At 41.8% G+C, this 72089-nt stretch overlaps 3 protein-coding genes across 3 annotated transcripts; 1 reads left to right on the forward strand and 2 right to left on the reverse strand.

The window, feature by feature from the left end:
- Positions 1-16132: 16132 nt before the first annotated feature.
- On the reverse strand, positions 16133-19531 carry LOC120108767 (pre-mRNA-processing factor 19-like). The gene is made up of 7 exons (XM_039122481.1): positions 19430-19531; positions 19240-19299; positions 17893-17961; positions 17122-17197; positions 16915-16966; positions 16663-16733; positions 16133-16550 (listed from the first exon to the last, which is right to left on the reverse strand). The coding sequence occupies exons 4-7, from the start codon at positions 17180-17182 to the stop codon at positions 16423-16425; spliced, it is 312 nt and encodes a 103-aa protein (XP_038978409.1). The 5' UTR covers positions 17183-17197; positions 17893-17961; positions 19240-19299; positions 19430-19531; the 3' UTR covers positions 16133-16422.
- A 24886-nt stretch (positions 19532-44417) lies between these two features.
- Positions 44418-59224, reverse strand: LOC120108768 (nucleobase-ascorbate transporter LPE1-like). The gene is made up of 14 exons (XM_039122482.1): positions 58860-59224; positions 58687-58784; positions 58381-58557; positions 58192-58292; positions 57926-58001; positions 57758-57817; positions 57448-57632; positions 56452-56548; positions 49150-49236; positions 49008-49066; positions 48816-48907; positions 48645-48722; positions 45850-46010; positions 44418-44925 (listed from the first exon to the last, which is right to left on the reverse strand). The coding sequence occupies exons 1-14, from the start codon at positions 58975-58977 to the stop codon at positions 44707-44709; spliced, it is 1608 nt and encodes a 535-aa protein (XP_038978410.1). The 5' UTR covers positions 58978-59224; the 3' UTR covers positions 44418-44706.
- A 9885-nt stretch (positions 59225-69109) lies between these two features.
- On the forward strand, positions 69110-70080 carry LOC120108769 (the record flags this gene model as incomplete). Its single annotated transcript, XM_039122483.1, has 1 exon — positions 69110-70080. A coding segment is annotated over exon 1 (837 nt), but the record flags the coding sequence as incomplete, so codon positions are not given.
- Between the last annotated feature and the right edge of the window lie 2009 nt (positions 70081-72089).

The following is a 72089-nucleotide window of genomic DNA, read 5'->3' on the forward strand; positions in this document are numbered from 1 at the left end:
GGCTGTGTGCTGGAAAAGTTTCAAGCAGCATATCGTGGCAGACTCTGTATGCGAGGCTGAATACATTGCTGCATCTGATGCCGCCAAAGAAGCTGTCTGGTTACGGAAATTCATTGCTGAGCTAGGAGTTGCACCCTCCGCTGATGGACCAGTCCCACTATACTGTGATGGCACTGGAGCCATCGCTCAAGCTAAGGAACCAAAGGCACACCAACGCACCAAGCACATTCTGCGCTGGTATCACCTTGTTCGTGAGATAGTAAAACGAGGTGACGTTGATCTTCAAAAGATTGACAGGAAGGATAACTTAGCCGACCCCTTCACTAAGGCCCTCAGTGTAAAGGAGTTTGACCATCATTACTTGAAGATGGGTATACGATACTGTACTGATTGGCTTTAGGTCAAGTGGGAGTTCTTAGAAATTGTGTCCTAAATCCAATCAATTGTTGATTGTAAATGTATTTGAATCAATTATAAATAATATGGTATTTATTCATCATCAGAACATCTTCACAAACTCCGATGTGATGAAGTCCTTAGGACTGCTTTGTATAATGAAATATGATTTTGTTACACAGGTCCTTAAATGTTCATGACCATATGATATACTATTAATAGGATGATAGTATTATCGGGCGTAGGTCATTGTGTATCATATTTGTTGGTTGTCTTCCAAACCAAAGAGTATAGAGATACTAGTATGGTATACAGGTGAATGGTAGTGTGCGTTCATTGAACGTGACCAATTGACGGACTCTCTCTTGTCAAGAGTTGTTCCGAGTGGATATGGGTATATGTGTCCTTTAGACCTGAGATTGCAACCGGTGGCTTGCAAGCAACTCACTGTACTTTGGTGCCGAACTACCTGAATTTTTAATCCAGCGACGGAAGGTTTCTGTGTCCCGTCAAGTACTTGTGGTAATCAGTTGCAGATCAAGATGGGATTGACCTCCCTTAGAAATAAGGATGAATGCCTTGTGTTTTCAATTAAGTAGTACCCTGGCCAGGAAAAGTCAAATCACTATCACTTGACTTATTGAATTGAAACATATTTCCGAATGGATCGTTTTAGGATAGACAGACTCTGAACCCACCCTAGATATTTTCTGGTTCAGAGGATGAATTATGCGGTAACCATAGTTCATAGGTTCTACAATGTTGCTCTGCATCTATTTCGGCTTATCTGGACGTCGGGTCCCATTGCTAGATGGTTACATCAATTAGTACATAAAGTGTTCTTGTGCTACCAGCTTAAGTTCGAACCTGTGAGGTCACACGCTTTGAGGCTTTTTCTGGATCGATCATTTCTGGCTGAGAATCATGAAAGGATAAAATGATCAATGTGATTAACCGTTATACCCTGAGCAAATTGTTGCTCATATTGGAGAGACCAATTGGTGATTGGATCACCAATTAGACTCAATTAGATTGAGTGGAGGAAGTTAGGTCAAACCACAATTGACATTGAATGTGATTCGGTGTTCAATTTCCTTGGGTTCGAGTCAAATCAGATTTGACTAGCTAAAATTTTGATTAGAACCCTTTTCCTTTATATAGGGTTGGGACCATCTTCTTTTCCCCTTTTGCCCTTTGCGTAGGTCCCACCTTATGTCTTTGTGGGCCCCACATCTTGCTTGAGTGGGACCCACACCTCGTGTTGCGTGTGAGGACTGCATACTGGATGCATTCTAGCCCTGTGGTAGAGTTCAAATTAGATTTGTACTCTTTACAGGACACCTCACACCTTGGATTGGCTTTGAGCTTATCCATCCAACCTGCGGGGCCTGCATCCTGGACATGTGGCACAGTGCATGTGTGCCACCTCCACCCTACAGGACACCTCATACCTTGTATTGGGAACAAAAATCATATGGTGCGCGTACCATACTAGATTGTATGGTACGAGCTCCTATTTCGGCCACGTCATTATGGTACGCGAATCTCAAAAAAAAATGGAAGCCCCACACTCCGCCTCGAGTCCCCGCAGCATCCCACGTTTCTAAATGCCCCCCACCCTCTCAATTCCCAAAATACCCAACCCACGTTCCCAGACTAATCCCCATATTTTCCCTTCCCAAAATGCACCCTGTTACCATTTTCTCCTCTATTTAAACTAGCATCTCCTCCCATCCCTTCCTATGTTCTAAGGAGAAATAATTATACCACCGTATCCTCTTTCTTTCTTGTGTCTCTGTATCAAGAAGAGAGACTATTCATATCCTCTTTCTTCTTCGTCAAGCTTTTCCTTCTATCCAATTCTTCATCAAGCCATCTCTCCAACCCATCTCTCCTATCCTTCTCAATTTTCCTTTTCAAATTTCTCTTTTTTAAGATCTTTGTATCTAAGAGTTCATGGAATCTGAGGAATGGTATGTATATAATTTTTTATGTTAGAAAAAAGTAAAAAGTTTTTTTTTATCATTTTGTTAATTTTTTTCTTCTCTTCTTTTCATAAATTATGCTAGGAAAAAGTTGGAAGAGTACTCAAGAGATGAAATTTCAAGTTCTAGTACAAGTTCCATTCGGGATACCGAGCTCTCCTCACCAAAAGCTATGGTATTACTTTAAATATATTTCTATGTTTCATCTCTTATTTGCAATGCAAAATTATATTACTTTATATATGCTGATATCCACATATTATGTTGTACTTATGCTAGTACCTACAACATATTCAAATAATACATACTTATACCTAGTTGAAATAATATAATAAGAATAACTGCATACATAATTTTTCTGATATAGATATAATATCAGTTAAGTTCACTATAATTATTGATGTACAACTTTTGAATGCATTACCATAGTTATTTTTTATCTTGAAGAACATGACATATTATTTTTTCTGTATTATTTGATGTTGATAGATATCTATTCAAGATGAAAGTTCATAGCAAAAGATAGTTGTTGGTTCAGATTCAAACCCAAAAGTTGGTATGTTGTTTACTTCAGAAGAAGAAGCATATGAATTTTATAACTCATATGTGAAGAGAGTTGGTTTTAGTGTTCGCAAGGGTCACCGTAGGATCAGAAAGGATGGAAGCATACAGAGTAGAACATTTTTGTACAATAAAGAAGGTACTCGTGGTTCTCATCGTACACATATAACTAAGAAACCACGAGCGATTGAGAGAACTAATTGCATGGCTCGTGTTGAATTCAAAATTGATCGTTAAAATTTTTGGGTTGTAAGTAAAATTATCATTGATCATAATCATCCTCTAACAAGTCCTGACAAGGCATATGTGCTAAGGTCGTATCGCAAACTACTTCTTGTTCATATGATGGTTATTGATCAGATGGAAAAAGCTGGAGTGAATTCTTCACAAGCTTACAATTTTTTTGCCGAAGGATCCCAAAGTGTTGAACATGTCGGCTTTACAAGAGTTGATTACTCTAACTATTTGCGTACAAAGAGAACAAGACTACTTAACGTTGGAGATGCACAAATTCTCTTGGATTATTTGAAGAGTTGGCAGTCAGAAGATCCTTCATTTTATTATGTTATACAGGTTGATGAAATAGGGCAATTGGCTAATTTCTTTTGGGCAGATGGGAGATCAATTATGGAGTATGCATATTTTGGGGATGTGGTTTCATTTGATACTACTTTTAAGACAAATAAACATGAAATACCCTTTGCTGCACTTCTTGGTATTAATCATCATAAGCAAACGATTGTATTTGGGGCAGCTTTATTATTTGATGAAACAATTGATTCATTTGTTTGGTTGTTTAAAACGTTTTTAGCTGCCATGTCAGGGAAACAACCTAAAACAGTCTTCATAGATCAATGTGCCGCCATGTCTAGGGCGATCAAAATATCCCTACCCAATACATGGCACCGTCTATGTTTATGGCATATATTTCAAAATGCTGCAAAAAATCTTTCTCATATATATTCTAGTCATCCTGGATTTCAAGTCGAGTTCAAAGCTTGCATATATGAATGCCGCACTGTGGAGTATTTTCAATCACAATGGAAAAGCTTAGTTAAAAAATATAAACTCGAGAAAAATCGATGGATGAATGAATTATATGAATTACGTGAGAAATGGGCTTCAGTATATCATCGAGAGTCCTTTTGTGCTGATATGACAACGACACAACGAAGTGAGAGTATGAATGGTCACTTCAAAAGCTTCTTTTGCAAAAAATTATCTCTTTCAATGTTTATAGAAAGGTATCAGAAAGCAGTAGGTCTATTTCGAGAGAAGGAATTGTATGAAGATTTTAAATCAAGACAAACAAAATCAGTTGTTTATGTTCGAGGACTGCCTATGTTACTTGAAGCAGCTGAAAAATATACAAGACATGTTTATAGTGATTTCGAAGAGGAGTTCAAGAGCCAACTTGCATGTCTTTGTGAATGTACAGGATGTGGGGGCGGCAAATACACTTATAAGATTACTCCATCAGATGGTTGTTATCCTAGTTTTGTTGAATTTAATTCGCTTGATATCTCAGTTAAATGTAGCTGTTTAAAATTTGAGAGTATGGGCATTTTATGTTTGCATGCACTGAAGGTTCTTCATCATAATAATATTCTTCATTTGCCATCTAAATATATACTAAAATGATGGACTAAGTATGCAAAAGATGGAGCATTCTCAAACAGTCATCAACCAGGGGTCCATTCAGATGACAAGGAAACATTGGCTTCTTATTATACCAGAGTATGTCAAAAGGCAATCGCTGTTGCAGTCAAAGGTGCTATTTCAAGTGATATTTTAAATATTGTAGAAAATGGACTTGATAAATTGACTACGGAGGTCGAAGAGATGCTACATCAAATGAATGTAAATAATGTTGACAATGGAAAAGAAAAGAATGTTGTATCAGAAATATGTAATATGGAGATACCTAGCAATCATATAACAATCAAGCCCCCACCTATTAAGAAAGCTCCAACCACTAAAAGGATGAAGAGTGCCCTTGAGAAAAGAAGGAAAAAGAATAGATAAGCTACATCGAAAGGAGATACAAGTAAGTGATGCTAATTGATAATCTATGAATTATAATACTTAATATGTCAATTGAATATTATAACTTGTTGTGTGTGACAATTTCTTATTAACATCTATGTGCTAGGAGGATCTGGTGATGTTGTTCCTTCTCAAGAATCATCTATTCTTTCACAAAAGCACATAACACCTTATCATGGATGCTCCATCAATGTTCGAGATTCAATAATGCAAGGAAATATGAATCATTTAGTTAATTGGACACAAACATGCCCATATCCATATCCAAATTCTTCAGTGCCTTATCATCTCAACCCGCATATGGTACAAGTTAATTAACAACATTTTTTGTATTAGTTGGTATCTCTCATTAATATATATCATGATAATAGATGTATTTATATTTTGCAGTATTACATGGTTCCAAGTCAACAACAGTTGGTGCCTCGCAAGCTAAACTTTGAGAAAAGGTATGGATATTTAACTAGAAGTCTTTACTTAACATTACTATTCATATTTCAATTTAAAGTTTTAAAAGATCCAGTGAACATATCTACCGGAGCTCATCAAGTTTTTATTTTATTGCAGGTAATTGATTGAAAAGAGGTTGCCGCTTGGATTATGTGTACCTTTTTTTGTTTATTAGAAACTTTTAGTTGTAAATATCTCTCCATTTTTGGCACTTTTGTATGCATTAATGTGAGATGAATATATCATTGAAAATTTGGAGACTTGACATATTCTGACTATAGATAATGTATCAAAAAATCATATAGTATGTATTGGCGAATACCATGTTTTAAATATTATATTCTGAAAACTATGTATCAATATTCTCTCTTTCTCTCTCTATATCTATCTATCTATCTATCTCTCGCGGTGTTATCCTTTGGAACCAATGCTCTGTTTCTCCTTGGAACAGGGGAAGGGATGGGAGGAGATGCTGGTTTAAATAGAGGACAAAATGGTAACGGGGTGCATTTTGGGAAGGAAAAATATGGGGATTAGCTTGGGAACGTGGGTTGGGTATTTTGGGAATTGAGAGGGTGGGGGGCACTTAGAAACGTGGGGCATTGCGGGGACTCGAGGCGGAGTGTGGGGACTTCCTTTTTTTTTTTTAGATTCACGTACCATACTGATGTGGCCGAAATAGAAGCGCGTACTATATGATCTAGTATGGTACGCGCACCATATGATTTTTGTTCTTGGATTGGCTTATCCATCCAACCTGCGGGGCCCGCGTCTTGGACATGTGGCACAGTGCATGTGTGCCACCTCCACCCTCCAGGGCACCTCACCCCCTAGACTGAGATTCTTTCTCATAGCCATCCAATCACACTTCATGAGAGTTTTATAGGCCATCATGAGCACCAGGACACGTGGCATCATGCATATTTGACATGTGGCAAGTGAGCCCCTTTGTTGGACTTCCTCTCCCTCTATAAATAGGGGAGATGGCTGCCATCTTTGTAGAGAAAAAAGATCTGGCTTAGAGTATTTGGTGTTTTGGCACCAGTTGGGAAAGAGTGAAGTGAGCTTTGAGAGTTCATGTTGTAAGAAAAAGAAAGAGAAAAGAAAAAATTGAAGGAAAGAGTAGCTAGTCCTCTTCCTCCTAGTTCTCTCCCTCTCTCTCTCGGCCACCTACTGCATCCCTGTGAGCTAGCACTCCCCGGGACGCCGGTTGATCTAGAGGCCTCACGTGGATTACTTGTAGAGGCCGGACGCTTGTGCGGTTGCTGAGCAGCAAGCTAGAACCAACCTGCTGAAAGGTTAGTGTTCTCTTTTCAGTTTTTAGAGTTGAGATTTGATTTCAATTCAAGAACACATACGATGTGATCCATGCATCAATATTTCTATCACATATCCTATGGTTTCATCTGGAAATTTTGTAGGATTGGATCAGATCCAAAGTTTGCAATGGGCTGTTTTGAACAGCCCTGTTTTATTCCCCTAAAAATTGTTTTCAAATTGCATACTTTCACCTTAATCGGTGAATCCTCGGCGCATACGATGCTCGAATTCCCTTCAAATAACGCCTGCGATGGGGCGATTGTTGTTCTGCTCCTCGGGCGGCTCATGATTCTGCTCCTCAGGCGCCCTTCTTTTAGGTTGGCCGGTAACAAACCGGCTTAGCCGTCCACGGCGGATGAGTGCCTCAATTTCATCACGGAGCCGGTAGCAGTCCTCCGTATCATGGTCGTAGTCTTTATGGAAGCGGAAATATTTGTCCGAGCGCTTCCATGGGGCCGAGGACCGCATTTTTGGCAGGGGTCTGAGGTAACCTCGACCTTCGATCTCCATGAGGATCTCAGCTCGGGTGGAAGAAAGGGGGTGTATCTCCCAAACTTTGGAAGGGGTGCATGCTTGTTGAACTTTTGGGCCAGAGACCTCGGGTTGACGAGGCTCTGGGGCCGGAGAGGATTCTTCTCACGCCGAGGAGATCGGCTCCTTGGGCAGGAGCGCACCTCAAAGCATTTTTTCTTCGTCTTGGCCGGTGGCTCGGTCGCCTCTTGTTGAAAGGCCATGGCTTCTTCGGCCTTGGCGTACTTCCGAGCTCTGGCTAGCATCTCAGCAAAGTTGATGGGGAAGCTTTTCTCGATAGAGAAGAGAAATTTGTAGGATCAAGCTCCAGTCTTTAACGCCGACATGGCGATTGACTGGTCAAGACCTTGAACTTCCCATGTAGCCAAGGTGAAGCAGTCGATGTAATCTTTCAGAGGTTCCCCTTCCCTCTGCTTAATAGTGAAGAGGGAGTCTGAAGTCTAGCATTGACGTTGGCTAGCAGCAATGTGGGTGACGAGTTACCTTCCCAACTGTTCGAAAGATAGAACCGAACTAGGTTTCAGCCCGGAGAACCAGAGGCGAGCTGCTTTGCGTTGCCGAGAAGGCCCAACAAGGCAAGGCATCCGAGGCTCCTTGGAGAGTCATGAGAGCCTTGTAACTCTCCAAGTGGTCCAAGGGATCAGAAGAACCATCATATAGTTCTATTTGTGGCAACTTGAACCTCTAGAGAATCGGCTCGTTTGCGACCGATCGTGGGAGCGGGGACTCGGTCGTGAAGTCGACGTCCACGTCGCGCTTGGGAGCCTGGCCTCGGAGCGTTTGGATCTATCGCTCCAGCTCCTCGATCTTCCTATTGAGTCCTAGTGGGGACACCGTCGTTTATGGTCGCTGGGTTCTCCGCGGCTCCTAGTTGACGCTGCAAGCGCCTCGACATGGGGCAGACCTTGCCTCTGATGGCTGTTCTCGCGACCGAGGGGTTGGGCTTCGACGTCGGCTTCTAGGATGACGATGGCGCGGTGAGCTCTCCCGGCTTAGAGACTGGATTTGGCGGGGACTTTGACGGCGGCGGGGCTCCCTTTCGCCCGCTGTATGGTGTCTGACAGGGGAGCAATGTTGCGGGTGACATCCCACAGACTTGCACCCATGGAGAGGGGGTGCAGATTGGGCCCCGCTTCGTTGCAGGCTCGAACAGCTGTGGTTAGCATCTGGACCTGCTGAAGTAGCAGATCAAATCGCTCTGGCTGGATTTGCAGGACCTGGTCTGCTGGCGCAAGCTCCGCGAAGGATAGATTTTAGCAAGAGCAGCCGAGTAGTGGGACTTGACTGCTCGATGCACTCGGAGCTCCGTGACTCCTTAACCTCATGATCACGACTTAGGCCCTTCCTCTAGCGCGAAAAATATTGTGGTTCAAATCTGGCCCGAGGGTGACCACGCCGGTGGAGCCGAAGGAGCTGCCGGTGCTGGAAAGGGGAAGACGGGAGCTACCTCCTGCTCGTCAGTTGCGGACCTGCACAAAGCCTCACCGGTGTTCCTGGTGAGGGCCCTCCGACGATCAAGTTAGAATAGGTAAATTTGGTCTAGCCAAAAAGTCCCTTAGAAATTACCTGATCGAGCTATTTATAGCCTCAATGGAGTGGTCCAGGTGACAGAGGTACTGTCAGTCCCCATCATGAGGGGGCATGGCTCTGAGCTGGATGGCGCGCAGCTCAAGTTGGCTGGTGACATGCGGTGCAGCCTGTTCTTAAGAATGGTAGGGCGTTGACAGTCATAACAGGGTATGGCCGGAGTAGTCAAGATGCCGTCTGACTGCTGTTGGCCGGTTATGGGGATATGACACGACAGTGTGGTGGAGTACGGCCACGTAGGCGGGCATAGGCCCGCACATGGGTGTGGTCGTTGATAAGGCCGAGCTCGTTAAGTAGTCGCGTCATGCGTTTGATGAGGTCGTCTTGGCGGATACTGAGAGTAGCTCGATTTTTCGGGTTCTGAGATGTGCTCGGAAGAGCGCTCCGAGCTCGAGGGTCGGAGCGTATGCTGCGTATCGCTAGGGTTGGTGCCCCAAGCTTAGCCGGGGCGGGTCGGCGATTGTCCGGAGGTACCCCAAACTTGGTCGGGGGGTCGGCGAATGTTTGGAGTTGGTGAAGCTTTCGGCAAAGTTCCGAGGACGAGCTAGCCCTGGGCCGAGGTGAAGATTCATCCGATCGTCATTGATGTTTACTGGGCCGAAACTGGGTGGCCTTTGTAGGCTGGATGATCCATTTTTCCCTCTATCATATACAATAACAAGTCAAGTGATTTTGAGTCCCCTCTAATATATAATAGCAATCAATATGTCAAAATATTTGACATCATTAAGGTTGCAAATGGGTCGGGTTAATGCGTGACTCGACTTGACCCGATTAGACCCGATCCGACCTATTTTAAAGAGTCCATGGGGCTGGTTTGGGTTCTAAAATTGGATCCATTTCATTTTTGAATCTCGGTTTTTTGAATTTGGACCCGACCCAATCCATTTGAAATTTGGGCAATTTTGGATTTGCAACCTTACGACCCGACCTGACCCGAACCTGCTAAATCATTTGAGCCCGCAGGCTACAGGGGTGCAGACCCAGCCGCCCAGCTAGTTACCTGCAATATGGAATACAACGATACATACTACTACACTCTTAAAATCATTGTCAACCAGGCATGTGTTGACTTCTATCGCAATGAGTTAAAATTTAGGAAAAGAAAAAAGCTGACAGTTTATAACTAAGTAAATGTTTAACAATGGGAGCCTATTTTTTTTCAAAAAAAGTACAATCTTTAGGAGGTAGCAGTGCCACAATGCTACCCCGCTTATTTAAATTAAACCAGATTGGAATTGTTAGGAGGTAGCAGTTACTTACTCAAGGAAATGTATACAAATCGACCATTAGAATTGTTAGAATCATAAACCTAGCTAGTTGACATCTCCACACCACCTCCAAATGGCATAGATCATAGCATTTCCTCTCTATTTCACTACTTTGAAAAAATGATCTTAAAATTATAGTAAACTCTCTAGTTTTCTATAGCCTATCCATGGGGTTTCCCATCTCATATTGTCAAAGCAATTTTTCTTTTAATACAACTAATAACTCTATGATATCATTGATGCCTCCATGTTCTCATATCGGCGACTGATAATTCTGAGCACCTACTAGATTAGATTCCTTTTATGTATTGTTTTCTAATGCCTATTTCTCAAGGGAGAAACTATGGTCTCCTGGTCATGGGTTTGAAAACAATCCAAGATCACCATGAAAATGGAGACACTAAACATACAAGGTCACACCACAAAAGAATGGTATCTCCCTCATAGAAGGGATGGAGGGACTTAGCCATGGATGATCATCACACCTGATGCTCAAATAATGGAGAGGAGAAAGGGTGCTAAAGCGTCTAGAAGAGTTAAGATGATGAGTAAGCCTAAATTAAGATAGATGGAGGAAGAACGCTCAATAAAATAAAGCATATGAAAAATAGTTGTGATTAAATCTTAGAAGAGAAAGGACGCACCTAAAGTTGGGAACAACCTTGGAAGCGAATGGAAGGACCAAGCTACTGATTTCAGCAAAATAAATGTTTGCGATGTAAGCCAAGTCATTAGAGTATTAGTTTATATCCTTACCCGAACAGGACCCGACTTGGACTTGACTTGAACCCGAATTTTTGGTTGGGACCAGGTTATACATAGACCCGACCCAACCCAAATGAACCATTGGGTCAAAAATTGTAGCTGTGGACCCGACTAGATTTTTCATTGAGTTGGATCTAGGTCTAATATTAAGACCCGAACAAGAAACTGGATTGGGTCAGGGTCACTCATGACCCGGTCTGACCCGACCATCCAATTGTTTTGTCCGGTAGGAATTAAATCACACCCCTTGAAATTTTAAACTTAATTATTCAAAGAATATTGGAAACTTAATTTACATCTTAAGCACCATATTAGCAGGTTGAATTGGACAAAGTTATAGCAATTAATTCTTTGTTAGCATGTTGAATACAAGATATAGCCATTTATTATTTATTAGTATTTTGAGTTATATGCGACAACTTTTTTATTTAATCACTACCTCTCATAATTATCTAATTGGCTCTCATTGAGGACAAGCGGGCTAGAGCCAATTGTCAAACTCAATACATCCATCTTCAAAATGAGGAATTAAATCTTATTATATGGATGGAATCCTCATGTTACTCTTTTCTAATTGGTGCACTCTTCTCTCATCATTGTACATGACATGTATATCTACACGTACGATTGAAAGAGCAGGGTCCAAAGTATGTGTTGCTCATGAAAGCATCACTAATTTGCATGATTCAATGCCTAAATGCTCTCTTTTTTTTTTTTTTTGCTTAAAAAAAGGGGTAGGGGGGAGGAAGGGACAAGCCCACCCCCGCGTAGCAGCCCCCACTGGGCCCCCGCCCCGCTAGGAGAATGTTCGATGCGGGCAGAAATGGCCGTGTGTTGGGCACCCCGACCGGTTTTACTCATACCCTCCCCACCCGTAGGCCCGGCTCAGCTACTCCTCTGAGCTCTGGCTCGAGTCCCACGTGTGAGTACGTCACACCCGGCACCACCCCGGCTACTAGCGGTTCAAGAGCGGTCCTACACCACAAGTCCAAGCAGTGGCCAAAGTAGTGAGCTCCGGTCCACAATTTAATCGTCGCCGCAGCGATTCGAACTTGGAACCTAATGGTTAGAATTGCTGCCCAGTACCACTAGGCTACCACCTTGGTGGCAAATGCTCTCTTTTCCCTCTTGCTTCTCATGTACTAGCTAACAATTGTCTCTATCACTATCACAAGGGCCATTGATATAAGACCTATTACCAACTATTGGGGCAGGTCATCACTCAATACCCTTCCTAACCTTGAAGAATTCTAAACAAGGAAAGAGTATGTGGGCCAATTTCAGAAGATGCTAATCTAAAGATTCCAGACCTGGGCACTGCAATCCCCACCCTCTTAGGTAGTTTTAAATGATCCCCACGTCTTTATTTCTTAGGAGATGGTCTAGGGGGTTAATTGATACATCTGTTGATTAAAATGGCTGGGTTATTGAATGTGATGTAGGATCCTTTTTTGATACTGCTTTAAGGTAACCCAAATTGGTGAATCAACATGGATCAGGACAGCATATCTGGAAGTATGTTGGAATGGCAAGTCACCATAACCCTAGCTATTGTTTTTATTCTCATGGGATGGATTGCTACCTAAGACACTACCTAATCAACCATGCAAAGCTTTACAATGAGACAAAAAGGACTAAGATAAATCAAACTATTTTGGCTCAAGGATATATCTCCTCTTATTATACCGCAGTATTCATGGACATTTAGAATTGGACCTAACCCATCTAAGGATTAGCTTGATCCGACTCAAAATAATTCAAGAAATATTGGTTTTAGTTTGTGATACTCATGCTCCATTCCAAATCAACTCAAGTTGTACTTGACATGCTTTAAACAAAGTAAATGGGTTAGGTTTGTGTCAAGACCCTGTAATAGACTAATTTAGGTTTTGACATGGCTACCCTCTCTTTTCCTTACTTGCCTCCCTCTTTGTTCATCTCCCCTTTATCCGAGCATTAAAAACATTAAGTATTAAGTTCTCAACAATGAGTTGTATGATTAGTTGGCAAGTGATGTATGATAAATAACTTTTCACATTAGTTGTACCTAATGGAAAATTAAAATGGCTATGCATCAAAGGACAATAGTTTCTAATTAAACATATGAACATTTTAAGTAAATTGACAAATGTTATCTTCATCATGATGTTTAAGTAAGCTATCTTAATTGTCATTTGTCATAAACCTGTTACAAGAGGCGGTAATACATATTGGCCATACTTTGTCTTAAACGAATGCATGCAGTGCTTGCAGAAGGAAATCGTCGAACCAAAGTTCTCATCATGGATCATCAAATGCAAGAAACTCTTGAAATTGGTAGAAGAAATATTAAATCATGATCAAAATTCTAAATACACGCACTCATGTGACTTTTGTTGATGATTCTCTCATAAATTAAAAAGAAAAAAGTACTTGCATGACTTTTCCAAAGATGCTATTGTTAAAAGAGAGGGGGAACCAGAAGCATTCGAGTCTACCCACCTAATTAGCCATGCATGGCACCACATACATCAACCCCTCTTTCCACCAGGAAATGAAATAGGTTTCATTGCTCTCCTAAAATTCCCTTGGTTCCCTTTAGTAGGTGATTAATGCAATAGCTGTGGTGTCTTGTGGCGAGTGCTTTATTGTTGGTTGCTCGCTCGTCAACCCACAATTATGGACAATAATATCTCCTCCATAGGCGTGACCTAACAATATCCCAATGCCTTTAAAAGTGAAGCAGGTAATAAAGGAGATGTCCCATTGGAAGTGAGGGTGAGATAGATAGCATCAAAAGAAATGGATAACTTTATTTGGTGCTCAGGAGTTGGAGATGGTAGGCCGGCTCATGTGCGTGGGTCTTAGAAGCATTACTTTCATGGGTGTTCTCATGACTAACTTTGACCTATCTCCCATGATTGGGTGTAGGCATCATTTTTGCTTTGGCATTTCAATGAGCTTGATGCCCTGACAATGTGTAAAGACTCAAACAAAACATGGGAAAGTTTTTATTGGTACCTGTGGGACTCACCAATGCCTCCTGATTTCTTTTGTATTGGTGAAGGTGGAGTTGAGGACTTTCATCCCACTTGTAAGTTCTGGGTTAAGTGATCACAAACCAAGATGAGGAGGATGATGGCTTTTGCAATGAGGATGATGAGGCCACAACTTGCAAGACTCCACTATTTGCAAAAGCTCCTCCGTTAATTGCACCATTCTTCTTTTTTTTATGTATTAGAAAGTGGAAGCAAGAAGAAGAGCATATTATCCCAAAGTGAAGTATAATTACTAATCTACTAACTAAAATTTTATATAAGCTATCAAACAAGTTGTTCAAGTCACATCTATCCTCTAAACACCTACCTTTCTATAGACTCAAATACGTGCATGGCATATGCATAAATATGGAAAGCTGCTGCTCTAGGACAGGCAATGCAATATTGCATGACATGTGCCTAAAAGTTTACTTTTTTTTTATATTGTAGTTATCTCATATATAGACATACGTTGTTTTGTATCATAATGAAGATCTGAGAAGGCTCGATATGCAGGAGTACTTTAATTAATCTGTGTTAAGAATGTAAATAAAAAAAAAAAGAAAAATCTAAGATAATACAGATGAAGGTTATGAGAAAAAAGATATACAAAATCTTGAAAAAACATCACAATTAGCCTTAAATAGGAATGTGCTTGGTGACTAGGGATCTATAAAGCTAACCTTAAATAGCAGAGATAAGTCTAGATTTATGGTTATGGTACAATTCTTTATTAGAAACTGCAATGTATAAATATACAATTATTATTAAAAAGAAAGTGAATAAAAATATATATTAATCAAAATACATACATACTTCTTGATTCACAAATGAAAAGTAGAAGAAGAGTGTGCTGATAGGGGTGGCAATCGGGTCGGGTCGGGTCATAAACGGGTCGGGTCATATGGAAGTCGGGTTAGAAAATCATAAATCTGAACCCGACCTGTTTATTAAATATGTCAGAAATTACAACCTGAACCTGTCATGTTTAATAAACAGATAATTTGACCCGACCCGTTTAACCTGTTTAATAAACGGGTAACCTGTTTGTCCAACCCGACCCGACCTGTTTAACCTATTTGCCCCACCCAAACCGTTTAACCTGTTTAGACCTGTTTAACCTGCCCAACCCAACCTGTTTAACTTGCCCAACCCGACCCGTTTAACCTGTTTCGATCCGTTTAACCTGCCCAACTAAACATGTTTAACCTATATAATAAATAGGTAACCTGTTTATATATTAAGCAACACAAGAAAAAAAAGAAGATAAATATAGAAAATATTACAAAAATTTTGTCCCAATATCATTGACATTAAAAAAGCATTCAATCTTTATAAAAAGTTGAACATAACGAATACAAGTTATTTATTCATTCATCTAATACCAGCAATATTCAAAAAATATTTAATCTTTACAAAGACAAGAAATACAAGTCAAATCATCCAAATTTACAAGCATGACATCTCCTTGACAAGGCATTTCTTGGAAGAGAAATCAGCCAGAATCGCATCCTTACGTCATGTTCCATGAAGATGCATTACACCATACACTGGATCTTAAACAAGAAATCGCATTTTGATCGTTATTGAACGCACCCTTGCCAACTTGAAAGGTCCACCAAGGTTTTACTCACAGCAGGTGGTTCCACTGACTTGTGGAACTTCCACATAGACTTGAATTTGTGGGAGCCGCCGATCTTTGCTATTTATTCTTCAGCTGATTCAGGAAAACTGTGTTAAAAAAATGCATGGTTAACTATGGTTACAATGATCTGCATTGTTGGAGGTAGATCAACAGATTCCATCAAAACAGTCCCTAACAAATAGAAATATCTGCCACATGAAGTAAACCCCAAACCCTAACATCACACACTACAAAAGAAAGGGTATCTCCCGACGCGTTGTTTTTTAATAATCCGAGAATGTTGGTCTATCCCGACGCTTAAAAGCGTCGGAATAGACCCATGTTCCCAATATCAATGCCTGCCGACGATACATTTTCGCATGGCTTGTCAGTTGCCCCAGTCACCCACCCGCACCACTATTTTATCATGGTCGCATGCTTCCCTGTCGGACGACGGGCCGCTGAGACATCCGGTTGCATCAAGCATTTGTACTTTTCCCCTTTCTTTGAACCTTTGTTTGAAAGCCTTTCACAAATGAAACTAGAACATAGATTGTTCCCAAGCAATCAAGACAATCGGACAAGCAACAATGTCAAGAATCACAGATAGAATAAGTTTATGCGCTTTTGCGCTTTTTCACCGGTGACTCAAAACTACGAATACAACATGTTTTACGGGACATCATCAAAATAAAATGCCATATTCAGGGCTTCCATCCAGGATCTTGGTTGCACTTAAATTACAAGGGGGGGCATCCAACGGTTAACTGCTGATCTCGAGCCCAGGGGCGTGCAGCGTCCCCATGAGCAGCAAAGGATTAAGTGATAACGCAAAGAATCTCGACTCTGGCTTCTCTGTAAGTTTGAAATCAGTGATCTGGTGATCTGGGTTCCTCTGGGCCATCCCCTGGGAGCCCAAAGATTCGGAGATTACGGTCCATAGAACCAACAGCCATGTATTTTGCATCCGCTCCAAACTTAACGCGTGTCACTTTTCCTGGCCATGGAAGACAGCCGATAAAACGTGAGACCGAGCAAAAGAATATATATCGATTGTTAAAATGATTGGCAAAATTTATGATAATAAAAAGCGTATAACGTATCTAGACCTGTGCCTGATAAATCAGCGAGTGTCTTAATCTGATTCCATTCCATCTTTACACTGGCAACTTGGTAGACCCTGCACCAATCCATTTGAAAATAAACCTGATCAATCACCAGAAAGAATTGGATAGAAAAGGCTTTTTGGCAAGTGTGCCCCAGACTCCCATGTTGTGGAAGCATCTGATCATCATCCCTTACATGTAACATAATTCTGAGACAAATTATTCTACAAAGGAGTTTTCCTGAGAAGCATATACCTTACATCCGAACCCGCAATTGCAAGATAGTTTCCACTATAGTCGAATTCCACTGCAAATAACAGCATACTTTCTATGCATTAGTAAAAATGCTTAAACTAATTAGCCCGGGAAGAACTAACATATAGACAAGAGTTCCACATACTACTAAGACAGGAATATGAACACCAGAAATTTAGAATACCATTATCATGTAATTTAGAATACCATTATCATGTAATGCCGGCGGTGAGAGTCCCTCCCACACTCCCTCGTAGCTCTCCAACATCCATACAGGAGCACTCTACCAGAAACATAGATTCAGGGAACTTCAGATTGTACCAGCAATACAACTAGAGAAGCAGAGGGAAGATCCAAAGGAGCAAATGGAAGGTCCAAAATAAGAAATCTTATGAAAATGCAGTACGTATACGATTATAATACAGAATTGTCTTAACCATCCAAACGCCATCAAACTGATGAATCACCAGAAACAATTTTATACAAGATAGCAGCATCAGATATAACAGCCATCTACCACCAGCTTTGGTGCCTTTCTTTCCAAGTGAGAGATGTCGGGTTCAAACCTGAGTGATGGTGAATAACCGCTATATTCTCAAAAGGAATAAAAAAAAAATACAAGCCATCTATCTGAGAAAAGTTAGAAACAAGTTATATATACACACTTCCCCCGCAAGATTAGCTAAATTTCTATTAAAGCTCATGGAACATCCTGCACAAATGCAAGCCATGATAGCTAATGTTACATTGGTGGATGTCCAAACGCATAAAGAATTATCCATGCATAAGATGCTGATGCTGAAGTAAACACTGTAAGTATGAAAACTAAGAAAATCAACAGACGAGCATTTCAATACTCACACTATACAAAAGTCACATTTGGCAAAGCTGTTCAATGTGTAAAGAAATTAGATAAACACATAAAAACCGAAAATATGTAATAAGAAATCAGTCTATGAGCTATGGCATCTGAAGTACCTCAAGAATCCAGCCAACGTATTTGACATTGTTCACATGCTGATTTACATCCAAATCATTCCAATGAGGCTGTAATATTTTAAAAACCAAGGAAATTATATATCATTGCTGAAGAGATACAGCAGATAACATGACAAATAAACTTATTACCATACCCTTAACACCATTCTTAAACTTATTACCATACAGAAATTAATGCATAGGGTCTTTAAAGGATCAAGTTATTGCCAAATAACATTGAAAAGTAGCCAAACTCAGGGATCCGAAGAGCCCTTCTAATGTGATGATCACAAGCCAACAGCCCTTCATGCTGTCATTTGATGGTAATTCTTAAAATTAACAGTCATATGGAATGAAGACTCAAATATCAAACTTGTGGCATCGACCTCTTCTCCCCAAAGACGGAATAGGAGAACCATGAGGGGCAGAAGAGGACGTGGAAGAGCCAAAGGTGCATTCTAGGGAGGCCTTTTCCATAGAAGACCCTTTGGAGCAACAATCTCCCAGTTTCCATGTCGATCCTATCTCAATGTTCTCACCGGAGAGAACGCAATTCCTCTGGGTTAAAAGGAATCATTCCAGCCAATGGACCACCAGGCCCCTCCATGAGGGCATCTCATCCTTTGCCCTAGTAACTACATCAGGAGTGGTAAACCCTCCGTAGAGATTCCCCTTCAATTCGACCTCGGTTCCCCCTACACCCACTTCAATTCGAGTCATATGGACTCGGACCGCTCCTTCTCTCTCCCAAAATGCTTCAGAAATTCGCACTAGCCTTCAAAACCAAAACCATCGAGTTCTTTGCTGAGGACGAGGAGGAGGAGGAGGAGAGGGAGAGCATCTCCGCCGCCGTCGATCTCGACCCCGCCCCCGAAGCGATCATCACCGGCCAGCGCGTCGTCGTCCTCAAGCCCGATTCTCTCCCCCAAACCCCGAAGCCTGACCCCGAAACCCTAATCCCCGCCCTCTTCGCCACCCTCTCCTCCTTTCAGGTCGCCTACCTCCACCTCCAGACCGCCCACTCCCCCCTCCTGCCTGACGTTGTCCACTCTGCCGACCGCGCCGCGGTCTCCCACCTCCGCCGCCTATCCGACTTGAAGCACTGCTACTTCCAGAACCCTGGCCCTAGCCCTAGGCCGGTTCTTCCCCTCAAATGTCCCATTTGCAGGCTCAGGTGCAGGAGAACCAGAACCTCCTCCGCACCTTCGACGCCGTCGTCAACGAGCTCCAATACGACATCGACAGGAAGGACGCTGAGGCGGAGGAGAATCTTAATCCTATAGGATTTGGTTGACAAGAAGAAAACAAAGAGGAGGAGGAGGAAGAGAAGGAGAATGGGAGGCTTACCTCAGACGGCGGCGAGGTCGACGGCGGCGGAGAAGCGGAATCGTCGATCGCCGATCGGGGCTAGGGATGGGGCTCAACCGAGAGAGGATGACGAGAGGGGGCCGGGCGAGCGTTAAAAACAAGAAGAAAACAAAGAGGAGGAGGAGGAGGAGGAGGAGGAGGAGGAGGAGAAGGAGAATGGGAGGCTTACCTCAGACGGCGGCGAGGTCGACGGCGGCGGAGAAGCGGAATCGGGGCTAGGGATGGGGCTCAACCGAGAGAGTATGAGGAGAGGGGGCCGAGCGAGCGTTAAAAACAAAGAGGAGGAGGAGGAGGTCGACGGCGCGGAGCTAGGGATGTTTTATAACGACGCTTAAAAGCGTCGTTGTTTCTCAATGTTGTAACGACGCTTTAAAGCGTCGTTATTGTTCCAGATTTACCGACGCTAGATCAAAGCGTCGGCAAAGGTTGGCGCTGAGCCAACCTTTCCCGACGCTTTCCCCTAGCGTCGGGAAAATATGGTCGGCAAAACCCACATTTTCTGTAGTGACATTATAGTCGAAAGCCCACAAAAAAGGAAAAAAAACAGATATCATCATCTAGGAGAACCAATGCCCGAAGAACAAATAAATAATACCGTAATCATCAACTTCACCCAGAAAATAAGACCAGAAATTATACCGAAATGAATCGCTTTTAAAGCCTGCAACGACCAATGACCTAGAACATAGGAGAAAAGAGAACAAGAAAAAAAAACCTAGAAATCGAAGAAATAAATGCAGGTAGGGATGAATCCGTATCAGATATGAGAAGAAGAGAGGAAAGATCAAGAGAAGAAAGAAGAAAAGATGGATCTTTCTTATCTCGATAGAGCAGAGGATCCGACCTCGCACGCACGGAAGACTTCGAACAGAAGAGGGAGAGGGAAGGCGACGGGAGCTAAAGAAATCCCAAGACACGTCGAGCCGTCGTGGTCGCTGTCGACGGGGAGGCCGAAGTTGTCGGCACGGGGGAGGAGAGGGCGGAGGCGGAGGTCCGAAGGAGAAGGCTCGGGAGGCGAAGAATCCGAAGGCAGAGGTTCGGAGGAGAGGGCTCGAGAGAGACACTGAGGGAGGGAATAGAGGCTAGAGCTCGAGCGGCGCAAAAAACCCTAACCCTAACTAGGGAAAAGTGAGAACTCAGAGAGATCTGTGGATGGGTGGAGACTTGGAGTAGGCGAGCAGCTGAGTGGACGGTGGATCCGTGGACCGTGCATGGGTGGACGGTGGATGGGCGCTGAAAGCCTGAAAGCCTGAAATTGGGCCGAGGTGGGAGTTGGGCCGAGCCAAAGATAACGGGCTGAGGCGGGGAGTTGAGCTGGCCCTGGATTTTGTGGGTTGTGGCCCTTATCTATCAGCCCAACAGTTAAACGGGTTAAACAGGTTAAACGGGTTAGACATTCTAAAATTCGTATCCGACCTAATTAATAAACAGGTTAAATGGGTCAACCTGTTTACGACCCGAACCTGTTTCAGCCAGACCCAAACCTGTTTATGGCGGGTCGAACATGGGTCGGATTAGTGGTTCGGGTCATATTTTGCCACCCCTAGTGCTGAACTAACAAAAGGGAGCAATAGAAGTGATAATAAGTACTTTGCACATCAAGGAAGTGGAGATTGAGAAATAGAAATGGAAGAAAGCCAAGGGTCGGAGAGGATGGAGATGCAATTCAGATAGGACCTCATGGACAGAGCAAGCAATACACGCCTCACGAATCATCCTCCAAGCCCAAGAACATCTCTTACACTTCTATATTCCTTTCTAGTGCTCCACGGATACTCTGGATCGAGAGTTATTTTTTTCTTGTCTTTTTAGAATGAAGGGGAATATAAGAAGTGAGTTCTTCTCTTACCATCAACATGCCCCGATAAAAATGAAACTTCTAAATTTTCTCCATTCACTTTGAGTTTGAGATTGGCATATGACATTACCATTTGCAAACGTGCAGATTGAAATAAGGGCCAGTATTGAGACTACTGGGAAAAATGGCTTCTCACAAGTGTAGATCATTAAAGAGAACAAAAAACAAAACAAGAACACAAGAGATTTTACGTGGTTCCCTCAATTGAGGTACGTCCACGGGACCGAGGTCCAATTTCACTAACTTTGCAGGATTACAAAGTGTTTACAAGAGACACAAATGTCTCACAAAATGACAAGGAATTTGTAGGCCAAAATAAAGCTTTTGACAAAGGAGAAAGTAGCTACACAAAAGCTCCAAAACAAAAGAGTGAAAGGTTGCTGAAAAAACTGAAGAGAATAGGCACCAAGCTCTTCAAGTCACCGAAGAGACACAAAAATGCAGTCCAATTAACAGTTTGAAATTTCAGCATACTAATTTGAATTTTTCCACTCCTATTAGCCCTTTGGAATTCCAAAAACCAGCTTCCAAAGAAGCACCAATGTTCCCCCAAGTTTGCCTTGAAACAAGTAGTCAAAGAAGCTTTTTACCCAAGCAAACATTGAATAACCAAGTGTCTTTCGAACAAATTTAAAGACAACATATCTCACAACTTCCAAGCATAATTAAATGCATAAGGAGGGATGCCCAACAATTCTCCTCCTCCCGACTTATGAGGAGAAATCAACCATTCCTGCCGAAGTTCTACACTTATCATGCTTGTCTTTAGACAAGGCTTTAGTCATCATGTCTGAACTATTATCATCTGTGTGAATCTTCTCAAGTTGCAATGCCTTTGAATTCAACACATCACGAATCCAATGGTATCTAATATCAATATGTTTTGACCTTGAATGGAAAGTAGCATTCTTGCTCAAATAAATAGCACTTTGACTATCACAAAAGAGAACATACTTCTCTTGCTTCAAGCCCAATTCTTATAAGAATTGTTTCAACCAAAGTACCTCTTTGCATGCTTCCGTAATGGCAATGAGTTCAGCCTCTGTAGTTGATAAGGCAACACACTTTTGTAATTTAGATTGCCATGAAACAGCTCCCCCTGCAAAAGTCATCAAGTAACCTGAAGTGAACTTCCTAGAATCAATGTCACCCGCCATGTCAGCATCTGTGAACCCATCAAGCATTAGTTTGCCCTTCCCATAGCATAAACAAACATTAGAAGTCCCTCTGAGATACCTTAGAATCCACTTAACTGCTGCCCAATGTTCCTTTCTGGGGTTAGAAAGAAATTGACTAACAACTCCAACGGCATGTGCTATGTCGGGCCTAGTACAAACCATAGTATACATCAACGAACCAACAGCTGAAGCATAAGGAATTTTCATCATCTCCCTGTTGTCTTCTTCATTAGAAGAACATTGCTTTGAGCTAAGCTTAAAGTATGCAGCAAGTGGACATCCAACGGGCTTTGATTTGTCCATGTTGAACCTTTCAAGCACCTTCTTGACATAATTTTCTTGAGATAACCAAATCAGTCCCTATTTGCGATCACGAATGATTTTCATTCCAAGAATTTGTTTTGCGGGTCCCAAATCTTTCATGGCAAAAGACTTGCCCAACTCCATCTTCAAGTGGTTGATCTTGGAGGAATCTTGGCCCACAATTAACATGTCATCAACATAGAGCAAAAGAACAATGAAGTTTCCATTCGGAAACTTTTTCACAAATACACAATGGTCTGAAGTTGTTCTTGAGAAACCATGCTTCACCATAAAGGAATCAAACTTCTTGTACCATTGCCTTGGAGCTTGCTTCAAACCATACAAGCTTTTCTTCAATTTGCAAACTAAATTCTCCTTACCCTTCACCTTAAAACCTTCTGGTTGCTCCATGTATATTTCTTCTTCCAAATCACCATGAAGAAATATCGTTTTCACATCAAGTTGCTCAACTTCTAGATTCATACTTGCAGTCATTCCAAGTACAACCCGAATAGATGACATCTTCACAACGGGTGAGAAAATTTCATCGAAATCAATACTCTTTTTCTGTCCAAAACCTTTAACAACTAGCCATGCCTTGTACCTTGGGACTTTGTCACCATTTTTCAGCCGAAAGACCCATTTATTCTTCAATATTTTCTTTCCGTTTGGCGGCTTCACCAACTCATAGGTTTTGTTCTCGAGCAAAGATGTCATTTCTTCTTGCATTATCTTTAGCCAAGCATCTTTGTTTGCATCCTCAATGGCTTTTTGATAGCTTTCAGGCTCACCTTGATCATTAACCATGACATATTCATTAGTGGAATACTTCTTGAAAAGTTTTTGCTCTCTAGTTGGCCTTCTCAAAGTGGGTGGTGTTGGCGTTTCTTGACTTGATGGCTTCCTCGCATCAACATCATTTGTATCTTCATTACCAACCCCGTTGTTATGGACTTCCTCATGAGGTTACTGCAAGTCTTCCACATTTTTACCATGCACCGAAGATGGAGGAATAGGTTCCAAGTGCACAAGATCATTGGTACTTGACTTATGTTGCACATCTTTGTCAAAATCCTCCATGATTTGATCTTCGAGGAAGACAACATCACGACTTCTAATAATTTTCTTGTCCACCGAATCCCACAATCTATAGCCAAAATCATCATGCCCGTAGCCAAGAAAAATGCATTGCTTTGACTTGTTGTCAAGCTTGGATCTTTCATCCTTGGGGATATGCACAAAAGCCCTACAACCAAAAACTTTCAAGTGAGCATAAGAAACATCTTTACCACTCCAAATTCCTTCGGGGACATCACCAAGCAAAGGATACGAAGGGGACATATTGATCAAGTCCACCGCTGTCCGCAAAGTTTCTTCCCAAAATGGTTTAGGTAGCTTTGCATGCAAAAGCATACGCCTAATCCGTTCAACAATGGTGCGATTCATCCTTTCGGCGATGCCATTTTATTGAGGGGTTTTCTTCACTGTCTTTTGATATTTGATGCCTTGAGCACTACAATAAGCATCAAATGGCCCAAGGTATTCACCTCCATTGTCCATCCGAATGCACTTTAATTTTCTCCCCATCTCTCTTTCAACCTTGGCTTGAAAATGCTTAAACACATCTAGAACTTGATCTTTAATTTTAAGTGTATAAGCCCAAACGTTTCTTGAATAATCATCAATAAAAGTAACAAAGTAAAGTGCACCACCATGTGATTTAGTTTTCAACGGGCCACAAACATCCGAATGCACCAAATCAAAAACATGTTCTTTTCTAGAACTTAAGTTTCTTTGAAATGAAACTCTATGTTGCTTACCATTTAAGCAATGAACACAAGTCTTTAAAGACATACCTTTCAAGCCGGGTAGGAGCTCTTTCTTGGCCAGAACTTGCAGCCCTTTTTTCACTCATGTGGCCAAGCCTTTTATGCCACAATTCGATGGAAGAATCATTTTCAAGAGTGTTAACAACATCCGGACAGATTTGCCTTGCATCCAATAAAGAGTTGAAATCTTTTTACCTCTAACCACTGCTAGAAAACTCTTGGACAACTTCCATTTACCATCACCAAATTGGTTGTTGTAGCCTTCATCATCTAATTTTTCGGTAGAAATTAGATTAAGACGAATATCTGGTACATGTCTCACATCTTTGAGCAATAATTTGCAACCAACATTTGTTTTCAAGCAAATATTACCCATTCCAACAATTTGAGAAACACCTTCATTCCCCATCCGAACATGCCCAAAGTCACATGTGGTGTAGGAATTGAAGAAATCAGTACGTGAGGTAACATAGAATGAAGCACCGGAGTCAACCACCCAATTAGAGTCTTGACAAGTGAAATTAACACAATTGTCATCACAAACAACCAACATCTCATCGCCGGAAGTCACCACCGTGGCATCTTCTTTCTTTCTTTCTTCACTTTTTTTACTATTTTTGGCTTTAAACTTCCAACATTCTTTCTTCATATGCCCTTTCTTGTGACAATAGTAGCACTCAATATCTTTCTTCGATTTCGAATCTTCTTTGGAGCTATCACGACTTTGATCTCGAATGTGAGGCGTTCTACTTCTACCTCTTCCACGCCTATTAACAACAAGTGCCTCCGAGTTAGAAAAATTGGATGATTTTCTTCTAACCTCTTCATTAAGCAAACTACTAGTCACTTGGCTCATAGTGACTTTGCCATTGGGCGTTGAGTTACTAATTGTTACAACCAAGGTCTTCCAACTTTCGGGCAACGAACTAAGGAGCAACAAAGCTTGAAGCTCATCATCAAATGAGATACTCATGGTGGCAAGTTGATTCACAATGTCTTTCATCTGATTCAAGTGCTCCGCAATAAATCCACTTTCCTTATACTTCAATTTCACCAATTTTCGAAACAAGAAAGCTTTGTTAGTTGCTGTTTTTCTTTCATACAAGCCTTGAAGCTTCGTCCAAAGACTATGAGCCGAAGTCTTGGTAGAGACATGGTGGAAGACACTATCATCAATCCATTGGCGAATGACACCAACAGCTTTTTGGTTAAGCTTGGCCCACTCCTCATCTTTCATCTCTTCAGGCTTCTTCTCATCACCTTCAACGGGTCTATACAAGTCTTTGCAAAAGAGAAGATCCTCCATCTTGATTTTCCAAGTTGACCAATTGCTTCCATTAAAGCTAACCATGCGGCCCACGTTGTTCTCCATGATTTACACGATCTCTACAAAGCTAGCTCTGATACCAGTTGTTGGAAAAAATGGCTCCTCACAAGTGTAGATCAATAAAGAGAACAAAAAACAAAACAAGAACACAAGAGATTTTTACGTAGTTCCCTCAATTGAGGTACGTCCACGGGACCGAGATCCAATTTTACTAACTTTGCAGGATTACAAAGTGTTTATAAGAGACACAAATGTCTCACAAAATGACAAGGGATTTGTAGGCCAAAATGAAGCTTTTGACAAAGGAGGAAGGAGCTACACAAAAGCTCCAAAACAAAAGAGCGAAAGGTTGCTGGAAAAACTGAAGAGAATAGGCACCAACTCTTCAAGTCATTGAAGAGACACAAAAATGCAGTCCAATTAACAGCTTTAAATTTCAGCACACTAATCTAAATTTTTCCACTCCTATTAGCCCTTTGGAATCCCCAAAACTAGCTTCCAAAGAAGCACCAATGTTCCCCAAGTTTGCCTTGAAACAAGTAGTAAAAGAAGCTTTAATTACTCAAGCAAACATTGAATAACCAAGCGTCTTCCTAACAAATTTAAAGACAACATATCTCACAACTTCCAAGCATTATTAAATGCATAAGGAATGAAACTTTTAAATTTTCTCCATTCACTTTGAGTTTGAGATTGGCATATGACATTACCATTTGCAAACGTGCAGACTGAAATAAGGGCCAGTATTGAGACTATAGAAGTCTACTGGGTGTAAGTAGAGACATTTCCAAGTGCAATTTGGGCCATGAAAACCAAGTTCAGCTAGGAATTAGAGGAGATAGAATCATGTAATTTGATGTCTTTAGATAAGGTTTTCCCATTTGAGGGTTGGCGATGGGTGGGGAAGGTGTAACAATCCATGATCTCACCCAAAAAGGTTAGCCAGAAGATATTTTTTTGGGTTCCTTAGTCCAATATAAGATCTTCTCGGCGAATAAACAATGTGGGACTAAATACATGTCCGTACGGGTCCTCACATACTCCTTCCGTTCAAGTCCTGACATTCTCATCAAGCTAAGAATTCAAATCCGTTCAAATATAATCGCAACCACCACGATCGGCTCGTTGTCAACCTCCATGAACCCATGATGTAGGGTCTCCTAATTCACATAGGTTATGAGCCGAGTTTGTTCTGTATCATTTGTAACAACCCAAGACCTCACTCAAAAAAGCTAGTCCGAAGGTAATTTTTTGAGGTTCTTTAGTTCTGTATAAGTATCCAAAATCTCATTGACGAATAACCGATGTGAGCCTAGACACACGTCTGCATGGGTTCTCACAAATGGCAAGAGTGGCCATTGTTCCTCTGTGGTAGTTGGAAAGCCTAGAGCCTGGAGATCAATTGAAGGAGTTTTCAGATGGCCATAGTTCATCATATAACCCAGAGGATTGTGAGCATCCTAAGGAGGCTCGGGCTTTTGAGGAGAAGGATGCGAGGACTTGGGCAGGTTACAGGGGAAAAGGCACTACAAATAGGAGTGACGGAAAGTCTCTGAGGATGAACAACAAAACTTTACAGAAGCTATAGTGTCTTCGGATGAAGAGTTTGATGATGCATGCACGAGATGGTCTATTCTCCGACAGAAAAGTTCCATGGGCAAGGATTCTCCATGGAATTTGTTACCAAGGAGTGAAGGTTGAGATGGGAGCTTGCCAATGATTTCAAGATATCTCTCTTTATTTATTCCATTTTCAAGAATTTAGAGGATGGGAATTGGGTTTTATCTCATGGGCCGTGGGTGATAGCTGCGCACGCTTTGGCTATTGAACCGGTGGAAACCAAATTTCAGAGCAAGGATTACTCCCATCAATAAGGTGCTGTCTGGTTTCGTTTTCCTAGATTGCCATTAGAACAATGAGAGGAGGAGTATGTTATGGAGAATTGCTGCTTCAGATGGGATGCCGCTTTTGATTAGAGGTGGTTTTGCTAAAGCTTGCATGCAACTTGATCTTTCTCAACCATTAAGGCCAGGTGTGGATATCGTTACCAAAGAAAAATGGAGGTAGCAACAATTCCAATATAAAAATCTGCTTGTTCTTTATTATTGTTGCCATTAAGGATCAGCCTGTCGCAAGTGCTGGATAGAAGAGATACTGAAGTGCTCAGTGGCGAGCTGCTCATGCAGGGCTGCAAATCATAGTGGAAGGTTGCAACCAAGGTCATGATCTATGATCGAGTTTCGACCTAAAATACAATAAAGACGAAAAAGTTTTTTTGTTAGTATGTGTCCGGCATGGGATTCTCCGATGTCTAAGTCAGGACGATACTTAAGAAACAGAAAAAGTTCTCATTGGTTTGTCATGGCATGCGAGCACTTACCTAAAAGGTCTTCCGAAAAGTGGATTGCATAGGCAAAGGTGAGCGCCTATTGCCTAAAAATTCGAGCACGTAGGTCAACTGGGACTGGCAGGCCTCCACATGTTCAAAAATCAAGCACGGGTGTTCTGCACACATATTGTGTTCTGCCCATTTAACTAATGTGATTTCAGAAGCTACTTGAAATTACGGCCGAGATGTCGCTGACTATAAGGATTTTTTGAAATTCGAAGTCAACCACACGGTTTAGATTTGTCACATCATGAACTTTGGTTGTCGATTTATGGCGGGCTATGGTTGCCAGCCTTTCGTGTGAGTTGTGGTCAGTTTTGAAACACATTGGTTATTTGTGGGGTAGCATTGGTCATCGAGTGCTCTTCTGTGCCAAGGAGGAAGCAAAAGTTGCTGTTCATGAGGGTAAGAAGTTATTAGGCCCTCGGATAGTTGCTTCTCGGGTTATTACGGAGGGTGGCTTGGTGAGGAAAATGACGGTTCAACCAACCACAAGTCCATTCGACCGGGGTCTCGGTGCCGGTTCATGTCTACATGCCGACTCTGGTTTGGAAACAAAGGAGCATGAATGACAGACGGTTACTGGCAGAGCTAACCAGAGGAAGCCGCATGGTCAGTCCACTGAGAGTTCAGGTGGAATTTTGCAGGCCATGGGTTCTTGGTTTCGTGCGTTGATGGGAGACCAAGTTGAAATGGAAGCGGAATTTTTGCAACCGATAGACACCGCGAGTTGCCACACGTGGAGCCATCTGTAAATATCGGCAGAGTTAAGAAGAAGAGTTTTTTTTTTATAGAAATACTCTCATAAATATCGAATTTTACATCAATATCCTCTCAAAATTGATATTTATATATATTTTCTCAAAATTGATATTTATATATATACCCTCGTTGAGCATTTGTCCAAAAAAATATTTTACGAGGGTTTAGTAATAAATATAAATTTTAAGAGGGTTTTTATGCAAATTTAAATTTTTAGAAATATATTCATGAAAAAAATCTAAAAAAAAAAAATAGAGAAAGCACTCCTCATATAGGTCATCGAGTGCGGGGTACGCCAGTTCCCCTCCCGTGCTCGAATCTAAGGTGCTCGACTTAGTCGAGCCCTCATTCCATGAGGCCTCAAAAATTGGACGTCTAAATTCGGCTTGTTAGGGAACATGGTCAAGCCCGATGGGGTGGGGTTGAGCCAGTTAATTCCTATTGATTCCGAGAATATGGAACAAGTTGAGGTCGGTTACATTCGGCCGATTATTAGCCATGTGATGGAAAAGGAGTGAGGGTTATTAGCCAATCTGGCTCGCTTGAAGCAGGCTAGAGCCAAAGAGTGGACCCGCGAGGAACTGATCTTGGATCAGAACCCAGTGGCTCTGGAGCATGCTATGGAGGCAAGTCTATGTGGGAAGCAGTGCTCTCATATAGTCCACTCGGTATTGGAAATGGCGGAGGTTCAGGTCCATTCTAACCCCCTTTCTTCCGAACCGGAGTCCATGTTAGTGCTCGTGGGAACTGCAGCAACAATGTTGTTACTGTTTCTCTAGCAATGTTAGTTCTGTTAATTGGGGATTTTAATGTGATTGCAGCGGCATAGAGGAGAAAGGGGCCAAAGCTTTCCATTTAACCACGGAGGTAAGAGAAATTCAAAACTTTATTATAGATGATGGTTTCATTGATCTCGAATTTATAGGGGACCCTCTTATATGGTGCAACAACCAGCAAGGATTGCAAGGGTGTGGGAATGCTTGGACAGAGCACTATATCTTGCAAGAATAGGTTCAGATCACTGCCTGAATCTTAATGTAGATTCAAGATGTTGTTCGACGTCGACCAGCCCCTTTACGTTTCGAGAGGTTTTGGCTCACTTGAGATGGGATAGGTCAGGATAGTCTTAGAGCATGGAAGGATTTGCTAAGTTGTCGCCAGCAGCTTGAGTGCAGAAGCTTCTTGTTGCAGCGAGAAGATCATTGCGAAATTGGAATAGAACGGAGGTTGGAAACTAGTTTAAAAAAAACTGGAACATTGGAGATGGAGATTGCGGCCAGCCTTGCAGGCAGAGGACATTTGGGGAGGTGGCTTCTGTTGCCGCCAAAACTGGGCTGAGTCAGAGCACAGCTTGGATGACCTTGGGGTCGGCTGGAGACAGTTGAGCAAGCTGAACGAGGCACGGAGAATGGATCTCCTCCGTGTAAATCCACTTGCTAGAGAGTTTCCGGTGGAGAACTTTCGATGCCTAAGTTAGAATCGAGAGGCAATAGTATGAAAGAGAGAAAATTTCAGTAGAGTGAGGGCTCTGTAAGAAAGCTTGTGTGCATATTGCATGCCTCAGGTCTTCCGAGCTTTTTTTCTTGTATAGGGGAGCCAGTTTTGTCATTATCTAGGCCAACATAGCATGCAATGATGGCCAAGCAATGACCATTCAAACGACTGAGGCATGAGTGCCAGTCTGCATGGATGGTGCACGGTGCAGGCTTGGTGTTGCCATGACTGTAGGTTGCTAGGACTGTCGGTTGTTAGGATTGTCGGTCCTTCTTGACTTGTGCTGATTAGCTCCTTAGTCGGGGCTGAGATAACTCACTTTGGTTGGTTCGATGCTCAACTGGGGCTAAGATTGTTCTCTTTGGCTTACACCCGAGATCAAAAAAAAAGATCTGGTCTGAGGTCGAGGCATCCAATATTTTCTTCATCACTTACCTTCGACTTTTGAGACCAAACATTCTAATTCGGGTGATAAAAGTCGAGCAGTCACCTCAATTGAGCATGAGACCTTTGTCAAGGGCGTTAAATGCGTCAGATGCTCTTCCAGAAGCATCGTCGGATCTGTGCTATCCAAGATGTCATTAGTGCAGGGCGATTCTAAGGCACTATCAATAGTGATCCATTAGATCGCCCATGTCGTACTCCCAGCTAACGCATGGCTCAATCTGCTCGGGTGATTGAGGCCGTTCATGCCCCTATATAAGGGTGTCCCGAACCATCAGCTTTATCTTTTGCTGCATGTGCCCCTCCGCCCGAGTGCCCAAGCGTCGATGACTCCGGGTGGTGTTCCAACGAAGTCTTTTGCTTCCGACATCGGCGTTCTCCATCTCTAGCTCCAGCGTCCTTTGTTTTCTCCATTTTCGGTAGGCTTTCGCTCCTTGGCTGCTCGTCTCTTTTCTCATCTTCTCCTTTGCTATCTTGTCTTTTTTTCCTTCATCTTCATCTTCTTCATTATGAGCGACCGTGAGGTTAGCACCCCAGAGGGGAGTCGATCATCGGACTATTCTTCCCAGGCTCGGTAGCAATCACCTTTGGCTGAGTCCGAAGCCCAACCGGGCCTAGACCACGAGGTGTCCATCCTCACACAGGAAGAGATGGACCTCGTTCGAGCCTAGCATTTTATCCCTCTCGAGTTCGTCTTCGAGCTCGCCGATCCTAGTAACCGGGTTACTTGACCCCATCCTTCTTTGCTCGGCTTGTATGAGGAAAATCTAAGGATCAAGCTGAGGCTGCCTCTCCATCCTTTCTTCGTTCAGCTAATGAGGACCTATATCTTTGTCCTGACCAAACTGGTGTTGAACTCTTGGCGAGTCCTCGTCGGTTTCCTGTCTCTGTCTTCTCTAGGGCATCCTGGCCTTGACTTCTCTTTTTCGGGGGTGCTTCTCTCTATAGAAGCATCCTCGGGACCATGGCTGGTGGTACTTTTCTCCTAAAAAAGGTCGCCAGCTGATTCAAGGTGTCCCCCTTTCTTTCATGAGTGAAAAGGTAGGATTTTCTTTGCCCGCTCCAAACAATCGTGGGAGCTCGAGATCACGTGGAGGGCATCCCAAACCGACCTAAGTTGGCCCCCGAGGTTGTTTAGCGACTATCGAAGTGCCTTGGAAAAGCTTCTGGAATCTCGATCCAAGACTCCTGCCTTGCAGAAGCTACTATCCGAAGAGACTATTATTAACAGCGGTTTGAGTCCGGCCGACCCCTTGGGTAAGCTCCTCCTGAGCTTTTCCTCTGTCACCTTGTCGTATCCCATTTGACTTCATCCTCAATTTTATAGTTATCGCAGCCATGAAGTTCGATCCCTCACAGATTCGTGAGAGAAGGAAGGCAAAGAAGAGGTCGACCGTGGCCGAGGAGGACAAAGCTCCCCAGAGAGGAAGCCAAAGGGGGGAATCTTCTTCGGCTGTCGCCGCCAAAGTTGTCGCGGAGGTTGGGGCCCCTCAGAAGAAAAGACCAAGGGGCGAGTCCACTTCAGCTGTTGCCGCAAAAGTCATCGTCAGGGTTCCCCCCCAGCTCTAGCTCCCGAGGTCCACAGTCTGACTTGGTATGGCCTGAGCTCGTCCATTCGCCAGGAGCGCTCTCCTGCTTTGGGCTGCATTTTCATATTTTACTCTCCACGGTGGTCTATCTGAGAGTCAAACTCGCTCTGGTGAGCCCCAAGGTAGCAATGGAGTTGGTCGAGGCTATGTATCTTCCGGCTGACATGAAGACCATACGCTTCACTGGCTTTGACAGGCTCATCAATGGCGCCCACACCTCGATCATTCGGGTAGGTCTCCAACCCACCAACTTTTGTGTGGTCCTTCACTTTGATTACTAATTCTCGTTCTCCTTTCCAGCATGCTCATATGATCAGCAAGATGCATCGGCTAGCCAAGAAGTTCTCAAAGCATATTTTGATGCTCGAGGGGCATTGGAAAGCAGTTGTAGAGCGGGCCGAGCTGCTTGAGGCAAAGACCATGGCGGCCAAGGCGAAGGCCAAGTCAGTTGAGGACGAGTCCAGATCGGCGGAAGCCCCCACCTCGATTGTGCGGACCCAGACGAAGGTGAAGGAGACCCAATTGTCCGTAATCAGGAAGGCCCTCAAAGTCACCGATCAGAGAGCAGCGGATCTTTCTGCAAAGCTGGCCCAGCTTGAGCAGAGGGCCCCAGGGGCTGAACAACAGGTCAATGAGGTAAACCGACGAGTTGCCGAGGCCGGTGAGCGGACCCTTCACGTCGAGGTAAGGGGCACGAAAGCGATCAAAGAGTATCGCGCTTTGGAGGAGTTCCGAGAGGAGGCCTTGGAGACCACGACTAATGCCTTTGGGAAGGGCTTCAGGCATGCTGAGCTCAAGCCTAGCGGCTTTTTCAAGGATGGACTTCTCCATCCTTGATAGCGACGATGGCGGCATGGGTGAAGGTGGCAACCCTATCGATGGTGAAGGCACCGATGCCGGCCATGATAAAGGCGCCGATGGGGGGGCAAAGGATGAAGTCTTTTGTCCCATCATTTTTGTCCCCTTCCTTTTCTTCTCTCTCTTTTTCTTTTGAGTAAGATGAGCTTGATGTACCTTCTTTTTGTTTGGCCTTTGTTGGGTTAGTGTAAAAGGTTACAACTTCAATAAAAGAGAAAGGGTTTTCCAAGTACTTGGCTTCGGTTTTTGTTCCCTTTTTATTTGAGTCCAGGTCATCATGCTAGGTTTCAACTTTTTATTGTAGTCTTTTTTGGCTTAGTTTCTACCGAGAATAGTATATGTACTGAAAGACAATAGATTGTAAAAAAAAAAATCAAAGTACCTGATTTCAGCCTTTGCTTGTCATCATTTATTTCTTTATTTGGGTTCAGGTTGCCTTACTGGACCCTTCTCTCTATGGAGCTCTTCTTGGGCTCCTCGTTCGATCTCTCCAGAGTTCAACTCCTGAAGGATTTTGAGTGAGCTTGGTGGAGGGAGATTGGCGCCTTTGGGGGTTGATCATCTCTGGAGTCTTGCTCCATAGGCATCCTCATACTCGGGTTCCAGAGGAAGTTTGAGTAGGCTTGGTCTCTCGCTCGTCGAGCCTTCAGCATAGTGGCCAATTTTCACATCTCTATAGTATTCTCCCAAAGAAATCTCTAAGGTTGTCTACGAGAGAAAATCCGAGTGGGCTCGGTCTTCAGAAGGTCAACGCCTTCGTTCATCTTCATACTAGAGTCTTGGAGGGATCTTGAGTAAGCTCGGTTTAAGGAGGCCTCAGGCATCCTCGGGGTGTCTGCTGGGAAGCGCTTCTCTAGGGAGAAAAGGAGTGCGATGCTATCAGGCCATTCTTCATTGCCAACATCAAGACCGACTGGTTTAGGTCGCAGACTTCCATTGAAGTGGCTAATATAGTCCCTAAGGGACTCTTTCTCTTGCTGCTTGATGTCGAGCAGCGTGTCTCCGTCTCCAGCTGGAGATGAAGTGTGCCACAAAGAGACAGGCAAGCTGCTCGAAGGAATGGATGGATTCGGGCCGAAGCTTGGAGAATTAGAACCGAGCCACCTTATGAAGAGTCGTAGGAAATGCCTTGCACAGCATGGCGTCGGTGGCTCTGTGCAGCATCATGAGAGCCTTGAAGCTCTCTAGGTGATCTAGGGGATCAGTGGTGCCGTCGTATGACTCCACTTGGGGCATCTTGAACCGAGGTGGGATCGATTCCTTCATAATCTGCCAGAAAAAGTGGGCTCCAAGAAGAAGTTGAGGTCATTGTTCACCCTCGGAGCCTGTCCTTTGAGAGCCTAGATCTAATGGCCTATTTTCTCAATTCTCCTATTGAGGTAGGCATTTTGCTAGGGTGAGGGCTCTACTAGGCAAACAAGCGAGAGGCTCTGGATGGAGCCCCTACTGGAATGGAAGCTTGGAGTACATCATTTTCCATCCCAGTCGAGACTACTCCGCTGTGAAGACCCGAACTGAAGTCGGCAAGGAGTGCCGACTTCAGTTGGGTCATCGTGGTCTGCCCACGAAGACCACGCCGGCCGAACGGCCAGCGGGATCTCCGCCCCACCCCCCTCTTCCCTCTTCCCTCTCCCTCTCTCTCTCTCTCTCTCTCTCCCTCTTTCTCTCCTCTGAGAGCCTCATCCGAGCCCCATCCTTTTCCCCATCCCTCTAAAAAAAAAAAACTTGAGTTTTTCCCCTCATCTTCTTCCTTTTTTTTTGAAAGGATCGCCGGAGCCACCGTCGCCGCCACCGCCACCGGGTATCCTTTCGTCGACGACCGGAGGTGAGCAAGACAACATAGACCTTTTTTTTTTTGGATTTAAGGGGAGAGAAACGATGGGAATCAATGGGTTTTACTTCCCCTGTTTTGGGGAAGTTCCTTTTGGGAGATTCGGCCGGCCGACGGTGGCCGGCCGGGGTCAATCCGGTCGAAATGGGTTCGGCCGGAGGTGGGTGAATGGGGGGCCGGGCTTCCAGCCCCGGTCTCCCTCTCTTTCCTCCCTTTCTTCCTCTCTTTCCTCTCTTCTTCTTCCTCCGCTCGGCTTGTGACAGTGGGATGGCCGACGGCGGCGGGCCGAGCGCCGCCGTCGAGGGCCACAGTCGGCCGTCGAGGGCCGACCGGAGCCACCAGCCACCCCCCTTCTTCCTTTCTTCTTCTTCTTCTCCTTCTTCTTCCTCTTCTCCTTCTTTTTCTTCTTCTTCTTCTTCTTCTTCCGGCTGGGTGCTTTCCTTGCATCGTTTTCCGTGCCCTGTTGTTGTCTCAAACCAGACACAAATGAACTTTGGGTGTTTCCCCTTGCATCGAATTCCGTGCCTGAATTGTGAACCGGACTTGGACCGGGTTCAAACTGTGAACCGGTTTCATCTATGCCATGAATGAGGTTTGATCCGAGTTGAATGAATGGGTTTTGTTATAGTCTGATTGAACCAGTGATCAGTAAGATGGATTGAGTTTGAGTTGAATCCGATTGGATCTGTGGGCTAGTTTGGTTTGGGCCTGAGATCTGATCTGGACCTGTAATCTGGTTTGGTTCAATTGGGCCCAATCTGTTTTGGGCCACAATTGGCTGTGGGTTTAAAGGGTCCTGATTTTGGGGTTTTGGTTTACCTGTTCTTAGGGTCTATGTCTGATCTTAGGGGCTCATTCTTGGATCTATGAACTTAAGGGTTTAAGGGATTAGAAATAGTTTAAATTATATTTCTTAGTTAATTAAATAATTAAAGTTTGTGTTTTAATCAGGGGTTCGTGATATCTGTGGCAGAAATTTTTAAGCGAGCCCAGGTAGGTAACCTTACTCAAAGTATGATTTACATGTATTATGCATATGTGTATGATTATTTCCAGCATATTGATATATTTTATATTCTTGGCATCATTATTATTTAGAAGCATGTTTTTGACTGGAAATCGATCATCTGAAAATCTATTATGTAGATATTGATTTTGAAAACTTATGTTTATATTAAGTTTGATTGTTGGAAATTGTGGATGTGATTTTGGAGACCGCGTGACTATTGTCTAGGATTCCCGCCAATGGGGTGGAAACGTTGGCCCTGTCGACTTGTATGAGGAACTAGTTCCGGCACTATGGGGTGTTTTGGCTCTGCGGAGCATGCTCTGAGGAGCAGAGATTGGGCACCCTGGAGTGCAGCACTGCGGTACAGGGCTCCATTAGGAGCAGAGTGTTGACACTTCGGTGTGACCATGCCACTGGGTGATGTGGCCGTAGTCATGCGGTTTGATCTGTGGATTATGTTATGCGTGATATGATAGACGGAGATGGTATATATATATTACTTGAGTATCGGATTGGTTTGCGGATCATCATATTTATTTTGTGCACATGACCTGTAGTTACATTGCATATGCTTTAATACATGTTATCGTGACTTTATGCATGTTGTTACCTACTGAGCTGTTGTAGCTCATACCTGTTTTTGACATAATTGCAGGAGATGATTGATGGGGGATTCGGGAGGAGAGGACTTATGACAATGGACATAGATAGATTTAGATTCATTTTGTCATAAGTAATTGATCTTGTAAATAAATGTTATCAACTTTATTTGAGACATTTGAAATTGAATTATTGATTTGATTATCATAAATGATAGATTTTTAGTATTGATATTGTGATCTGATGTTGTGACTTGAGTGTCTGATTATTCAGCCTTGCACGCCCGTGCGGTCCGCCGTGCGGGTGTGCGGCGTCTGGCGCGTCCCGGGCCTAGGTTCGGGTTCGGGGCGTGACAGATTTATTGGTATCAGAGCTTAAGGTTAAGGTATCCTAGGGTTTATGTTCAGGTGAGTATCAGTGGAGAATTATGATAGAAAAACTATCAGAGATTTGGTTTATAATCACTTGAGATTGTAACAAGAATGATATAATAATCTAAGGTTTAAGACCACTAGGGACTGTGGCCTTAGTGGCATTAAAGTTTGAGGTTTAAGCTTATTGGAAAATGTGACCAGTTGGAATCTGAGCATATGTTTAAGATCACTAGGGATCGTGATAGAAATATATCATAGCTTAAGGTTATGATCATTTGGGACATGGTAATTAAATTCAGTGCTTAAGGTGTGAGATCACTGGGCATTGTGATAAAATGTATGCATCGGATTTGGTTTTCGATGAGTGTAGAAGGAAAGTATAAATTGTCTTTGATCATGATAAGAGAGGGTAGACCTAAGGCATGTATAGGAAGGTTAGCCTTGGCATATTAGTTATATCATGTTTAGATGTTGTGTAAGTGATCTGAAAGTTCAAACATGATATGGGTGCAGATGTAATAGTACTTTTGGTTTTGTTGGTAATTATTAGAGTAGAGTTTGTGCATGGATCTATTATAGCATTGGAGTGAGCTAAGAACGATTTTTCATAATATTAAAGCAAATTGTTCTTCGAGGTTAAATCTGTATATAAAATTATATTTGGTATTGACATGTTTGGATATTTTAAATAGATGTATTTCTATTGGTGGGTTAAATTTTTAGGGCTAGTAAGCAAATTGGTGGAGAATTCTAATTACTTGAATTTGTATATTCAGATTGGGCTACTATTTTTCTTATAATTGTTGGAGACTATTGGATGTGTTAATTTGAACTCAAGTCTCGATTTATGATCTAACTAGAAATTTTTGTCATTGTAAAATACAAAATTGAGTAGAAATTTCGATTTTGAGATGCTTATGTGAGTTATTATGTGTAGCATTGATCATAGACATTAAGAATTTTGGTGAAAAAGAATTTAGAGGTTGATAGGGTTAATTCCTACTCATAGTGATATTGGCTCAACAGTTCTAACCCATTGAATTTGAAGTAAATTCTGTTGGAAGGAAAATCAATGTAGATTTTTTGATTAAATTGCTAAGGGAATACAAGAATTACCCCTTTAAATTAAACCTAGATATTTTTGGATTCTAAGAAGGTTGTGGAGATCACGTAGTGACCTTAAACTTGACTAAAGGATTGGGGGTTAGTTATGGTAAGTATACTCTATATAAATTGAGGACAAAAAGATCTAGAGGTTTTGCTCTAGTTCTACTTGGAAATTTGAAATTTGGAGTTTCTTAGTCTTAATGCAAAGTGATACTTTAGTCAGAAATCATTTGTGACTTTAAAGAATTAAATGAATTAAATCAGAGTGTGCAGCGGAAGTCTGGTGGTTTGACTTATTTTGAAACTGGTTAAGATCATTAATATTTGATCTAAAAGGCATTATGATGAAATACTTGAGTTAGTTTCAGGAGAATGTTGTTGATTCTATGGATGATCTAAAGGTAGCTCTGTAATTTTCACCAGTGGATCTAACTTTTGGGAGAATCTTGGGCATGTTAAATTTAGCATTTACGATTGATGATTCCTTGGTTGGTCTTAGACTTGGAATGTTTTAACATGGATCTCTTATTTGTTGGAATGATGTGGGAGAAAGAAAAGAAAAAAAAATGATTATAGAATATTAAGAGGATTTGATACTAAAGATTTCTCCTATTTCTATTAAGCCAATTATGATCTCTATGTAGAATCAAGAGAAATTAATTTGTTTGGGATATAATTATGGCATTTTAATCCCAGGTTGGGAGTTTGGAATTCTTTTGAAGGAGATCAAAAGAACTTACTACGTGTGGTAAATAGGAAGGACCAAGTTTTGAGGAGGCGCACAATTCCTTATGTAAAGGTGCAGTGGAGCAATCACAGTAAGAGAGAAGCCACCTGGGAGCTGGAGGAGGAGATGAGAGAGAAGTTCCCTGCCTTGTTCTTGGATTGAGGTATGTTTTAATTTCGAGGACGAAATTTCTTTTTAGTTGGTTAGAGTGTGAAGACCCGAACTGAAGTCGGCAAGGAGTGCCGACTTCAGTTGGGTCATCGTGGTCTGCCCACGAAGACCACGCCGGCCGAACGGCCAGCGGGATCTCCGCCCCACCCCCCTCTTCCCTCTTCCCTCTCCCTCTCTCTCTCTCTCTCTCCCTCTTTCTCTTCTCTGAGAGCCTCATCCGAGCCCCATCCTTTTCCCCATCCCTCTAAAAAAAAAAAACTTGAGTTTTTCCCCTCATCTTCTTCCTTTTTTTTGAAAGGATCGCCGGAGCCACCGTCGCCGCCACCGCCGCCGGGTATCCTTTCGTCGACGACCGGAGGTGAGCAAGACAACATAGACCTTTTTTTTTTTTGGATTTAAGGGGAGAGAAACGATGGGAATCAATGGGTTTTACTTCCCCTGTTTCGGGGAAGTTCCTTTTGGGAGATTCGGCCGGCCGACGGTGGCCGGCCGGGGTCAATCCGGCCGAAATGGGTTCGGCCGGAGGTGGGTGAACGGGGGGCCGGGCTTCCAGCCCCGGTCTCCCTCTCTTTCCTCCCTTTCTTCCTCTCTTTCTTCTCTTCTTCTTCCTCCGCTCGGCTTGTGACAGTGGGATGGCTGACGGCGGCGGGCCGAGCGCCGTCGAGGGCCACAGTCGGCCGTCGAGGGCCGACCGGAGCCACCAGCCACCCCCCTTCTTCCTTTCTTCTTCTTCTTCTCCTTCTTCTTCCTCTTCTCCTTCTTTTTCTTCTTCTTCTTCTTCTTCTTCCGGCTGGGTGCTTTCCTTGCATCGTTTTCCGTGCCCTGTTGTTGTCTCAAACCAGACACAAATGAACTTTGGGTGTTTCCCCTTGCATCGAATTCCGTGCCTGAATTGTGAACCGGACTTGGATCGGGTTCAAACTGTGAACCGGTTTCATCTATGCCATGAATGAGGTTTGATCCGAGTTGAATGAATGGGTTTTGTTATAGTCTGATTGAACCAGTGATCAGTAAGATGGATTGAGTTTGAGTTGAATCCGATTGGATCTGTGGGCTAGTTTGGTTTGGGCCTGAGATCTGATCTGGACCTGTAATCTGGTTTGGTTCAATTGGGCCCAATCTGTTTTGGGCCACAATTGGCTGTGGGTTTAAAGGGTCCTGATTTTGGGGTTTTGGTTTACCTGTTCTTAGGGTCTATGTCTGATCTTAGGGGCCCATTCTTGGATCTATGAACTTAAGGGTTTAAGGGATTAGAAATAGTTTAAATTATATTTCTTAGTTAATTAAATAATTAAAGTTTGTGTTTTAATCAGGGGTTCGTGATATCTGTGGCAGAAATTTTTAAGCGAGCCCAGGTAGGTAACCTTACTCAAAGTATGATTTACATGTATTATGCATATGTGTATGATTATTTCCAGCATATTGATATATTTTATATTCTTGGCATCATTATTATTTAGAAGCATGTTTTTGACTGGAAATCGATCATCTGAAAATCTATTATGTAGATATTGGTTTTGAAAACTTATGTTTATATTAAGTTTGATTGTTGGAAATTGTGGATGTGATTTTGGAGACCGCGTGACTATTGTCTAGGATTCCCGCCAATGGGGTGGAAACGTTGGCCCTGTCGACTTGTATGAGGAACTAGTTCCGGCACTATGGGGTGTTTTGGCTCTGCGGAGCATGCTCTGAGGAGCAGAGATTGGGCACCCTGGAGTGCAGCACTGCGGTGCAGGGCTCTATTAGGAGCAGAGTGTTGACACTTCGGTGTGACCATGCCACTGGGTGATGTGGCCGTAGTCATGCGGTTTGATCTGTGGATTATGTTATGCGTGATATGATAGACGGAGATGATATATATATATTACTTGAGTATCGGATTGGTTTGCGGATCATCATATTTATTTTGTGCACATGACCTGTAGTTACATTGCATATGCTTTAATACATGTTATCGTGACTTTATGCATGTTGTTACCTACTGAGCTGTTGTAGCTCATACCTGTTTTTGACATAATTGCAGGAGATGATTGATGGGGGATTCGGGAGGAGAGGACTTATGACAATGGACATAGATAGATTTAGATTCATTTTGTCATAAGTAATTGATCTTGTAAATAAATGTTATCAACTTTATTAGAGACATTTGAAATTGAATTATTGATTTGATTATCATAAATGATAGATTTTTAGTATTGATATTGTGATCTGATGTTGTGACTTGAGTGTCTGATTATTCAGCCTTGCACGCCCGTGCGGTCCGCCGTGCGGGTGTGCGGCGTCTGGCGCGTCCCGGGCCTAGGTTCGGGTTCGGGGCGTGACATCCGCTAAGTTCGTCGGCTCTGATGCGACCGCTCGAGGTCCCGATCATGAGAGCGATAGCTGATCAGGTGCATGCGGTGCGCCGGTGACTGAGAGTGGTGGCTGGGCTGGCTAGATTTCTGCTGGACCAGCTCTAGTCGTGTCATTGCCTGCTGCAAGACTTAGATCGCCGCGGTCATCGCCTGCACCTGTTGAATGAGCAGGTTGAACTACTCATTGCCCATAGGCACAGCGGGTTGTTCCGGCAGAGCATGTTCTAGGCTCTGTAACAACCCTCAGGAGGTTAGAGTGCAGCGTTGCAAAGCATACAATGCACCGCAGGCTCCTCAAGACCTCATGCTAGTTATCTCTTCCTTCGATTGATATTGTTGTAGCTGGAGGCAGGCCCTCCTAGTGCCAATCTACTGCCGCTAGATCCAGACCAAGATCGGAGCGTAGCTTGGATGACTCTGAGGTCGGCTGGAGACGAGCTGAGCAGGCTGGCTGAGATGTGTTGGAGTAGCTTCCTCCGGAGGTAGCCTGCAAGAAGTCTACCTGCATGAGAGTTTTCGGTGGAGGACCCTCTGATGCCTAAGTCAGAATAGAGTGGCAATAATATGGAAAAAAGAAAGCTTCAGCAAAGAGTGGTTTTTTTGAATAATATTGTATGGGTGTCCTTATGTTTTTGTTGCGTACTGAGATCCCTCGGGCTGCCCCTTATATAGGGGAGCTGTTTTGTCATTATCTGGGCTAAAATAACATGCAACAATATCCACATAACAGCCAATAGTACGGCAATGATGCATGAGTCAGTCTGCGTGGGCGACGTGCAATGTTAGTCAGGCGCAGATTGCAGTGCTGCCACAACTGTAAGCTACCAGAGCCATCGATTGTGCTTGGGTCTGGCGTTTTGGTCTACATCCAAGGGTAGCCTTGCTTCTCTGGAAGGTTGCTTGGGGCCAGATCCCGATAAGGCTCGTCCTGAGTGATAGGGGTTTAGATATCCATTCCCAGTACACTTTGTGCAAGATGGCTGAGTCTGTGGACCATGCCTTGCTCCACTGACAGCGTGCGAAGAGGATTTGGGAGCTTGCCATAATCCCATCGGGGGTCTGGCGTGATTCGGCGTCATTTTTTGTGGGTGACCAAACAGTGGGCAATCACCCCTCGCTCCAGCTAGGTGGCTACTATGGTGACCTGTGTAGCAGATCAGATTTGGCTATCTAATAATGCTTGGACGTTGGGTGAGAGCTGGCCCCCCTCCCCCCTGAGGTTCGTTGCTGAAAGGGCCTGGTGCCAGGCAGCTGAGATCTTTTAATCACATCTAACGGATGGACCCTTAACAGCTCGGGACACCTGGGGCTCCTCTCTTGCTCGTGGAGCGTCTCGCACAGTGTTCTTTACCTAGGTGCCCCCACCTCCGAGTTTTCTCAAGACAAATTTTGACGGATGCGTACTGAATGGCGGGAGTATGGAAAGGGCTCGCTTCATCATCAAAGGTTTAGACTCCAAGATGATTGCAGCTGGTTGTTTCTAGATCTTTGACACCTCGGTATCGGAGGCGGAGTTGTGAGCAGCCTGGACTGGTGTGTGCTATGCTTGGCGCGAGCTGTGAGCTAGTGCTATCGTGCTTGAGGATGATTCGGCTACAGTTATTGGTTGGATTCAACAGGGACTGGGAGGGGTGGGCGAGAACCACCCGCTGCTCAGGAATATCCAGGCTATGATCGGTGGTGGGATAGCCTTGCAGGCAAAGCATGTGTATCGAAAAGCCAACAGGGCAGCAAATTGGGTAGCCTCATATGTGGCTAACCATTTTGGGGAGACCTTTTAGCTAAAGGAGAGGGGATTACTCGGTGCATTTTGGAACTTGTTATCCTTTGACTTTTTTGGGTGTATTCGTACTCGTTATGTATGATACATCCATTTCAGCCCAAAAAAAAAAGAGTCGTCGGTTGTTAGGACTTGTTGACATGTGCTGATTGTTCTCCTTGGCTGATTAGCTCGTCGACCAGAGCCGAAGTCGTTCGCCTCGGTTAGTCAGCTCCTCGGCTGGAGCCGAAGTTGTCCAAGATTGGCTTATGATGAGGCCATGGAGAGGTTGGTTTTGTTCGAGGTTGAGTGTCTAATATTTTCTCCATCAAGAGGTTTACTGGTCTCTCCACAGTTCCAGCAACTTTCTTCCATTGGAGAGAGAGAGAATTACTAGCAGAAGCATTTATTACCCATCAAGAAACCATTAGGAGTTAGAAAGCTTGATGCGGAGCTAAGGAACAAATGAACCGAGCAAAGTACCAGAGCTCCACATACATACAGTTTATATAATCAACAGAATCAACCTACAAGCATATTTTGACCAAGGAGGTTTACCGGCCCTCCATAGTTCCAGCAAGTAACTTTCGTTGGAGATTATGAGGAAGAGAACTACCAGACATACATGCAAATATACTTGTATAAGCTCTGAGACTAGTTTTTATCAAACCGAGCCAAGCTCAAGACCTGTTTGAGCTCAACTCATTTTCTAATTGAGCAACCTTACTGCATGCTACTGAATCATAAATATAATGGACACTGATGATCCACTAATATCTTTTATCTACGCACCTGCTCACCATCTTCATGTAGGTATATTTAGGATAAGAATGATGATTAAGATGCCACTCACAGAAGTTCAGTTCAGGGACCTTTTGCATGCAGTAGAGGGAATTTTTGAATAGATAGCTCATTACCTAAACTCATTCGTCCTGGTGAAATGTTACCCGCATGAAAGATCATAAAATACACATTCACATTGAAGCTCCCCAACAATTACTCTAAAATCAGATATATGCACCATCAAAGTTCTGTAATCCAGAGCACACAAGCAGACTACATGTAATTAGAAACGTAGACAATTCCTGATATGCTACAAGGCATTGACCCAATCTTAATGTCTGAAGTATATATATTTATATATCATATCATGCTTCTCATCCCAAAGAAATCATGCTGGTACTTCACTGCATAACAACTGCGTAGAATGCCATCTTTTGAATGCGCTTGCCTTAAAAACATACAGTATTTCGGAAAATGAACAAATCTATGCCTCCTAATTACAAGGATCACTAGTGCATATGGCAATTGGTCCAAGTGGTGGACTGTAAAATATGATCTGCAACATGTTTAGCCTGTCGTAAGGCCAATTTGTTCTCATAAAAAATATACATCAAATATTTCTAAAATTCTTGATTTTCATTTTTTCCCCTTTCTTTCTGTGTAACTGGCAAAGTCGCGAACTATTGATTACTTCAGGTTAAAGCGAAGGGAAAAACTTGTTCAGATTGTAAGGGAGGGAATAAAATTCTTCGCTCCTTGGATCTGTTCTATAAGATCTGAACTTTTCCCACCAATGCCAACCTCTATCCCTTCTTGTGGATGCTTCCCCACGCAGGAGAGTGAAATCCAAGAAGTAAGCAATTATGGCTGCCACGGTTGCAGGTGATGAAAATATCACGTTGACAACGTCATTAAACTGCAACATACAAGGAGTTCTCAGTCCAGCTTCGATGTGAACAAAATCAAACAGGTCAGAGGAAATCAACAAATAAGAGGCAGCAGAGATGCCACAAAGTTGCATCAACATTTGGTGTAGAGCTGGAAATGGGCTTGAGCCAGCCCGAAGACCATCGAGCCAGGCCGACTTCGGGTCGGCCTATGGGCTAGGCCCAAAAAATTTCGAGCTAGGATTGTGTTTAATTACAGAGCCTATTTATTTTTTGGGCTGAGCTCAGAGAGATCATTGTCCCGGCCCAAGCCCGAGCCCGAGCTTGAATTCAGACCTAAACCTAGCCCGGTTCAAGCATTTAAGCTAATTCCAAAATGAGCCTATTCAATACTCCAGGTCTCCAATGGGTTCATTGGGCTAGTGGGCGTCAAAGTATGTTTAATTGGTTGGATGTTTAATTTATTTTTTATTACCCTTAATTTGACAACTGGATATTGAATTATAACTAATTTATTTTGGGTGTCATTCAAAAGTTTTTTTTTGTGGTTCGGGCCAGTCTAGTTTTTGGCCCAAACAAGTAATTCGAGCTGGCATAATTGGATTCGGGTCGGGCTTAGGCCGGGGTTTTCCAAATATTTTCGGGCCAAAGCCCAAAAACAAATTTCGGGCTGGACTCAGGTAGAGGTGAGGCCCTGCCCAGCCCGGCTCGTTTCTGGTGATGCATTGCAACTATAGATGAATGAACATCCGATAAAGATCATTAGGATGTCAGGTCCTTGAAGAATTTTATCATTATTGATTTTTTTTTAAAAAAAAAATTGAATTTGTCCAGGGCAGTTCCTGCACAAGAGAAGCATTTAACAGTTCTGCAATGCATCAAAAACCATCATATATTTTTAAAAAACTAAAAAAAAAGAGAGAAATATAGGCAGAATCTAAACATTCACTTACTGCTCTTGAACGGGTGTGGACTGGGCCATAACCAGCCAGTATTTCATATTCCTTGAAGTATTCTGGCACTGACAAGCCCATAAACAAAGAAAACCCTAGTATAAATTTCGTCCGCAAGCTGTTAAGATTGCAGAACTGAAGAAAGCCAAGCCCAGCAGAAGCTGTTTGCAAAATAATAAACAATGGTCATAAGTTTTCAAAGGGAGAAAAGCATGGGGCAAACATTGACATTGAATTGAATTCCCACACCAACGAGAAAATTTTTTTACTACATTTCCTCTTTTTTACTACATTTCTTCTTTTTTACTTGAGTAGTTGATCATATTTTAAGGAACAATTAAATTAGTGCATAAGATGCTGTATGGTGGACCTGTTACAAACGAAGTTCATATATTAATTTCTCAAACTGCATGCAACAGTAATGATTATAGATTTAATCAAATGCAAATAGGGATGAAAACAGATTGGATTTTAGTATATCCATATCCACATCTATATTAATTGAGTGCAGACGAATATGGAAATGGATATTAAACATGCCAGAATTTATTTCCATATTTGTCCTAAATAGATACACATAGTAATTGAATATCAAATTTTTTTCCTAAGCAGATACAAATATAAATTGGATTCCACTTTGGCTACAAAATAAGATTCTTGAGCATAGTTTGATAGGGACAAAATTAAATTAGAAAATTTAGAGATATATATATATATATATATTTAAAGTAGGAAAATGACAAGTACCTTGCATGCAGAATTTAGATAATTAACAGCCCTCTCCCTTGTCATCATGGATGCATGCACATCAATGTCAATGTTAGGGAAGCCCCCATACACATGTAAAAGTTTTTTTTTTGTTTAACCAAGGTATCCAGATATCTGAATCTAAAAAAACCTTAGTATCTGGATATCCGAATTTGAATCCCAGAGAAAAAAATCTTAATATTTGGATATATCCAAATTCAAATCTGAATAAAAACTTGGAATGTGTATCAGTTCCAAAAATTAATCAGTTTCTGTCTCTAAATCCAATTGATACAGATTTTTAGATGCAAACTCAATTCAATCATGATCCCAACTCTGGATTGGGTTTTATCCGACCCATTTTCAGCTGAAGATTCAAATGAAACTAATAATAAACATTGGTGACATTTAGTAAACAATATTTTAGCAAAAATATATTTGGTGGCATGACAAGTGGATCATAATTAGAATCCACACACAGACCAAACATGCTGCCAGTGAACATAGCAGATACTAGATACTCAAAAACAAATTTTGTTATGCAGCAAAGTGCATAACTTCCTGCAGCCCGAAGTGGAAGTATTATTATTCGAAGATCATTCTAGATTACTACCACTAGTATTAGCACATGTAATGCACCCAAAAGAAACACTCATGGCTATATGATATGACACCATCCGAGCAGGGAATTTTTCCAACTACTTATGCATCTTTATAAATACAATCCACTTTTCGCAGGAACGCTTCACCAGTTTATCTCCCATAAATAAATAGATATCTAGAACCGACCCAAAAGGACTGAAACTATAAAAGATGCAAGTATCTATTGAATGCATGGGGTCAGTTATCCAGGACAAGGAGTATTTGCCATAATAGAAGAAAAATGTGTTATAATAGAAGACATGATTACTAGCATGATTCCATTGTCATTTCCTAAATATGTGTTGTTACTGTTAATAATCACCTGTCAGTGCCATAGAGCTTCAGGTCATTAGTGACATTCTGATTATGTGTGCGTATTTATCTTTATAAGTATACAGACATAATGCATATACATACATATATACACATACATAGATACATACATAGGTAAGTAAAGGACAGGCCATGTGAACTGTTGCGACAAAATCTCCAAGAACCTTCAATCAAGATTGAAATATTTAAACTATAAAGGCACTCTTAAAATAAATGAAATTCCACTCCTTTATGGTAGTAGTGTTAAACAACCATAACCATAACCTTTTTCACTAACAACCATAACCATAATCAACAAGGTTAAATGAAACAATTTAAGTTCTGCTTTACATATATTTTCAAGTAAATAGTGCTAATAAAGCTATATATTATCAACATAAGCCTCATAAATCCCCTTTTCACAACTCCCATCTGGATTGTATCAGGCCTTACTCTCCTTGTTCCTCACTAAAGTGCACAAATCAAGCCCCTCTTGTTACTGGGCTTCCTCACCTCCACTGCACATGCTCACACCATTTTAACCAGTCCATTTTAAAATAGGTTTGTTCAACTCCAATACCTTTTTCCTTGTCTCCCTCTCTATCCTTCCTGATCTAATAATGTATTCAACTTAGCATTCTTATCTCTATAGCACAGCTTACTTAAATTGTCCATGTTTATGATCCATTATTCCAATTTGCAGAGCATGACAAGCCTATTTATTGTCTCACATAATTTGATCCCTCATATTTTAAACAAATAAATATGAAAGAAATTATGCTTAAGTGACACATAATCTTGAATGCAACAATAATATCACCTGTACTAAATTAATTTTGTCTGCTTGAATGAGAAGGTTATAGATGCTTTACAGCCTCCTAAAAATGTGTAGTTGAATGAATAAAGATGAAGAAAGCAAAGTAACCAAACAAAATCTCAGTTGTAACCGGCATTGGAAGTCTACACTACTAATGGCTTGCATGCTTGTCTGAACAAACAGACAGATGTGCCACTCAGCGACAACACTTTAAACTAAAAAAAATGACGCAGAAAAATGAATAACCACTGGAACATCCATCCAAAGAATCACATACCAGCATAGGCAAAGAGTACGCAGTACAAAGCAGCAACAATGGGTAAAGGTATTGATGCAAGAATTGCTCCAAACTTTCCTGGTTTATTTTGGACAGTACACAAATATTGCATCAGAATAACATTACACAAATAATGGTTTCTACTTCCACTATGTATACTTAGAAAATCACCTAAAATGGAGAAGAAAAGCATAAAGCAAGCTGCAATTTGAATAACTCTCCGGCTTCCAACTCGTGTCAATCCCAAGAGACCTGCATTTTCACTGTTCAAGTAACCCGCTAGTAAGTCATTTCAAATTTAACCACTTGCAAACTTGTTTTTCTTTATTCTTTATGAACCACCAGAGCTTTTTAGCTTATTACACTGATGCTGCTGAGCCATTTGCAGTACCAAACATTCCATCCAACAATATACCTATTCCCTGAAACTCCAAATGTGTGAGAAACAATACTAAAAATTGTGCTATAAGTAATGGCAATAAACAGAAGCAGAATATCTTGTCACCTGCCAGCCAATGCCCCGACTAAAAATGGCAGGTGGTATTGGTGTAGCACTTGCAAATCTTGACACTGCAATGAGAGTACCAGTTGACTGAAAATAAAGAAACTTTAATTAGAAAGTTAAAATGGTAATGGCCAAACCATGCTATGGTTCCCACTGGAACAAATTATAGTGCCTTCTAGCAAACACTCTATACATTTAACTAATCTTCAAGTGAAAGAGGTGCAAACCCTCCAGAGCTAACAAACCACCAATTATATTCAATCTTGGCATCTATCCATATAAAAATCCTGAAGTAAAAAGGATTGTCAACTTGTCATGCTTCCACAGAAACTACCCAGCTTGGACATTTGTGAGACATCTGTTTTACATGTGCAACCCCTTTTAGACCAAATGCTACTTAGATATGTCTAAATTTCCCAGAATCCTAGAAAGTTTTACTTATACATCCATGTCTAAGGGCATATTTCTACTTGCTAAGTTGCTTTCAATTCACAGCCAACCACAGGTCAAAAATGAACATTCTCAACACACTCTATTAGTATAGACTCGAAATACAAATCTTAAACACTATGCATCATTGATATTATGTATAACTCATGATAAAGGTAAGAGAGATGCTGATTTTAATGCAACTCCAATCAAGATAATCAGCAAAAGCTACAGATAAGGGTGAAATGAGAAGATTAAGATATTAAGCGAAGATATGGTTCAGACAAGAAGGGCAAAGATCTCTAGACAATGCTTAACTATCTGTGATAACACAAGGAAAACTCAAAAAAGTTGGTCTAAAATATTTAATCAAGCTATTTGTGAATTTATATATCCAATTCAACCTTTAGATATTTGATCAAATTTTCTTCGGTGCCAACCCACAACTAGAAAACATGCATGATTATTTCTATCTGGACTGACTTTCTGCCATTTGTTCCGATAAAAAGCTTCATTCTCCATCAACATAAATACTTCCAAATAAAAGGACTAATGTCATTTATTTGAGATATGCTTCACGTTTTCTTTTAATACCAGGGGGAGTTGAACTATTGAACTACGGCCAAATAAGCTAGAACCCAACCTGCTGCAGCCTGCCAATAAGGCCAGCCAACTTGTGTGAGGCGGGCCGCTTGAACCGGGGCCTATTCTCTTAATTTAGGTGTTTTTCCAATCCCGAATTACTTCTGCCTATTGGAGTTATTGCGGGGTGCAGCCTAGCAAACCAACTTCATAATCAAGCACAACTTAGCCCCATAGCAGATATTCTACCATCATCATAGTATCTGATTTCAACATCCCAAACATTTAGTCCCCACTGCCTCCTTAAATGATATCCCTTCTATGCCATCAACAGGTGTTCATCGCCTCTAAAATAACAGGGAGAGTTAGAGCTGAAGTGTCAATTGCAACATCATCATGAGCAACTTCAGTTCAGCTCGAGAAGGATTTGCTTAATTTGCAATACAAATAATCTTGGAACCAAGTTTAAGCAATCGCTGTCCAGCTCATGCACAGCTCAGCATGAGCCCAATATAATGAATATTTTAGATCTTATATCCAGCAATAAAGTTGCTGTCTCCAATAAGAAATGATGGGTGGGAAACTAAATTTTTTTCTCCAAAGGGAGCTGTGTATAAGGAGAAAATGCAACATGAGTGACGAAGCACTAGAAAGAGCCATGCATGAACAACCATGTTCTGTTCATGACAATTCTAGTTGTTCTGGAAGTTCTGATGTAGTAGATTTAATCAAGTTGACCTTGAGTTGAGCAAAGCTTAGCTAGTCGAGGCTCGCTTGACTAGATCCCCACAGAGCACAATCTCATGATTTCACGTGTAGAAAGGAAAGATGATTTCAGCTTTTGCCACTTTCATTACAGAAAACATGTAAAACCATAAAACATCTTGCAGCCATTATTACTACCAGTCAATACATCAAGCTTAGAAAAAGGAATAAGAAGAAACAGGTGCAATCTACATGAGCCTTGCCCAACTGATAATTAGACTTCTTGATACAGCACAGCAGAAGATTAGGGCTGAAATCAGCATTATTTTCAGATGAAGCAGTTATTCAAGACAGAGAAAAGAAAGAAGAGAGTGGAGAAGGTGTACTTGAAGAATTTAAGGAAATTAGAGAAAGAAGAAAAGAAGCCAACAAGGTTCCAAGAAGAAAAAAGGCTTTGATTTAATACTAGAATGCAATTATCTCTATATAAAGCATGGAAACCTTTTAAGTTTTAACTGCTAGCCCAAAAAAAATAAAGTTAAAATCAAGGTTCAATATCTCAGTACCAGACCTCGTACGGGTACCATCTTGGTACAGTGTTGGTATGCATGGTACAAAGGTCAATTTGGTAATCCCCTATACTGCATATAGGTTTGGTATCGGTACCCCATCATATAGGTCATTGTTCCTCTCTTTCCCTCTAATTCCTACTGGCCAGCCCCAAAAAAAGAGCCTAACAATCTATTCTAGCTAATGTGGCAATAATAGTTTAATATACCACATCATATATTAATCTAAGCCCCTCAATTCAATAGATTAACTCATCTGATGTTCACCGTACAACAGAATTAAGCAAGCTAAATATAGAAGTCCAGCCAAGGTTAGATGAACCGACCGAACCGACGTACCGATGAAGACCGGTACCGGTTCGGTACCGAACCGTACCGGTTCTGAAAAGAAAATGCGCGGACGCGCGCTGCAGAGGGGCAACGCGTGGGCTCGCTACACCGCACAGCGAGCCCGCGCGGGGAATCGCGCACGCATGGTTCCCCGCACGTCGACCATGACCCCACCGCGTGGAACGCGCATGAGCACGAGTCGGGGACATGTTTCTCCACTCGCGCCCGCGTCCCCGCGTGTAGGCGCGCTCCCCGCGGCCTCTCTCTCTTTTTCTTTTCTTCTTCCCTCTCTCCTTCTCTTCTTCTTCCCTCTCTCCTCCTCTCTTCTCCTCTCTTCCCCCTTCTTCCCCACGAGTACCGGTACAAACCGGTGCGGTTCACACTGGTACAAGCCCGAACCGGTGCGGTTCGACCGGTACCGGGCTTGTACCGGTGCGATTCGCACAGGTACAGACAAAGAACCGTTTGGTTCCGACCTTTTACCGGTACGGCACAGGCTGAACCGGTCGATTCCAACTGATTCAGCAGACCTTGAGTCCAGCTAACTGAGATAAAAATTAAATTCTACAATCATCATCAAAAATCGACATATATCAGTTTTAGTTGCCAAAGCATGGAATATCAAATCATTCTAACTCAAATGTAAATGGATAAATCACAGAGTCAAAGCACTAGAATGATCTACTGATGATTGCCAACCAGGTGAGCAACTAATAAACAAGAGGTTCAACTATCATTTCAACACCTCTACTTTCTTAGCACTACTCTTAATCTAAGTTCCCTCCAACCAACCAGGCAACTATATTATTGAAACTAGGGGACAACTACACAAAAACACCCCATATCTGCACTGGATCAGCCAACTCTAATTTTATGAGATGTCTTTGTATATATAGTAGTTCTAAATTAAATAAGAAAATAGAATAAGACATTTCAGGCGTTTCTCGCCTAATTTCACATGTAATTCTAAAAAAATTGCATTCTCTGCTCTGTTTCAATTGATTAATTTACAGTCCCTTGTTCTTCAAGCATAGTTTTAAATAAAGCATTCATCTAATCAGATGTCATCATCAAGAAGTCTATGAATCTTAATATGCCACCTTGGTTTTATCCATGTTTTTCTTTATTGGTTATGATACACATGTAAATGTACGCGGCTACTGCTAAAGATTTTATATATGGAGTAAATTCTAGAAAGATTTTACTAATATCACTACCTTATAAAATTATTTAAGATTTTTTTGACATATTACGTTCTTAACCTAGATAAGCTTAAGTTTTGCTATGTTAGAAAACCACTATAAATTTGTATTTTGGAGAACATGAGTCATGAAAATCCCTACATAAGGAGAGTTTCTCCCTTGGGCTCCTCTAACAGCACCAGAATCCTATTTTATAGAAGTTAGAATAGTTTAAACATTTAAGGGAGATATCTAATTAGGGTTGCAAAGGAAATTGAAAAGTTCGAAAATATAGCTGCTTTAAATAGTGTTAGGATTTTTTAAAGTATATCCTGAACCTTATTAATCCCCAGCATACAACTATCCATATTCATTTATTAAGACAAAAGCAAGAGAACAATATAATCAACTTTTTATGTACCATACAAACCAGGTGGTACGATGCATACTATACAGACCCAATAGGATACAAATATCCAAGGCAGAGCTCGGTATGCCACCCATCCAAAGTGTACTATACTTTTGTATCAGGGCTTTTCGGGTGTAACACAAGTTGCTACTAGAGCTTTTTGGGCATGCCACCATTATTTTTGGGGCATATAATAACGTAATAATAAAGCACCGATGCAGAGGATGGGATCGAGACCAAAAACATTGGATATAATTGAAAAAAAAAAAAGAGACCACAAGTGCCCCAAACATACAATCACATGAATAATCCACATGATTAGAACTAGTTTACCTTTTAGAATAGCCTAGAGTACATGTTATCATGTAAGCATGTATGGACTAGTAAAAGTCTAATATTTTACTTAACTATGCATATATTACATCTTGCCAATGTTTTAAAAGTTTGCTAGAGTACCACTTAACCTTTAAATTTGCAAGCTAAGAGGAATGAGAATCAGATGTTGAAACATGACAAAATGTCATCCATTGGTCAAAAAAAAGGCTAAGAAACAGCATCTCTCAACAGACTTGGAATGGTAAAATTTGTGCAACATACATTTATGAGAGAACTCAAATGGGTTAACCTTCAAGACAAGTAATCTCAACTTCATGTCAACTTTTTCTGGACTTCCAGGGTTTTACCAAACCGAGTTTAAGCATGATATAAATTCAAAAACTGTAAAATAACGTTGATAGGGAGATATGTGGGAGGGCAACCACAATATTTGAAATAAAAAGCAGAATCTCACCAGTCTCCAACTTAGATAGAAAATGGCATTTCATTTGGCTAAAAGTAACTTCAACGACTCAAACTTTATTATCTATTTCATTCAACCTGAATATAAAACAAAAGATTTTGATTATATTGCGAATGCCCATACTTAAATGGATCACCTGAAACAATCGGTCAGTTCTACAGTATGCTGCTGAAGGCCAGGTGGGGAATATCCAAAGGACTAGATGTCTAAAGGGATATAATACTAAAATAAAACATGATACTTCCTCATAAAGTGCAGCACAATCCCCTTCTGAAACATAAAGCATAAAAGCATGTAGGGCCCTCTTCAAAAGGTGTCTCACCATACTTTCTGGCTATTGTTAGCAAAACAAGCTAGTTGTGGGGGCGGGGAGACTCTTAGGGCCTAAGCTATGACCTAATCCCTACTTGATCCAACATGTCCACCAAAGGAACCTTCTTAAGCAACTTTCCATTGTTACCTTGACCCTTCACTGTTATCATCTACCTGCTGACCTCTTTCACGATCAGCATTAGGGATTTTCAACTTTTATATTCCTTACACATAATCCATTTATCAATTTGCATCTGTGATTGTTATTGTAAGAAATTCTTAACCACGGAAATCCAAGCAAAATTTCATGAAGGTCACTATAAAAATATCACACCATGTATGGCAGTACTTTCTGACAGAAATGACGACCAAGCATCATAGATGTTGATCCATGCAACATGATATATGTTTTGATTCCTCTCAACCTTTAGGTGAAGCTGTTGTAAAGCTCAAGCATGATGACATTCATAAATGATGGTAATATTCAAATATTCCACTTGGTTATTATTTTTTCCACCATGGTTTCCCACTTATACGTGCCATCTAGAATCCACCATCATGGAAGCCATCAATTCTGAAGATAAGCAAACTCAGATAATAATCTTTCTCATCTTAATCTTCATCCATCTCAGAAGATTTTTTCTCCACATGTTCTATCAAGAACAAAAATAGGGTTCCCAAAAAAAGGTGTAATGTCACACAATTTACACATTTATGGCATGTATTAGCATTGCAGTCTGTCATTGAATATTAGACATAGTGACCTTTCTTTCATCAATTCTTCTAGGATCCTTCGTAATGTTATCACTAGTGGCCATCGTATTCACTGCTTCACTACAGTCATCCCGCAATACAAAATGAAAGATGAGTTACAAAATACTCCTATCCCAGAACTCATGCATCTGGTACCTTTGACATTCAAATATCATTCTGTTTTTGGTTCTTAAGTACCATTTTCTTGGTCTCCAAAGGGGTAGTACCGTAATCACAAGATAAATGAGGTGCCATGACACCAGAATCAAGTTACAATAATAATAATCTATAAGTTCCATTGTGAGTTTGTATATAGACCAACTAGACAAGTCTTAGCTAAGCTTAAAATATAAGATACTTAAGTATTATGAGCATTTTTTCATGGTCTTAGGCCTCAATGTGAATGATTATGGATAACTCAACATGCAAATTATATTTTCTATTATGTATCTCCATGATTTTACCATAGTATCCATCAATAGGGATCTTTAAACTATTGAAACATTATTATCTAAACTGTAAGAGATTTTTACAGAAAACCCTAACTTATAGTTGGTAACATCAAGTTCGAAAAAAATAGCTCAGCATTCAGGTAAAGCCATCACTTGTTCATCCCCCTCTCAATCCCCCCCTCCCCCTGGGATTATTATCGTCATAACTGGTTTACTAAAACAAAAATATCCATTTAACCAGCTCTGTAAAATCTTATGCTTAAGGTCCAAAACAGATTCTTGATACACCAGTTGGAAAAGGGTAGACAAGGAAAAAAGGGCAACTGCAACAGATATTGTTATTCTTGGAGGGTTACAAAATTCAAGATATCTAAACTTCAACTGAATTTAACTGAAATATGGAAATAGTTCCAGTAGTATAATACTGGTTCTGTTTGAAATACACTTGTAGAAAAACAAACAATAAATACGTCTTGGTAAAAGCTTGAGAACATTTCATAATCCTTGTATTGGCATCCACAAATTTACCAAGTTGATTCTTAGAAATCTATGCAATATCATTTGGGATAATTCCACCAACGAACATGCAACTTTTGCTGTCTTCAGCAAAAGACAGCAATTGTCAACATAATTTAAAACTGATTCAAAAGAAAATTTTCTTCTGAATGCACAAGAAGCAATAACTAAACAATCTTGTTTCAAGATGTAGTAGAAAAGGTTAAGAGACAATCAAATTGATGAAATAACAAGTGGATCTACGTAGCATCTACAATATACAAACCTCAATTAATGAAGCAAAGGAAGCAGCCATCATAGCAAAAACATCCCCTGCATCAAAAGTGGGACCTCCCCATTGAAATGGATAGGGAACTTTTATCCTGCATGTAATTGTAGAAAACAATATATTAACCCATTTTTTATTTGGAAGTAACAGTAGGAGTGCCACCTTCAAAATTCAAGCACAGAACCTCTCCCTAGCACATACCCTGAGAGACTGCCGACAAGCAGACCCATGTCCCATTGGTAGAAAAAATATAAGATCATCTTAAATATTTATAAAAAAAGAAACGAAAATAACTTTTTTTTTGTGCAGACGACATGTGTCCGCATTCTAACGGCAGCATTAAGCCATTCTTCATTGTTTTTTCTCTCATAAAAGTAAAATAACATAAATCACGATATTGATCAAATTTAAAGCGCTTCTTCTGATCTGCATTTGACACCACAATCAGTATGTCTCAATAAACAAAAAGCCAAGTCAAAGTGCACCAAATCAATAGCCATGATTTTTCAAACGAGCATTGTTTACGATTTGTTAGCTATTTAGTGGAAGAATTACTTTTGAGTCTCACGTCAACAATTCCAAATTACTAGCAAGACAGACTCGGTAGATATGTGCAAGACAGAAGAGAAAGTTGTAGTCCCACTGCCTATGTTGACGAAAATTTTCAAGTAGATTTCAATAAAGCCCAATGCCCATATAAAGGTCTAAGGCCATATTCCCTACACAGATAAAATCTTGAAAAACTGTTAGGGAAAGTACAAATGAAAGAACCATGTGTTAACTATGTGTTAAGGCAAAACACATTGTAGAAAAGAAGATAATTCGAAAAGGCATCCCTACAGAAAGCTACAGGATCCAGCCAGTCTATAGTATGGTGGTTGCTATGAACAATATGGAAAGCATGAGGGGAAAAAAACACATATGACATCAATTTGAAGAAAAAGGAAAAAGTGAATGCAAACTAATAAATCCAACCAATTGGAGTTGCAATACCATTTGGAAGCACGAAATAGGCCAGAGCGATCCGCACGGCAACTAAACTGTGTCTGTGGAGGCCTATGTTTATAAGCACCAGCCACAGTCAAAATGTACGCATAAGCCCAGACAATTGCAACAGTAATTAGCACTGCAAATCGATCAAAGATTGCTCTCCTTCTGCCAATTGCATGGGGAACATACTGCAGATAATGAACACCCCAAGTAAACAAAGTCATATGGTAGAACCATTGATATCAGACAGCACGAAAGCACTCAAATAGTAATCCCGAACAACAATTCACTTAGGTCATGCAAACCCAATTACCTGCGAGAAGAATATTAACAGAACAAGTGCCGGAAGCCCAACTTCAACACATCTTGCCAACTAGAAGCATGAACCAGAAACAGAACACACCAACCCAAGAAATGAGACGATTATACTGATCATGAACTAATGAACAGGAGGACCCCTTAAAGAACAGAGATTACTTACATTGGGAAAACCAATGTAGAAAAGCCCAAGCGCGGCAAGAGTCACAAAAGGAACTGCTGCAAGGGGGCTAAGAAACCTAAACCCATCGAAAAGAACATCAATATTTAATCTGGCAGAGAAAAAGAAGATAAAGAAAAACAGAGAAGCAGAATTTTAAAACCAAAAAAAAAGAAAATTTGATAAAAGTTTTATTCCTCATATTCTGATATCCAGTAAACCCAATTACAAAGAAGGATAAGAAAGAAGAAAAAGAGAAGCAAAGAGACCTCATAACGATTCTCCAAATGCCCAAGAACCCAACAATTATCTGAAAACTGGAAGCAGCAATCAGAGCCCCCTGTATCGCCCTCATAGTTTGCACAAACCTCTGATAAAAAAGAACATAAATCACCCCCAATACATTTAAAAACAAAAAAAAAAGGAAGAGAGTTGCATATAATCTACAAGAAACAGACCTCATATGGATCAATGATGTAAACGAAGCGCCTGCTGAGAATAATAGAGATGGTGGGGAGGAGATAAGTGAAGGAACCCCCGATCACAGCCGGAAGCCGGGTCCCAAAGTAGGCCTGCAGCAAAGTATTGATCCCGGCAACGAAAAGCAGCGTCTGAATCACCCTCGCCTTCTCCTCCTGCACCCGTTTCGTTTCAAAAAACAGTTCAAACGGATGAAACAGAGAAAAAGGTGCCACCTTTGATTCAAAAAGGTCGAGAGAGAGAGAGAGAGGGAGCGAGAGAGACAGAATCAGAGAGAAACTCACTGCGCCGCCGCCCATTTGGGGGACGAGGATGGTGGGAATGAGGACGGTGGTGCCGAGCATCACCAGATAGTGCTGGAATCCCAGAACAATGGCTTCCGCTGGAGACCAAAAGAGAAGCAAATAAGAATTGGCGATGAGAAGGGAAGAAGCAATGATGAAAAAACGAGACTGACCCCATGGCGGAGGGCTAGCGAGGCAGAAGTCGATGCCGGGCAATTGCTCTTTAACAGGGTGTGGAACGAACTCGTCCAGCTTCGCCGGGGGACCAGGGGGCTTCGCCGGGGGGGCCATCGCCGCCGCCGCAAGGTCTCTCTCGCTCGCTCTCTCGCTCCTCCGGGACTGCGCGCGAGTGTGGAGAAGTTAAACGCACGGAAGAGCGTTAGCATATAGCGCGGTCTCTCCGGCTTTCTCCCTCCTACTGGAATTACTTAATGGGATTAATTAGCCTCGCTGGGGATGTTTATTCTTGTCAATAAAGTTAATGCCATTTTGCTCTTCTTATTAAACGCGAACCATTCGAAATGGAGGAGGTAGGAGAAGCCAGAGAGCCTGGAAACCATGGGAAGGAAATTGGTTTCTATATGAGGTTCAGGAATCTAGTGGGAAGGAAATTGGTTTAACTACCATTTGGCTGACAGTCACACCCATCTTTGACCGATATTCCGATATTTTCACACTTGCTTTCTCTATGGAGTTCATCAATCTATTACGTTAGATGATTAATGCTCAAACCCATATGGGTTGTTTGCACTTTTCCACGTACATGAGCATGTAGTTTGCTTGCCCTGAAAATGATCTTCATGTGACATAAAGTATTATGCAAATATATCCAATCATGTTACGCATATTCTTGTCACTACAATTGATTAGAATTCATATTCAATTTAGAAAGGCATAGTCTTTCTCTTTTTTTTTAAATAAAAAAACTTATTGGCGTCATGATAATCCATACAAATGATCAATTTATTTGGAGCAAATATTATTTATATATGCTAGATTTAATACAGTATACTTGTTTCTTTCTCTTGATCTTAGAGTATATTTATGAAGGGTTGTACTGTGAAAAGGGTATGAATTTCAGAGAGAAGAGAGGTGCCTATTCCATGGTTAGAGGTGGAGTTGAAAAAATAGGGATACATGGACCCCATTCTATAGACTTATATTATTTAAGTGGATATAGAAAGAAATATATGTCATTCTCCTCAACATTCTCTCTTTTTTTATTGATAAATATGGCCAATAATGAACGTATATTAGATCCTGAATTTATGCCCCTAATACATCGAGCTAATAAACAGCATAAGTCATGAGCAATCCCAACCTATAGATTATCTTGCTAAGAGATTCCCGCTAATTTGCTGCCATATGCACTACTTTATTAGCCACTCTATTACTATAAAAAGTTTATATTAAGATAAACTAGAATTGGCTCTATATGACACACATGAAATGGCTTTGGATAAGATCCATGCACATGAGATTCTACATGGTGTTATAATATCCAGGAGTTTGCATTATAAAAATGTTGCCAATTATTTATTTCTGGCCATATTCTAGAGAGGGGCTTATAACTTTCACTAGTTTTTATTCAGGAAATTACTTCTTCAAGTATATGCCAAGTTTGAGATGCATGTATCTGGCTATCATCCATGCTATGCCAACGAAGGAAAGGAGCACAGGAGGTGAGTCTGACGTTAAATGGGAGTGATTTTATCACTTCCAAGTTAATTTGGAGTTTGGAGTGTCATTCTTCTAATTCTAAAACTGACATGCTGCTTGGAGGTTGGCCAAACCCCACCATCCTAAAACAAACTCAACGCCTATATAATATAACGTAAATTTATAATATCTTAATTGAAAGGGTTTTTCTAAGAGGCGTCTTTCCAGGTTCTCTACTTTATTTGGACTATAATACCCCTATGAGATAAAAAAATTACAAGCCGATAAGGCTTTTGATGATCAAATAAATTTGAAACCTAGAGTCTTCCCGAGTCATTTGATATTAAGAGAGGTCCGGGTGATATCAACGGCCACGATTACAGAAACAACCGTTTTAAGAAACCAGAGGCAGGGTTTCGCTTTGCCGCTTTAAGTAGGTGTCACGTGACAAGACAATCTGGACTATGGTATCTTGCGGTGAGAGTAAGAAACCATTCACAATGATATATTCATGCGGAGGCCGGGGAGTGAGAAAATTACAGAAACAGCCCAAACAAGCCCCAGACGATTTTCACTTAAACCCCCTCTACCTTAAAAAATTTTAATTAGATCACCCAAGTTCATAGTGATATAATACGATCCAAGACACCTCCTGCCAATGGCGCTTAGATACTATCTAAAATGACAAAATTATTCTTATCATTATTTCAAATTTGCAACACTTTTATGAATATAATTAAATATCAGATCAACAATAGCTAAACCACTAAACTTGAGTTGATCGGCTTCGGTTCAATTTCCAATTTGCTCTCGAGCCATTCATTTATGGTAGAAGGAACACCCATCAGAAGCATGGAAGCACCACAAGTCCAACATGATTGCCTCCCTCTCTCTTACCCTTGCAGCCTCCTCGAGAGCTCTACTGCTCTGCCACTTCCTCCTCCTTCCCACCAACTCCAAACCCCCTTCTCTCCCCGTCATCTCCTCCATCTCTGCGAGACCCAAGAATCCTACCTCCTCTCCACTGCTTGTCACCCTTCCTCCTATCATCTGAATTTGATGGTGGTTGTTTCGTTAATGACTTTGTCTCCACCTAAAGTTCTGACCTTCACGAGTTTGCAGGCCTGGCTAACGTGCTAAGCCAAATCGAGCCGACACTGCCATCATCGAGAAGGGCATCTCCACCTCCATCGTGATTCGATGGAAGACAAAGAAGAATTTTTTCAACCAGCTCAACTCAAATCTCATAAAAGAAATTTTTTTAAAAATGTGAAACTTTTAAAAATAGGGTTTACGTCCCCTTTTATTTCATTCATGATGATAAAATCAATGTACATAGCTGCTATTTATAATGGTGATATCTGCTCCTATATAATTTAGATCGAATTTCTCTTCTAGTTCTACTAGAATTCATTTTTCCTAAATAGATATTGAAAGGGGGCAAAATGGATCATCCTGTTCACAACATGGAACCACCCAATTTCAACCAAATACACATCAGCACCGAACAGGCTATACCTCAATCCTGTTGAACACCAGTCCGACCTCAGACCCTACAAAAGGCCGAGCAGACCTCGCCCGAACCTCTCCGCTTGCAGCGCCTTGCAGAATCGACCAAGAGCCGAAGAGGCCCCGTAGGCCATAGGTATCTACAATCATGCCTCTCGAGCCGGGCTCGGAGCACTCTGCCGGATCAACTGAGAGCTAAAGAGGCTCCGTCGACCGCAGGTATCCGCAACAACACCCCGGCCCGAGCTCGAGGCCCCCAACCGAGCTGACTTCAGAGCCGAGGAGGCCGAGCCGACCTCAATGTCTGCCGAGCCGACCTCACCAAATATTTGTCGCAGCCCTCCAAGCGAGCCCGACCTTAGTACTCATCAAGTAAAGCCTGCGGCCTCCAAGCGAGCCCGACCTCGCCTGTGGCCACATCCACGTGCGCACCTACGCACGCCCCTATGTGCACATACGTGGCCGTACATTACAACCTCACCGCATCATGCTTTGCTTGCTGGCCACTCCACGACATGTCAATTAGGGACCATACCCTACCACCTCTATCGACGCCATGCCGTTCACAAGGACGGCCTACGCCATATGCCTCAAGCAAGCTCCGGTTGCATGCCACATGGGCACCTCCGCGGGGACTATAAATAGCCCCATCAGGTAACGCCTAAGGACTTTTTTGCCTAGACTATCTAAAATCTACTCTAACTTCATCATCGGAAGGTCCTCATCGAAATCCCACCGGCGAGGCTTTGTGCAGGTCCGCCGGCGCACAGGAAGCGACTCCCTTCTCTATTCCGTCCGGCAACTCCCCCCGACTCCTCTGACGTGGTCACCCTCGGGCCGAATTTGAACCACAACAGACATAACTAGTAGAAATAAACTCAAAAAAGCTAAAATTTTATAGAAGGTGGATTTCGACTTCTATATCAAACTTTATATTCTATCACTCCACCTGATTCTTCTTGAATTGAGAGATATGCCCAATCAAAATCTTTTTCGAAAATAAAATTTTTGATTTGACCAGCTTATTTCAATTTCCAAACGATGAAATTTGGGCTTGATCGCTAAAGGCGAGATTCCTTTTTTAAAAAATAATTATTTCAATGGACATTATACAACTAATTTATAGCCTTCAAAAGTTTAGTTCACTGTTCAACTTTTCAATGCGGTGAATCTCGCTTTTAAACTCTATCTGGTTCACATTATATCTGGTAATTCTTTTGGATCATGCTAAGGCCTCTATGAAGTAGACCATCCACCATGCTTGGATTGCTCCCTTCTAACCAATTCGATATTTCGAATAGGATTTCCGAGCAACCCCTTTACCATCTTCCCCTCTCTTCCATCATCGTCGATTACTTGCATCTTTGTTTCCTAGGATGAATTTCAAGAAAAAATCAAAACAATTTGAATCTAATTTTTCACCTCTTTGATGTGTGAAGATATATGTTGCGGAATGTGGTGTATCAGATATCGTTGATGAGGAATTTTGGGAGTTCCCTAGGGATTAGAGAAATGCTAGCGGCTTCCCATGGTGGTATGGAGGCGTTGGGGGAGGATAGCAAAGAGAGTGAAGGCATGGATGAGGATGAGGTGCAAGGAATTGGTGGTGGCAAAGAGATAATTGTTTCCAATAGTCTTAAGAATTTATCCATTGCTTCACCAATTTGAAACACCTATCTCTTGCAAACAATGGTTCTATAGGCGAAGTTCTACTGGAATAAAGCTTGACATGCACGACCATCCTGAGCTTAATCTGCTCGGAAATAAGCTTACCAATGGGCTATTGTCGACCTTTTGTAAACGTTATATAGGTATCCTTTTTTCTTTTCCCTTTTTTTTTTTTTTTTTTGGGCGGTGTTGATTGAGAAGTAGGGGGTGCTGCAGTCATCAATCTTGCAAAAGGCGGCGAAGATAGCAGCAAACTAGGGAGAGAGATGTTTGAATGCTGTCAAGAAAAACTTAAAAATGGAGATACCAGATGTTTGATAAATCGAGGACAGCAGGACTTTCTCTCTAATAATAAGCAATATAATCAAATCTAATCTACAATTCATATTGCCTGTCGATCAAATCATCACCTTGTTGAGAAATAGTCCTCCATTGGATAGGTTAAGGACCTTAGTGGTGCTCATATACTCATGGACCCATCCACTTAATAGTTTAAGTTTTGGTTAAATCTTAACATTGTATCAGTGCTCATAATCCTTCTTGCCTACTAATATCTTCACGCTTCTACTTACTAATTCCTATGTCGTTCCCTCACTCTAAATTCCGTCCTTCGAGCTCTACACGTGATAAGGGGTGTTGAGAAATAATCCCATATTAGATAGATTTTATATCTCTAGTGGTGCTTATATGCTCATAGGCCCATCCACCTGCTAGCTTGAGCTTTTGGGTTGGATCTCAACAGGCCATAAATTGCCTGTTTTTGGTTGCATCACCCAAATGACCGGTTGGTGTTTGTTAATTTACCGAGTTCTAATCCCAATCATCAAATACTAAACACCTCATCCAGTCCCATGAAAATTCTCAAGTATATATAATGATCCACAGAAGCATATATTTGAAAATAATTTTGCATCTTTGTTGTGATCAGTCTATTTTTGGGGAAAGAAACAGATGCGTTCTATCACAGATGCCATCCCAGTTTATCACAGGGTAGAGTGAAAAAACAAAAGCTTCCTCTGGATAAGTTTAGTGGTCCAGTTTTGATTTGTGGCTTGCCAAACAGGTAGTTGATGAAGTTGCAGCTACCGTGGCAACATGTAACGGAGCAAACAGGTACGAGCTGGTGAGGGGACAATAATTGGAGTTGGACCAAACCTCCCAAAGTTAGCCACTTCTTTCCTTTTTCTTTTTTTAAGGAAAAAATCAGCTATTTTTTTTATTTGTTTAGGCTTTGGAAGATGGTTGAAGCAAGAATTAGATGATGCTGAGTTAGGACAAGTAGGCCAGATAGAACATCTGCTGTTGGTCATAGGCTTGCATTATTGTGCTTTGATTTAATATTCTTGAGTAACATTTTATTTATTCATAAGAAAATATGTCAAAAGAAATGTCAAAAAAAAAGGGATATGAAAGAGAACATGGTTTACGAATTACGTAGTCAACATATTCCAAACCCTTCAATGCAGCTTTTCTTTCCAAACATCTACTTTTTGGCTTTTAGCAGCAAAGGCAAGCGTATACGATTGGGTTGTTGACCGCCTAAGTTAATAGCTATTAAGCCAAATTTGTCCCCTTATACTGAATCTCGATCCAACATAGTTTTACATCCTTGCATTAAGATTTATTGTCTCGCTATCGAATTCTATACTAATACCATTTTATTAAAAATATCTCTATATAATACGGTACGAAATGACAAATATATCGAGTATCAGTATAATATAAATTATATATCAATTTAATATTGATATGGTATGGTACATTTGCCTCCATCTTACTCTTTCCAAGAAAAATGCATTTCGTGTCGGTGTTTAATTTGAACAAGGGCAATCAATCTTATCAGACATCATTTGAAATAGCCCACTGTTCTTGTTGGCCAACCTTGTAAAGATTCCGACAGCATGGGATCACTTTCATAAGTAATCCACCTCCCAACTTCGCTATGTACTTATTTCTATATTTTAAATAAATGCTGGGTGGGTACCACCTCCCATTCATATATATAAAAAAAAAAATTGTGCCTAAGACACAAGCTGGGCTTCATTGGGCTTTTTTTTTCTTTCTTTTTTCTTTTTTTGAGAAAGCGCATTAGGCAATTAGAATATAAGTTTTTATTGATTTGGATGCTAATCTACTATGTCCTGAGATTTGTAACACCATATCTGTGATACCGCCCACTCCAGAGAAACGGAGGGAGGCCCATTACACCATCGTGCAGGCGTTCGTAACACCTGATGGTGGGCGGTTACAACCGTCCGCCTCCCCTAATGATCGAGGCTTACAAGAGCCCCGATCGGCTAGGCCATTTTCACCACCCGTTTCCTCCTCCTCCTCCACTGTTTGTCTCCCTCTCTCATAATCCTCTCGGATTGGCAGGACCCGGTGTTAGACCCACGCCGCCGGAGTAAAGGGCGCGTTGCCGGAGTAGGAGGCGGACGTTCTTCTTCAAGCAGGTAATGCCCTTACTCATAGTTATTCTTTGTATATCTATTAGAAATTAAAATCAAATAAAAAAAAGGGGGAAGGAAGATGGCGGCGGCGCCGGCTGCGATGGCCGCAAGCTGCGCCAGCCGCAAGCCGCGGCGGCAAGAGAGGCCGTAAGCCGCAGCGGCCGCAAGGGTGGCCGGTGCCGGGGAGCGCCGTCGGCTGTGGCTCGGGCCCTCCCCGAGCCAGATCTCCCGTCCGCGGGGGAAGAAAGAAGAAGAAAAAAAAAACTTACTGGTGGTTGATCCGCAGCCGTAACCGCGGCCGCCGGCCTCGGCCGCAGGTCGCAAGCCATGGGATGCCGGCCGCGGGACGCCGACGCGACCGCAGGCCGCCGATGCGCCCTCGAGCACGACCACGGGCACGACTGCGGGTATGGCCGTGGGCGTCGCAGGCCGGCCGCCGAGCGCCATCGGCCGCTGCCCGTTCCTCCCAAGCCTCTCGAGCTCGCCCTCCTCCCTCCACGGGAGAAGAAATGAGAAGAAAGGGGGAAGGAGAAATCGGGAGAAGAGAAGAGGAGGAGAAGAAAAAGAAAGAAGAAAGAATGGGAGAAGAAGGTTCGGGAAGGAAGAGGGAAGAAAAGAAAAAGAAGAAAAGAAGAAAAAGAAAAAGAAAAGAAAAGAAAAGAAAAAAAAAGGAGAGACCCTTAACGGGTCCGACCTAACGGGTCGGATCCGAGTTTGGGTCCGAACCTGTTAGGCCCAAATAAAAGAAAAGAAAAATGAGTTTAGCCAAATTTGACTAAAACCGAGCCCAATCAGGTTGGACTAAGTCCGGACGAACCAAAACTATAAATTGGGTTAAATTCGAACCGAATTAAGCCCAATTGAGTTGGGTCCGAACCCAATTAAGCTGAGTTAGTCGCAGCAGACCCAAATTGAATATGAATCAAGCCCAATTCAAAACCAGTTTAACTAAATTAAAGACCCAATTGACCTACGTGAACCCAATCTGGTTCTAAATCGAGGCCAAGGGCTCTAAATTAAGTAAATTGGACTTGAGATCCAAGCAAGTAAATTCATGTTATGATAAATTAGAAAATTATGAATAAATAGAGAATAATGTGACCCCTATATGATTTATTTAGGTGATCAAGGATTTGTCACCCGGACGTAAGAAATTGGAAAGCAATTGCTGTAAGTAACCTTGGCACTGATCTTAAAGTTTTTAAATTACTGTTTATTCATCATTATGAAAATGTATTGCTTATGATATATTTTTCTCAAAATTAGGATCAAGTATATGATTGCATGTGATTCATGAATTTGATTAAAGAGCATCTTCATGAATATTTGATGATGTATGAGTTATGAAATTATGATTATGTTAGACTGCATGAAAAATGATATTTGAGGCATGTTTATGCATTTTAAATTATATAATGCCATTTATCATTTTCAACCTATTTATGATGATTATGATTTATGAAAGAAAAAGAATATGATTTATGAACTCTCAGATAGCTATGACCACCTCTAGAAATAGAGGCCAGTCGACACCCTGGAGCTAGCATCCAAAGAATAACAGGCCCTTGCCAACGGGTTAAAGTTGGTAACGAATAACAGAATTAGTCGACTAAGATTAACAGGCCCTGTCACGGGATTATAGTGACCATAGCAGCACATCCGTCTGAGAGTATGTTTTATAAAGTATGGATAAATGGCAATATTTCATATGACTTGCATTATCATGATTATGAACTTTCATGGATGAACATGCATTGCTTTATGACCTGATTTGTGTATATCATCTATAAAATGTTTTATTTTCTACAACTGATGGCTTTTTAATCACTGCATTGGCATAATTGTACTTGATCCAATAAGATAGTACTGGTTACTTACTGAGCTGTGTAGCTCATATCTTTTTATCTTTTTTTCTACAGATGAATAAAACTAGGAGCAGGGAGCTTGATGTTATTCAGGGTTGGGGTAATTGAAAATGTTATGTAATAATTAATTTTAGAAGCTCTGTACTGTTCCAACTTCATGAACAATGTTATGACATTAGTAAATGAAACTATTTATTTTCATTATAAATTTTAAGTGGCTTCGTGTTATTGTGTGCATAAGATTGCAATAGCACGGCCGTGTCATGATCCGGATTTGGGGCGTGACATTTAGTGGTATCAGAGCAATAGGTTTAATAAAGTAAAAAAAAAAGTAAGAAAAATGGGTAGTTAAGTCCTCGTTAAATTAAATTCGGCATATTCAAAATAAAGAAAATTAGTTAATTGAATTATGCTAATATTTTTGATAGGTGAAAATGAGGAACAGAGAGAGAAGTCTTGGCAAATATTGCAGCTCGGAGGAGAGGAGCAAGAGGGAGAGGAGTTGCCAGGCAGCCAGCCGAGCAAACTCCTAACCCAGCTGCCACCCAGGCCGATTTTGCAGGAGCAAGTCAGGTGATGACTCAGCTCCTTCAGATGCAGCAGGAGATGCAACAACAGATGCAGCAGCAGATACAGCAGCAGATGCAGGTGCAGCAGCAGATGCAGATGCAGCAGCAGGTGCAGGCCACTGTCCGACCTGCACAGTCCATTGAGTCCTACTATGAGCGATTCCGTAGGCTCAACCCACCTATGTTTGACGGTGGAGCTGACCCTCTGGTTGCTGAGACCTGGATTCGGGAGGTAGAGAAGATGTTCAAAGCCTTGCAATATCCCGAAGAAGTAAAGGTCAGATTGGCTATCCCTATGCTGAAGGGAATGCAGAGTTCTGGTGGACGGCTATTGAAGCTGCACTCGAGGGTGAGGACAGCTACCGACATGGGAGGAATTCAAGAAGATGTTTTATGACCAGTATTTTCTGAGTCAGTCAGAATATCTAAAGAAAATGAATTTTTATCTCTGAGGCAGACAGATGATATGACTGTGCTAGAATATGCCAACAAATTTACTAAGCTGGGTCGGTTCTGCCCTCAGATGATAGAGATTGAGAGAAGCAAGGCTAATAGATTTGAGCAAGGCTTGAGGGACGAAATTCGATCCCGGTTGTCAGTTCTGATTTTTACCAGCTACGGAGAGGCCCTGGAGAGAGCACTGAAGGTAGAAGCAGATCTGAAGAAATCAGGGAAGGAAAGAGGTGAGCAGAAAAGGGCCGAGATGTCAAGGAATCTGATGAACCGACCAAGAAACTTTGAAGGCCCTCCTAACAAGAAGAAGAAATTTAAGGCTTGTTATTACTGTGACAAAATGCATTCTGGTCCTTGCTTGAAGAGGATGGGAGCCTGTTTTATATGTGGGCAGCCAGGACACATAGCCAGAGATTGCCCGAACAAAAAGAAGTTGAATCTGGACCTTCTAGACCAACTGATCAGATGCAGAGAGGAGCTGCACGGGTGTACGCACTGACACGACAGGATGCTAGTGCCAGTGACAGAGTTGTGGCAGGTATGATTCCCATCAACTCTGTTGATGCTTCAGTACTATTTGATTCTGGCGCTACACATTCCTTTATATCCTCCAAGTTCTCTGCATCCTTGCATCTTATGCCTGATAAGTTAGATGAGCCTTTACTTGTTGCTACCCCTCTCAAGAAGACAGTAGTGGTGGATTCTGTTCATAAAAACTGCATAATTCAGATAGAGGACAGAAAATTATTGGCTGACTTAGTACTGTTAGACATGTATGATTTTGATGTCATCCTTGGTATGAATTGGCTGTCTGAATATCATGCTCACATTGATTGCTTTGGCAAGAGGGTAGTGTTTCAGATACCTGGTGAACAGGAAATCTTCTATCAGGGTGATGCACCCACTATGAATCCCTCTTTGCACATTATCTCTGCAATGAGTGCAAGGAAGGCCCTCAGAAAGGGGTGTCAGGCCTACCTAGCTTGTGTGGTAGACACTACAAAAGAAACAAGGCTAGAGGATATCCCTGTTGTGAGAGAGTATCCAGAAGTATTCCCTGATGATCTACCTGGATTACCTCCTGATCGGGAGATTGATTTTCGAATCGATCTCTTACCGGGTGTTGGGCCTATCTCGAAGGCTCCTTATCGGATGGCCCCGGCAGAGCTGAGAGAGTTGAAGGTTCAGCTACAGGAACTTCTAGAGAAGAAATTCATCGCCCGAGTGTTTCACCATGGGGAGCTCCTGTACTATTTGTCAAGAAGAAGGATGGAAGTATGCGGCTGTGTATTGATTACCGGGAGTTGAACAAGGTGACAGTGAAGAACAAATACCCTCTGCCCCGGATTGATGATTTATTTGATCAGCTACAAGGTGCCCAAGTCTTCTCCAAGATAGATCTGCGATCTGGGTATCATCAATTGAAAATCCTAGCAGATGATGTGCCGAAGACTGCATTTCGAACCAGGTATGGGCACTATGAATTTTTAGTTATGCCATTTGGACTAACCAATGCGCCAGCTGCTTTTATGGATCTGATGAACAGGATCTTTAAGCAGTATTTGGATCAGTTTGTTATTGTTTTCATTGATGATATACTGATCTATTCTAAGAGCAAAGAAGAACATGAAGATCACTTGAGAGTGGTATTACAGATTCTTCAGGAGAATAGATTATATGCCAAACTGAGCAAATGTGATTTCTGGCTGGATAGTATTGCATTTCTTGGTCATGTAATCTCTAAAGAAGGGGTATCAGTGGACCCAAAGAAAATAGAAGCAGTGGTGGATTGGCCTCGTCCTACTAATGTCACTGAAATCAGAAGCTTCTTGGGTTTGGCTGGTTATTATAGAAGATTTGTGGAAGGATTCTCTCGGATCGCTACTCCTTTGACTCGTTTGACCCAGAAACGAGCAAAGTTTGTATGGAGTGAAGATTGTGAGCAAAGTTTTCAAGAGCTAAAGCAAAGGCTGGTATCTGCTCCTATTCTTACTTTGCCAACCAGTACTGGGGGTTTCATCATCTATAGTGATGCCTCCAAGAAAGGATTGGGTGTACTAATGCAGAATGATAAAGTAGTAGCCTATGCCTCTAGACAGCTGAAGCCATATGAGCAGAACTATCCGACACATGATTTGGAGTTGGCAGCAGTGGTTTTTGCTCTGAAGATTTGGCGACATTATCTATATGGTGAGCCTTGTGAGGTTTTTACTGATCACAAAAGCCTAAAGTATATATTTACTCAGAAGGAATTAAACATGAGGCAAAGAAGATGGCTTGAGCTACTAAAAGATTATGATCTAAGCATCAAATATCATCCGGGAAAGGCTAATGTTGTGGCAGATGCTCTCAGTAGGAAGTCAGCAGTGGGCTCCATATCTTTGCTTACCACTCAGAAGCAGATTTTGAAAGATTTTGATATGATGCAGATCGAGGTGATTACCAAGGGTGCTGGAAGTATGTTGGCTAGTTTGTTGGTGCAACCTACCTTGATAGAAAGAATAAAAGCTGCTCAACAGACAGATGCACATTTATGTCAGCTTAGAAATGATGTGGAGAGAGGGTTACGACCCGAACTCCGAATCCACCCGGATGGTACTCTGCGTTTTGGCAGTAGATTATGTGTGCCCAGGGATGCTGATCTAAAAAGAGAGATTCTGGAGGAAGCTCATCAGTCTCGTTTCTCTATTCATCCCGGCAGCACTAAAATGTATAGAGATTTACGGAACATTTCTGGTGGAACGGCATGAAGAGAGAGATAGCAGGATTTGTAGCTCGGTGCTTGGTATGTCAGCAAGTAAAAGCTGAGCATCAGAGGCCGGCTGGTTTGCTAGAACCACTAGAGATTCCAGAGTGGAAATGGGAGCACATTACTATGGATTTTGTTACTGGGCTTCCAGGACAGTAAGGAGGAATGATGCAGTGTGGGTGATTGTTGATCGCCTCACGAAGTCAGCTCACTTTTTACCCTTTAGGGTTGGCACTTCACTTGACAGGCTGGCTCAGAGGTATATTGATGATATTGTGCGCTTACATGGGGTACCAGTAAGCATTGTATCTGATCGGGACCCCCGCTTTGTATCTGGATTTTGGAGAAGCTTCCAGACTGCTATGGGCACTGATCTGAGACTCAGCACTGCTTATCACCCTCAGACTGATGGTCAGTCAGAGAGGACGATCCAGACCCTGGAGGATATGCTGCGGACTAGTACTGTTGATCTGGGAGGTTG

The sequence above is a fragment of the Phoenix dactylifera genome, unplaced genomic scaffold (assembly GCF_009389715.1).
Source record: "Phoenix dactylifera cultivar Barhee BC4 unplaced genomic scaffold, palm_55x_up_171113_PBpolish2nd_filt_p 001541F, whole genome shotgun sequence".
Lineage (NCBI taxonomy): Eukaryota > Viridiplantae > Streptophyta > Magnoliopsida > Arecales > Arecaceae > Phoenix > Phoenix dactylifera.

Excerpts from the sequence above, each read along its gene's own strand:
- LOC120108767 (XM_039122481.1), bottom strand. The coding sequence starts at position 17,182 with ATGTTGGAGAGCTACGAGGGAGTGTGGGAGGGACTCTCACCGCCGGCA. Across the intron at positions 16,967-17,121 it reads GCCGGCATTACATGATAATG|TGGAATTCGACTATAGTGGA; the intron begins GTATTCTAAATT and ends TGTTATTTGCAG. Across the intron at positions 16,551-16,662 it reads CGCTGATTTATCAGGCACAG|GAAAAGTGACACGCGTTAAG; the intron begins GTCTAGATACGT and ends TTCCATGGCCAG.
- LOC120108768 (XM_039122482.1), bottom strand. The coding sequence starts at position 58,977 with ATGGCCCCCCCGGCGAAGCCCCCTGGTCCCCCGGCGAAGCTGGACGAG. Across the intron at positions 56,549-57,447 it reads CTATTTCGTGCTTCCAAATG|GATAAAAGTTCCCTATCCAT; the intron begins GTATTGCAACTC and ends AATTACATGCAG. Across the intron at positions 49,067-49,149 it reads GTCGGGGCATTGGCTGGCAG|GGAATAGGTATATTGTTGGA; the intron begins GTGACAAGATAT and ends TTGGAGTTTCAG.